Genomic DNA, 71,609 nt, shown 5'->3' on the forward strand with positions numbered 1-71,609 from the left:
TTGACCATGGATAAGGTGCTTCTCATAAACAATGCTATATTTACCTTTTCTCAGCAACTAAAGGAAACTCAGACTAGATGCAAGAATGAAAAGACAAAATATTTGAGCAAGTGAACATTTCCAAAAAAATATTAATTACTAACAGGGAAAATCCCAAAGAGAAAAACCAATAGAAGATGATAGAACCATGTAACAGAAAACAAACAAGTGATAGCCAACATATATATGAAAATCTAATAACAACTAAAGTTACATTATTGGAAGAGTAACTCTCATCCCTTCTACCAAAAACTCAGTGAGATTGTAATAAAGCACTTGTTTTAATAATTTCAAAATGAATCCAAACATAGGAGGAAAAAGAACACATACCAAAACAACAATACATCAACAAAAAAACCACGCCTATTTTCCTAATCAGTGAGTTTTAACATCACTTCAAAGTTTCAAATAGATATTTTCACAAAACATCTTTTGTGCATTTCCAAAATCAAACGTTAAAATAAAATAAGACAATGAAGTTCTGCTAAACATAAACAATGAACATCAGTGGTGATGATGCCAGTGAGAAGCACCGACAGCAGCGGTGGAGTCGGTGCAGACACAAGACTTGAGAGAACAAGAAAAGCAAGAGAAGCCTTAAGAGAGGAGAAAACCAAACCAATTAGCACCGACTGAACATGTCGTGGACTCGGTGGTTGCTGGTTGCAACCATGGAGATTCGGCGACAAAGAGAAAAAGGATTCAGCCACAAATTTTTCTGGTTAAAGAGAGATATTTTTTAAATTTGATAAATCTGAAGAGAAGAAGAAAGGGGAAAAAAAGAAGAGAAAAATAATGTGACAAGGATTGTTGACGTGTCCTTTCATTCTAACTATTAGATTATATCAAGGGCTGAGATTAGAGCTATTACACCTCGTGCAATACCCTAGGTATTGCACGAGATCTCAATCCTCATCTTTCATAGTAAGGAATCTACATCGGAACAATTCAAATTCCGTTGTTTAATTTCTTTGTGGGCTTGGTTAATGGGTATCTTGTGAAAATCAAAATTGTTAATATACCATTTTTAAAAAGTTTGATGTGGTCCAATTAGGGCACACATTAATTATTTATTTTTTGAAACATTTTATGCTAAATTGAACAAAACTGTCAAAAAAGTTGATATCTTTTCCATTTTTCCATAAAAAAATTTCTAAAATTTACTATTATGTGTCCTTAGGGCACACATTAGTAGAATCCTATGAAAAATATAAAAATGTCCAGTTAATATATATTCTAAATGTATATATTAATTAATTATTTTAAGATATTTTTTATGAAAAATTGAAAAAAGCTGTTAAAAATGTTAGTCATTTTTTCACTTTCTCATAATTTTTGTAAGAACCAAGTGCAAGACTTCTGGACCTTAGGTCACTTGGGCTCACAATTTATTTGTAGTGGGCTTAAGTATTTCCTACAATGGGTCGTTCTCGGCAGAGAGACTCAAAGTAACACCCAGTTAGTACCCTCTCCTTGACTGTTTTCTCTCAATTTTTCTGAACCCCTTCTTCTCCCAACTTTCTTCTATTTATAGCCAAGGTTAGTGGGAAGATCATGATTACAGCCACCGTTAGTGCTATTGAAGGTCCAGTATTATTTGGCTAAAGTGGTTGTTCAGGTGAAAGGGCGGTGCATCATTTATGATCTTGGAACTTGGTTCCATTTTCACCGATTATGTTCGGAAACTCACGTTCCCGTGCATATCATGACCTTCCCGGATATGACTCCTGCACTCTACCGGGAAAGATTAACCGGTCAACTCTGGGGACTTAATACCCAAAGCTTGTTTTTACTCTAAGGCAGTTTCAAGAAGGGCATAAGGTAACTGGAACTTCCTGCTGGGCCTGCGCCCAAGGCCGGTATGGGCTTGGGCCCGGGGCCTAGATGGGTCTGGGCCCAAGGCCAGTATGGGCTTTGGAAGCTCGGTGCCGTACAATAGCCCCCCCTTGATTCATACTCGGTCGCCGAGGAGGATCAAGGATCTGCCTGGGCCTTTTGACCTCGGGAATCTTCTAGCCTGGGACTTCTGGCTGTCACTTCTCATTAATATTCATCTCAAAAGACGCGCCGTTTCGCGGCGCTAGGCGCAGTCGTCATTATTGCCTGACGGTTCGTGAACCGAAGCGGCGCGCAAATCGGTTATGCCTGGAGTTCGTTGGGTCGCTCGTAGGTTGTGCCCATTTATTGCTTGATTAAGCGTTTCTTCTTCCCCCATTTCTTTTGGCTCTATAAATAGTCCTTCTCCAAACACTATTCCATTTTTCCTTCGCCTCTGATCTTTAGTGCCTACTCTCTGCCGACCACATTTCTGTGCGCTTGCTTGCTCAGCGTTCTTTTCCTCCTTAGAACCCAAAGTAAGTCTTTCTTCCCCTTCCTGTTCCTTCAGCTTTATTTCTTTGAGTTCATTCTTGTAGTTTTAGGCTTTATAGATGGGTTATTCTTACCTTCTAGACACCCCGGCTGCTTTGGCCACCTTTAGGAGTAAATTTAGTATCCCCAATGACGTGGACGTGGCTTACTGCCATGAGAGTGATATGGAACTCCACCGAGGGCAGGGTACAGCCTTCTTTCCTCTGATGTCCATTTTAGAAGGTGGGGTTAGGTTCCCGGTAGATCCCCTCCTAATAAGCACACTCACCTACTACGGGTTGTGCCCCGACCAGCTTCCCCCCAATTTTTACCGGGTAATTAGTTGTGTCAGCCAGTTGAACCATACCTTTGATTTACAATTAGACCACCATGATATTAACCAAATGTACAGCCTCTGTGGGAGCAAATCCACCAATTATTACTTAAAGACGAGGGATGCTCGGGTACGGCTGATATCGTGCCTACCCGATTCGAACAGGAACTCCGCCGGGGAGTTCGTCAGGGTGCGCGGCAATTGGTTTGCCGGGGAGATCCCTTGCCCCCTCACACGGCGTGAAGTGGTTTCGTACCATCCCCTTCTTATAATTGTTTGAGTAAAAGAATTTTTTATTGTTAAAAACTAATGCGTCACCTGTTCTTTTGTAGACGGCAAAGTGTTTGTTCAGGACCTCAGAGCCGTTCACACCAGGGACTTAAACTTCGTCCTCCGTTCCGAGATCTACGTGCATTGGGACGGGCAGCTCCGGGCCTCACTCCTGATCCTCGGCGTGGAACCGGTTTACTCTACTTGGCAGCCTTTCAAGCAGGCGCTGATAGTTGACAGCCCCCTGCTATCGTACATAGACGTCCGGTACGTAAATTTCTTGCTGCCGAAGCTTACAACCGAGGAAGCGAGGGAATTTGGTCGGCGGTTCACTGCCGCGGACGAACTAGTTCCCCTGCGAGACGATTCCGCGGAACGGGTATCTCAGCGCCTTAGAGAGAGAGCTCACGAAGCCATACAACAAGGGGACCAAGCCCAAGAGCAGCCCCATCCCAAGGATCCACCCGCCGAGCCCCAACAGCAAGTGACAGAAGCGGCTAACTTGCTAGCTGAAGCAATCCAGCCCGGTGCAAGAATGGTGGCAAGGAGAGTTATGACCCTTGATCGGTTCGTGCCTGGTGCCCGGCCGACCAACCAGCCCCCGCCTACTTAGGGTCGGGGTCCAGTGTCTCAGCCTCCTCCCCCTCCGCAGTCCGGACGGGCCCGTAAGAAGCAGAAAGTAACCGAGCAACCTTCCACAGGCCCGGGGGATGCCGCTGTCCAGACTCCTCCCCGACCAACAGGGGGAATTGTTATCCGCGAGCCGCCAACCGAAGCTGGCACGGGGGGCGCGTCCTCCTCCCAAGTGGCTCCAGTGTGGGAGCCAAAGTTCCTTCTGGACGGCAAGCCATTGCCCTCAACCGCCTCTGTTCGGATGTGGGATAAGGGCGAGGGCGGCCGTATTGCCCAAACCTTGGCTGGAGCTCTCCAACTTCCCTAGGACGTGCACGCTTTTGATGATGGGTCCGAGGAGTCCGTGGGGCGCCGGTTAGAGTGGCACGCCATTGCGGTGATTCTTTTGTCTATTTACTCCATGTAGATTTCCTTTTGTCTTTTTGCTAACCTTCGTGCTTGCTAGGCCGCTCAACTGGCTCACATTGTGGCTGCCCGGGCACGGGAGCTTGATGAGGAAAATGAGCGCGAGAAGGGGGCGCGGGAGTCGGCAGTAAAAGCGGCTAAGGAAAAGGCGAAGATTGCTGAGGCTGCTGAGAAGAAGGCTGCTGCCGCGGAGAAGTTCCGGGCATTAGCCGAGAAAAGGAATGCAGAGCTCCTGACCAAGCAAAATGAGACGGAATTCAAACTAGCCGAAGCCCTCAGCCTCAACACTTCCCATGCCGACGAGATAGCCGATCTTAGGGCAGGCTTGGCAGCCGCGGAGCAAAAGTGGTATGACGTAGGCTTTGCCGACGCCGAGAACTCCGCAGAACCGGTGGTGGCTCGGGCTCGGCATATGGGTTTCGAGGCCGGGTGGTTTGCCGCTCTTCAGGCAATGGGAGTTCCTGAAGATTCGCCGCTGAGAGACCCCGGCCAGATTCCATTTCCGAACCCTGTACCTGCCGTTCAGAATGCCCCGGCTGCTTTTGACGAGGAGGAGACGGCCAGCATGAGGGAGTTGGTTGAGCAAATCGATTCTCATGTCGAGCCCGAGGACATGGAGGCCACGAGCATACCTTCCGTGCAGGAGCTTCTTGATGAGGGCCAGCCTTTTCCCCTGACCGTCCAGCAGGAAGTGCCACCACCGACTCAACCTCCCAGCTGATTTTATTTTTACCTGTTAGCTTATTTTTATTTTACTTTTATTTGCCCATGTCACCGGGATGTGGTGATTGAACAATTGTTTTTACTTAATGGTTTTATTTGCCCATGTCACCGGGATGTGGTGATTCGAACGATTGCTTTTACCTGTTTAATTAGTAGTCCGTTTTCTTTTTCCGTTTCAATTTGTTGAATGAAATTATCTCTGTTTGTGTTTTGCTTGAATTATACCAGTGCTATGGCCGCTTAATAGAATGGTACCCCCGAAAACCTGTTGTGCGGTGCTGTGGGTAATTTGAGAGCACTATTGGACTTAGTTTTTGCAAAAGGGTTAGGTTTTTATCAGGTTTTGGTTTAACCGAAAATTGTGTTTTCGTTCTTATAGATTTGATCGTAAGGTTCTCACCTGCTCGGCGATATTGATCGAGCCGAGGGTCAGGTTTCTGTCCTTAGGATTTATTGGCGATTCTCTTGGTGTGTGGTTACAGGGTAAAAAACAGCACAGACAAAAAAGTTCATCATGCTCTTAATTTTAATAGAATACAAGTTTTGGCTTACATCGATGGTTACGCGTAGAATTTCTTCAGGTTGTTGGCGTTCCATGGTCGGGGGAGCGGCCTCTCGTCCAGGTCCTCCAAGTAGTAGGCCCCTGCACCTGCGACGGCTGTGACTCTGTATGGTCCCTCCCAACTCTGAGCAAGCTTCCCTGCAGCTATGTCCCGCATGTTCCCCACTACCCTTCTTAACACTAATTCCCCGGCACTGAATTCCTTGGTTTTTACATTTCGGTTGTACCTTTGCACCAGCTTCTGCTGACACTCGGCAAGACGTACGGTCGCGGCCTCCCTGCATTCTTCTAGCCAATCCAAATGCTCCATCATAAGGTCGGCGTTCTGTACGGGGTCAAACCCGGTGACCCGTGCACTGCATAAGCTCACCTCGGTTGGTATCACTGCTTCTGCTCCGTATGCTAGAGAAAATGGGGTTTCCCCCGTGGATCTCCTGGGGGTCGTGCGGTAGGCCCATAAAACACTGGGTAGTTCTTCTGCTCATCTTCCTTTCACTCCGTCCAACCTTCTCTTAAGCCCGTTCAAAATAGTCTTGTTCACTGCTTCAGCTTGGCCGTTGCTCTGGGGGTATGCCGGGGTTGAATACTTGTTCTTGATGCCGAGCTCGCCGCAAAAGGTCCGAAAAGCGTTGCTACCGAACTGTAACCCGTTGTCTGTTACTAGTGAATTCGGCACCCCAAACCTTGTAACTATGTTTTTCCACACAAATTTTTTCACGTCAGTATCCCGGATATTGGCCAAGGCTTCAGCTTTAGCCCACTTTGTGAAGTAATCCACAGCCACCAGTACAAAACGGCGGTTCCCCGTTGCTCGGGGGAATGGCCCGAGGATGTCAAGCCCCCATTGTGCAAATGGCCACGGGCTGCTGACAGGATTTAGATGTCCTGCCGGCTGATGGATCATTGGGGCGTGCTTTTGACATTGTTCGCAACTCCGAACGTATTCGGCGGCGTCCTTCTGCATCTGTGGCCACCAAAACCCCTGCGTCATTGCTCTGTATGCTAAGGATCGTCCCCCAGCATGCCCGCCACACACTCCTTCATGCAGCTCGGTTAGAAGCTCCTTGACTCTTTCAGGATGCAGGCACAAGAGGTAAGGGCCCGCGAAGGACCTTCTGTACAACTTTCGGTCCGAGGACAACCAGTACCTGGGAGCCATTCGTCAAATCTTGTTGGCCTAGGCCTCATCCTCTGGAACTTTATCTTCGGCAAGAAAGTCTATGATCGGGCTCATCCAGCATGGTCCGGCCACCGCCACCTGCGCAACCTCTACTCCGGCCTGGTCGAGAGCAGTCTTCACACAGATGCTTGGCTCCCTTATAAGTTCTATCGTGATAAGCCTCGGCGTGTCCTCGGTAGCCGATGAGGCTAACGTGGCAAGAGAGTCAGCATGCTTGTTTTGTGACCGGGCTACCTGGGATATCTTTACCGTTCCAAACTGACTGATAATTTGCTTTGCCGTACTTAGATAAGCTTTCATTCGGGGATCCCGAGCCTCGAAGTCCCCAGTGATCTGATAAACAACCAGCCGAGAGTCCGAGTAGATTTCCACGTCCTTTGCGCCCAGATGCAATACTGCCCTCAATCCGGCCAACAGGGCTTCATATTCGGCTTCGTTGTTCGAGGCTTTGAACCCCAATCTGAAGGAGTGTTCCAGTCGCATACCTTCAGAGGTAATGATGACAATACCAGCCCCGGCCCCCATAGCATTTGATGCGCCGTCCACAAATAACTTCCACGGGCGAATCTCCGCACTACAGATTACCTTGCCTTCATTCTTAGGTGTAAATTCCGCGATGAAATCAGCGAGAACCTGCCCCTTCACCGAGCTTCTAGGTCGGTATCTAATGTCAAACGATCCCAACCAAGTCCCCCATTTAGCAATCCGTCCTGTGAAGTCGGATCTCTTCAACAGTGATTGCAATGGATATTCGGTGAGGACAAACACTGTGTGTGCCTGGAAGTAGTGTGGTAACTTCCTCGTGGCGTGCACCAAGGCCAAAACCAACTTTTCAAGAGGCAGGTACCTTGTCTCGGCATCGACCAAGGTCTTGCTCACGTAATACACCAGCATTTGCACTCCCCGGTCCCTTAGTAACACAGCACTTACGGCATGATCGGTGACTGCAAGGTACATAAACAGATCCTCCCCGGGCTCCGGGGCCGTCAACCTCGGCGCCTTTGCCAAATATTCCTTTAGTTCTCGAAAAGTTTCATCGCAGCTCTCGTCCTACTGAAACCCCTTCCACTTCTTCAGAAGTTGATAGAATGGCCGGCAGCGATCGGCAAACTTGGAGATGAATCGGTTCAGGGCGGCCAACATCCCAGTGAGCACTTGCACCTCCTTAGGATTGCTCGATGGTTTGAGGCGATTGACGGCCTCTATTTGGTCGGGGTTAGCCTCTATTCCCCGAGTGGAGATCAGATAACCTAGGAACTTGCCAGCCCCCACTCCGAAAGTGCACTTTTCGGCATTGAGACGCAGCCTGTGTCGTCATAGTATCTCGAATACTCCCCGAATGTCTTCAGTATGCAGCGACTCTTTTCTGCTTTTTACCACCATGTCGTCGATATAAACTTCAACCGTGCACCCAATTTTTTCTCGGAACATCCTTGTCATCATACGCTGGTAGGTGGCCCCGGCATTCTTCAATCCAAACGGCATGACCTCGTAGTGATAGTTTGCGTTCGGGGATATAAATGCAGTCTTCTCTCGGTCCTCGGGCGCCAAGGCAATCTAGTGGTAGCCTTGGAAGGCGTCCAGGAAGCTCATTCTCGGGTGCCCGTACGTGGCATCCACTAGCTGATCAATCTTGGGCATCGGGAATGGATCCTTGGGACACGTTCTGTTCAAATCGGTGAAGTCCACACAAACTCTCCATTTACCGCTCTTCTTCTTCACTACGACAGTGTTTGCTAGCCATCTCGGGAAGAATATTTCTTTTATGACCCCGGCTTCCTTCAGTCGATGGACCTCCAAGTTTACTGCATCGACGTGTTCCTTTGATGCCCTTCTCGGCTTCTGCTTTTTCGGGGGAAATGATGGGTCCACATTGAGTTTGTGAACAATGAACTCGGGGTCTACGCCGGGCACTTCATACGGGTTCCACGCGAAGACATCTATATTATGCAACAGGAACAACAACATCTCTACCCTTTCCCGGTCATTCATGCCTGTACCTATCTGGAAGTATTTGTCACTATCTGGGAGAATTCTTACCTTCAACACCTCCTCGGCAACGTCCGCCCCAGTTTCTCGGGGTATCTGTAATTGCTATGCAATCTCTTTCTCGGCGTGCTCAGCTTGGCCGAGCTGTTCCTTTTCCCACCGGACCGCGGCTACGAGGCATTGCTTCGCCACCTGTTGATTCCCCCTTACCTCTACAACTCCGTACTCAGTAGGGAATTTTACTTTCACGTGAAGGGTGGAACAGCCCCCATAGCGTGAATCCACGGCCTCCCCAGGATTGCGGTGTAGGGTGCGAATGATCGGACTACTATGAACGTAACTATAACTTCCTTGCCCTCCATGTCCACCGGGAGAGAGATTTGCCCCTCGGGAATCACAATTCTCCCGTCAAACGAGACCAATGGCGTGTCATACTTCGCCAAATCCTGGGTTTTTAACCCGAGCCCTTCGAAGAGGTCCAGGTACATAACGTCAGCCCCGCTACCCTGATCAATCATCACCCTCTTCACCAAGAATCCGCCTATCCGGGCTGTCACCACCAAAGCGTCGTCGTGCGGTTGGATGGTTCCTTCGAAATCATCTTCTCCGAACGAGATGTCTAGCCGTCCAACTTTCTTTTACTTCTTGGATGATTCTCCCTCCGCGCAAGCCACTGTCATTACCCTCCTTGCCGCTGCTGCTCTGCTCGGTGCAGCATGAATGACGTTGATTACCCCCAGGGGTGGTGGAAGGGGATTCCTTTTCTGTTGGGCGCCCTGCCCGGCCTCCCGGTCAGTGGAATCTGCTACAAACTCTTTCAGGTGCCCTGCCTTCACTAACTGCCCGAGATGATCTTTCAGTACCCTACACTGCTCGGTGGTGTGCCCTTTGTCTCTGTGATAGGTGCAGTATAGGCTTTGGTTCCTCCGAGATGGGTCGCCCCCCATTTTGTTCGGCCATTTGAAGAATGGCTCGTTCCTTATCCGTTCCAGTATCTTGTGCACGGGCTCTTTAAACAACACATTAACCCCTTCGATCTGCATCTCTGGTTCCTGCATTCTGAAGTCCCTTTTCGGCTTTGGCGGCAAGATGCTTTGCCGAGATTTCCTCGTAAAAGGAGCTTTCCCCCTGCTTTGCAGCCGGTCATCCTCTAGGCGTTTGTACTCCTCTATGCGTCTCATCAGTTGCCTCATATCCTCCGGGGGTCTTCTTGTCAGCGACTCCCACAGTTCAGAATCCTCGGGGAGCCCCATCCTGAAGGTGCTAGCCGCAATTTTCTCGTTTCCCCCACCAATCTCATTGTAGAGTTCCCAGTATCGGCTGGCATAATTCCGAAGGGTTTCCCCGACCCTCATTTTCATGGAAAGCAACGCGTCGACCGGTTGTTGCACTCGGCTGCATGTTACGAACCTGCTGCCGAACTCTTGAATCAGCTCGGCGAAGCTGTGTATAGAGCCTTTCCGCAACCCATTGAACCATCTCAGTGCGGTAGAGCCGAGACTAGAGGGGAATACTTTACACATCAATGCATCGTTGTGAGCATGCAAAGACATCATGTGGATGTAATGACTGACATGCTCCACGGGGTCTGTCCTCCCCTCATAGGAGTTGAACGGTGGACGTGTGAATCTGCTCGGCATGGGTGCCCGTTCAATCTCATCAGAGAATGGAGACCGGGCTGCCATCCGCAAGGCCCTGCTCATGGCGTCCATCGCAGCGTTGTGGTGCCGCCGCTCCTCTGGCGACTCTGACCTTTGGTTATCATACCCATGCGACCGGGAACGGTCCCGTCTACGACGCGTCTCCCGGGAGTGTCGACGTGACTCTTGAGAACGTGATCGGTCTCGGTGTTGTTGTGTAACTGATCGGCTGGAACCTTCCTCGCCACGGTTTCGCCTGGGTTGGGGGTTGTGGTTTCTTTCGTGGCGCCGACCCCTTGCTTCCAACTCCAAGTCCATTACCAATCTGCGCAACCGCTCCAGCTCTCGGTCTCTCTCATCATGTTGCCGATGTGCTGAGACGTTTGAAATCGTCCGGTGTGTCTGGGCCGATCCTTCTCCCAATCCGGACCTTTCCTCTCCTCTTGGATGCTCCCTATCCTCCAGCCGTTTCTGCCTTCTCTCCCTCCACGTCGATCCCCGAGAAGATCCTGCGGAATTGCTCGGAACGTGCCCTCCTGAACGCTCCTCAGACATCTCCCTTGCTTGAGTCTCACTCAAACCACAGCTTCGTAGGAGAGCCCCACGGTGGGCGCCAATTGTAAGAACCAAGTGCAAGACTTCTGGACCTTAGGTCACTTGGGCTCACAATTTATTTGTAGTGGGCTTAAGTATTTCCTACAATGGGTCGTTCTCGGCAGAGAGACTCAAAGTAACACCCAGTTAGTACCCTCTCCTTGACTGTTTTCTCTCAATTTTTCTGAACCCCTTCTTCTCCCAACTTTCTTCTATTTATAGCCAAGGTTAGTGGGAAGATCATGATTACAGCCACCGTTAGTGCTATTGAAGGTCTAGTATTATCTGGCTAAAGTGGTTGTTCAGGTGAAAGGGCGGTGCAGCATTTATGATCTTGGAACTTGGTTCCATTTTCACCGATTATGTTCGGCAACTCACGTTCCCGTGCATATCATGACCTTCCCGGATATGACTCCTGCGCTCTACCGAGAAAGATTAACCGGTCAACTCTGGGGACTTAATACCCAAAGCTTGTTTTTACTCTAAGGCAGTTTCAAGAATGGTATAAGGTAACTGGAACTTCCTGCTGGGCCTGCACCCAAGGCCGGTATGGGCTTGGGCCCAGGGCCTAGATGGGTCTGGGCCCAAGGCCAGTATGAGCTTTGGAAGCTCGGTGCCGTACAATTTTTTTTTTAAATGGTTTGCTAATATGTCCTGAGGACATACATAAGTAAAACCCAATATAAAAAACCATAAAAAAAATTAATTACTTTTTTATTTTTCTATAAAAAAATTTCATAAACTAATGCTCTTAAGACATTCATTAACTTATTCATTTATATTTATATATATATATTCGATAGTTATATTATAATAAAAACAAAAGATTCTAATCCTAGATATTTTTATTGAAAACACTAAAAAGTATGATATAAATTTAGTGACATTATATGTAAATAAAAATAATGACCTTTCAAAAATATCGTTGATGTGACAAGTGACTAAATTAATTAATCTTTAACATAAAATACTAACATAATATTTGATTTGTTAGTCAAATGTGCATAGGATTAATTGTTGTAATTGGATACTATCGCGCACCTTTGGTGCGGTGGTCACTCTATAAGTATAAGTGTTTGTGGGGTGTGGGGGATAAGGGCTGGAGTTCAAGTCTCCAAGAGAGAGCTTTACACATATATATACACTTAGATTGGGTTAAAGTAGAAATTCTATCTTGCATATAAAAAAAAAAAAATGTTGTAATTGGATGTTCACAGACTAAATTAGTACTCACATTGTGAAGAGTTTTGTAACTTAACTGATTGACACATCTCCATTGTATATATTGAATTATCAATGAAAATTGAAAATTTAAGGGTGATATTTGTAAAAGCCCCTAATTATTTGGAGCTTTGACTCGAGACCTCACATACTCCAAAGTTGAGTATTTTCTAATTCTTTATCCTACACATTAGGTAATTACAAAAAGATATCATTAAAGGTGATCCCAAGATGCAGGTTAGGAGTTTTGAACTTAAGACCTCATATCTCAGAATCATTAAATAACCCATTAGAGTTGTACTCAATGGAAACAAATTTGATGCAACTATTAGAAAAAGGCTATTATTTTAATAATTGTTAAATGGAAACAAGTTGTTAGAAAATGTTTAGAGCGTTGGTAATATTTTTAACAACAAAAAATGTTGTTTTAATAACCCAAGTGTTTTGTTAACACTAGTGGCCTAAAAGTGTTGTATATAAATAAACGAATTACCATAATAATTTGTCATCTATAAAGGGCAACAGAATAAAAAGGGCTAAACCAAAAGGATATTCTACCATCTCAATTCTGAAGCTAGGGAGACGAGTCGGCTAAAAAGTCCATTAGCTCATTGACAAGCTGACGATTTGGATAGACTGTCTCTGTAGACTCAAAACTCAAACGTAGTGCCGATCATCTCGCAAAAGGAGGCTGCAACATAATAGGGACTTTTGTAGTTTTAGATGCTCCTACCTCAGATGAGCTTTGTATCAAATTAGAATATGATGCTTATGGTTTGTACTCTTTAAAGGCTTGTAGCCAATACTTCGCCTTTTATGGCTAGCTAATCAATGCATATCATCCTTTTCAACCAAAAAAAAAACTCAAACGTAGTTAATGAATTCATACTAATTTGTACATGTCGGGCCAGGCTTGCTCTACAAAAGGCAAGGCCCAAACAAAAATTCCTCATCGGATCCAAACCCGACTCAATCCAGACCCTCCACCGCCAACCCATCTGGCCATCTCTTTGTGCCTTCACTTCACTTCACCTCTCCCAAATCCCAATCCCAATCCCAATCCCAATCCCAATATTCCAATCTTCTTCCCCTTCCAGCTCCAAAGCTTAAACTTAAAACCCTAAAAAGTAAAAACCCTTCAACACACAGAAACCAAATCTAACCCTAGGAAGCAGAAGCAACATAGTCATGTCGAAGCGAAAGTTCGGGTTCGAAGGGTTCGGCATAAACCGGCAACCCACTTTCAATTTCGAGACCTCCCAACAACCTCAGCGACTCTACGTCCCTCCGTCCTCTCGTTTCCACCACGACAACTACGAAGACACCGACCTCGACAATATCGATTACGACGAAAACAACAACAAGGAAAACCAAACCAACACCGACGACGATGACGACGACGACGACGACGACAACAACAACAACAACAACAACAACAACGATCGAAACGAAGGCGACGAAATTGACCCTCTGGACGCGTTCATGGAGAGCATACAGGAAGAGGTGAGGTCAGCGCCGCCTCCGAAGCCGAAAGACAAGGCGGAGAGGTACAAGGACGACGAGGAAGATGATCCAATGGAGACTTTCCTCAGGGCTAAGAAGGATTTAGGGTTAACTCTCGCCTCCGAGGCTCTTCACGCCGGGTACAACTCCGACGAGGAGGTTTATGCTGCTGCTAAGGCCATCGATGCCGGTATGGTTGAGTATGACTCTGATGACAACCCTATTGTGCTAGACAAGAAGAAGATCGAGCCAATTCTGCCTCTTGATCACAGCGAGATCGACTACGACCCATTTACTAAGGATTTCTATGAGGAGAAGGAGTCCATTTCGGGTAAATGAAAAGCTCAACACTCACTGTTTTTGGTTTACAAGGGATTTTTTTTTTCCTGATTTGAAAGGCTGAGTAGTGGAATTAGAATTCAATGGCAGGGATAAGTTTGAGAAATGTAATTGAATTTGGTAACTATTGCCTAAAACTTGAACACTGACTGAATTTGGTTTCATGTCCAAGCTCTATGTGCTGTTAGTGTAGGCAAAAATTTGGTTTTTTCTGAGTTATGTGGATAATTGACATGAATGAAACGCTAAATGAGTTGAAATAGGGAAATTTAGAGATGGAACATATAATTTTTATAGCAGATAGCATCGAATTTCAGAGATAAATTTGAGAAATGCAATTCTACTCAATTGAACGAATTTGTTGTATTTGTACTCTAGAAATAAAATTGTAGGTGAATTTAACTCTTTTTTTTTAAAAATAATTTTATTGAGAAGAAGAAGAGGAGGAAAAGCACTATAGTTTGGTAATTTTGTTTTGGTTTTTTAGGTATGAGTGAGCAGGATGTTGCAGAATACAGGAAGAGCTTGGCTATTCGTGTATCGGGTTTTGATGTCCCAAGGCCAATTAAGGCATTTGAAGACTCTGGTTTTTCTGTGCAACTCATGAATGCCATAAAGAAACAAGGGTATGAGAAGCCTACATCAATACAGTGCCAAGCTTTACCAATCGTGCTTTCTGGGAGAGATGTCATTGGTATAGCAAAGACGGGTTCTGGTAAAACTGCTGCTTTTGTACTTCCCATGATTGTTCATATTATGGATCAGCCTGAAATTGGGAAAGAAGAAGGTCCCATAGGAGTGATATGTGCACCTACTAGAGAATTAGCACACCAAATATTCTTAGAGGCCAAGAAATTTTCGAAATCACATGGGATACGCGTCTCTGCTGTCTATGGTGGTATGTCAAAACTTGAACAGTTCAAAGAACTCAAGGCTGGCTGTGAGATAGTGGTTGCTACACCTGGGAGATTGATAGACATGATAAAGATGAAGGCACTGACAATGTTAAGAGCAACTTACTTGGTTCTTGATGAGGCTGATCGGATGTTTGACCTTGGATTTGAGCCTCAAATTAGGTCTATTGTTGGTCAGATTAGGCCAGACCGCCAGACCCTATTATTTTCTGCAACAATGCCCCGTAAAGTTGAGAAGTTAGCTAGAGAAATTCTCACTGATCCTGTAAGAGTTACAGTGGGAGAGGTGGGAATGGCCAATGAGGATATTACTCAGGTAGTTCATGTTATTCCTTCTGATGCAGAGAAGTTGCCTTGGCTTCTTGAACAGCTACCTGGAATGATTGATAATGGAGACGTTTTAGTGTTTGCTTCAAAAAAAACCACAGTGGATGAAATTGAATCACAATTGGTTCAGAAAGCTTTTAAAGTTGCAGCTCTTCATGGTGACAAGGACCAGGCTTCTCGCATGGAAATTTTACAAAAATTTAAATCTGGCGTCTACCATGTTCTTATTGCAACTGATGTTGCGGCTCGTGGTCTTGACATCAAGTCAATTAAATCAGTGGTGAACTTTGATATTGCTAGAGACATGGACATGCATGTTCATCGTATTGGTAGAACAGGTCGTGCTGGTGACAAAGATGGCACTGCATACACCCTAATTACTCAGAAAGAGGCACGGTTTGCTGGTGAATTGGTTAATTGTTTGATTGCTGCTGGTCAGAATGTGTCCATGGAACTGATGGATCTTGCTATGAAGGTAACTCTTTTGTTTATTGATGTTTTATGTTTTAAGAACTGGTATTATCATTTTTAGCTGTGACTACACTTTTCTAAATCATGCTACTACTCTCTCTTTCTTACTCTTCCACATGACCAAATTACCGCCTTTCATCTTTCCGATATTATCAAATAGGTGACAGTACCATGATGGTGCTATATTCTAAACATGACCAATACAAACCAATCTCTTTCTGTTTATAATCAAATCATGGTTATTGTTTTGGATGGCAGTATCTCATCTCATGCTTGGAACGCTTTCAAATCTGTCATTGTTCTGTTTGATACGTTTAAATTTGGCACAAGTTTTTAGGTCAGACTTTAAGTGTTTTGTATGACTAATTGACATTTACTTTGCAAATCATTAGGATGGGAGATTCAGGTCCAAACGCGATGCAAGAAAAGGAGGTATGTTATTTTTGGGTGCATTATAGTACTTACTAAAACAAAAGGTTTTCTATCTTGCTGTAACATGTGCCCATGTGATTATTCTAATGCCTATGGGATTTACCTAAAATGTTATGAAACTAGATTTTGTCTTCCAATCAGCATTGTGATTGGTTGAAGAAACAAAGATGGTTAAATATTTGTTAGATCCTATTGCCGCCCATGTTCTTAAGATTTTTTTGCAAGATAAGGAGCTTGGTATTGCTGGATTTATAAAAGAGCCCTTAAGATATTTTTTTGCTAGCTTTCTATTTAATGTGTAATGTCTATGCAAAATGTGCAGGAGGGAAGAAGGGCAAAGGGAGGGGGGGTGGTGGTGGTGGTGGTGGTGGTAGTAGTGGTCGAGGTGTTCGTGGGGTTGATTTTGGTTTGGGCATTGGATATAATCCAGAATCCAATAATACTTCGCCAAGCTCTGTTCCAAGTCGATCTGCTGCTGTTAATTCACTCAGAACTGGAGCGATGGCTCAGTTTAAGAGTAAATTTGTTGCTGCTTCATCAAACTCTCAGAATCAGGGTTTGAGTAACAGTTCAAGTGCGTACGCCAACAAGAGAACAGCACTACCAGGCTTTGTGTCTGGGGGTTCAATTGGTGGAGATGTATATAGAACACAGACAACTATTTCATTCTGTCCTGCTACGTCAGGTGTAAACACCACCAGTCAAATCTCCACAGAGAATGCAACTCAAAAGAACCCAGAAAGGTTACTTTTCTGAGCTAGACTTTCATCATTTTATCTAGTGGTATTGTATTCATCTAAAATAAATTTTAGAATGTTATTGTTGTTTATGTTCTTTCGTTGCTTCTTTTGCAGTTCAAGAGATAAACCTAGAGAAAGGCGGAGGCCCTCTGGTTGGGACCGGTAATTTGTACAATTCAGTGTATCTCACATGACTTGAGAACTTTTTTTTTTTTTTTGGATAAGCATGAAATGATAGTCTGTATTGTTATTTATGATTGCAAGTTATTTTTTGTGCGCTTATTTTAGTTCTTACTTCTGTATGATTCTAGCCATTAGTTCATGAGTAATTTGTGCACCATATAAGTTCAATATTAAACATTCTTTGTTTGCTACTTCAGCCATGTTTGGTATGAGGGAAATAAATTAAGGGGAAATTTACAACTATTTGGTTTTGTGCACAAATAGGTAGGAAAGAAATATTGAAATATTTCTAAAAAGTTGATAGGTCCTATCTTTTTGCATAGGGTTTTGACAAAATAAATTAAATAATACTATTTTGGATACTATTTGACTGTGTAGTGTGTACCACTCATGCAATCTCATTGTCAATTTTGCGCTAAATAAATTTTTTAATTAAAAAAAAAAAAGAAGCAATTTCCTTATGAAATCTGCAATCTTATTGTTAATTTCACTGAAGAAAAATAATATCAGTGTGAAATTGGCAAAAAATTGTTATATTCAGATGGAATTGGCAAAAAACAATATCATTGTGAGATTGTTATATGAGGGATAACAACCAAAAAATTGTTAAATTAGGATCATTTTGCCAAACCAGCTGCTTCTGCATGTGGCAGTATGTGCAGACAATGTTGGTTGGGAAATGCAAATATCTGTTTTAGTTAATCTTGTGGTAATAACATCCTGGCCAGATTGTAGAGACAGAGAAAGGAAATGACATCCAAATTTGACATGATTAGCAGTTTGAGATTCTTCAAGTGTTTTGTACTACACCCCAAAGTAAAACTACAAATGTCCATGGTGGTGGGAGTTGGATAGTGTAACTCAGTTCGTATTTAGGCTTTTGGGCATTGTGGTACATTCATGGCTCTGGTGACCTCTCTTCGTCGAGTGGCATCTGGGCATATCTCTAAGCAAGGCTCCTTGAGGGCGATATCATCTTCAGCCAATGGAGGAAGAATCCCAAATTTAAACTGCCATGTTAGACCCACAAAAGAACGAGTAAGTCAAGGAAGTCGTACATTTGCAGAGAGATGACAGTTTGGGTGACAATCTTTATCTAGCTACTTGATATTCAGCTAGATTACAAGTGAGAACTGGGAATTTGGAGTCAACAAGGATTTAAAAGCAAACTTGGCCCCAATTCTCCCCAATTCTCCTTGGAAAATGGATTGATTGCTTAGCCAAACTGGAATATAAACAAAAGAGCAACAGGAAAAGAATTTGGTACTTTTTGTCTTTAAATAAGGGTATAAGATGTTTAAATAGTAAACCAAAAAAAATTAGAATTACCTGATTAAGGGCATAAAATGTTTGAATAGTAAACTAATCAATCCTGCCTATACACAGTACTCTCTTTTATGATAAGGGACATAACGCATGAGATGTTTGAATGGTAAACAAATAAAATTAGGATTACCTGACAGGTATAATCACTAAAGTTTGGCTCCATTAGTAAAGGAATTCCCATGTAATCCTTGAAGAAATTCTAGAGCAACAAAAACAATTTGAGATTATAAACGACCAAACCTGATAGATGCAGTCAAAGTGCACAAGAATATTCTTGTTATAAAACTCATATGGTTACCCAAATTGAGAAGGGGGGGGGGGGGGGGGGGAGAGAGAGAGAGAGAGAGAGAGAGAGAGAGAAGATGCTATAGAAATAATTTGAAAATGGCTCACCTGTGTTGGAAGCTTACAAGTATTGATACAGATCCCAACACATTTGCTTTCCTCTAAATACTTGCATTTGTTTACAAACACCTACATGAATGACAAACTCACCCTTAGGAGGATTAGTATACTAGTTGTTCATGAATATATCGCCAATTAAGTATGAGGTAGAATGAATAGGAAGGTTGAGGCATCACCCCACTTCTGCAGGAGGTTCCATCGGGTAGATCAACAGAATTAACGGTGCATGTGCCCATGAGCCATTGACAAGTGAGTGCAGTCACCCTTGCTTTAAAGAACAAAGAAACACTTGACTTAAGGCTTTTCCATTCTTTTGAGCTCATGTAGTTGTTTAATTAAGAACAAAGGGAATGTAAATAAGCTCTCAAAGACAAATACCCATAAGGATTGTAACTCACCCACCATCATTGCAGCTACTTTTCCTCCTCCTATTGGTGTTATGAGTATTCGATAAAGCTCCAACAGAAATGGAGGAAACAACGACACTAATATTCGTACCTGGCATATACAAAAGGCACATGCAATGAATTGATTACATTTTATCCTCTACTTACACATTATAACACTAACCTTAATGCACATACACCTACATATATCTACTAACAGACACATATATACATCAATTTATTTAGTTGAAGTTTTATAGCAACTGTACATTCGCACAATGTTTAGTGCTTACAATAATAAGCTAATTCATGCAATTACATATATTTTATGTTATTGACTATATGCAATGTTACACTTATCATTCATGGAATTGATAGACTCACTTTTCTCTTTATGATGGGAAATGTTCAACTTAATTAAGTGGCTAGAGTATTACTTTCATATGGCGGGAGTCATTAATTCAAGTCAAATAGTGGGTAGAACTTATTAGGTAACACAGATTCTCAATTCATTGTTGCACAACAAAAAAAGAACTATAATAATTTGTAAGCAATGAGAATTACCGTTGCTTCTCTGGTATCAGAATTGGTTCTGCCCTTCATCATAAGTCGATTTGCGACTTCAATTAGTCCATCATACCCTGGCTTCTCTGAATCCCATCCAACCTCCTGGTTTTTAACCACTTAAAAAACTATAATATAGTAAAGAACACAACTAAAAGCACATCCAACCCCATGTCCAGTTGCTAAGAATCAAAAATTTTGAGATTGATAAATTTCTAAGAGTTTAGCTCATAGCTCATAAGAATTAAAATTTCTGAGAGCTAATTTCTAAGTTCTTTGGATATTTAAAATATGAGTTTATATCATATTATAGAAAACAATATCTTTAAAAAGATAAATTTCAATTGTTTAAGATAATCCTTTACGGGTCTATTTGGGATCCGTTTATTTTTCTAAAACTAAAATTTTTTTGTTAAAAGTAAAGGTAAAAATTAGCAAAAATAGTAAAGTGAAAACCATGAATAGTATTAAAAAGTGCAGTGGGATCCATGAATAGTAATAAAAATAAGTTGAATATTAAAATAAACTGACTTTTTTATTTGGAGCCAAACGCAAACTACATATTCTTTTGCTAACTTGAGAATCAAGATTAAATTGAATTGTGGTTACATAAAAGATATGTGAATTGACATTTCCTACCAAAAAGGGGGAGTCAGGATTCTTGTGTTTCATAGGAATTTAGATATTCATTGATATTCATGAATATAAAATTTCTCAAACTAACAAACAACTTTTTCATGAATTGTCCAGAATTAAGTCATTAACAAATCCTAAGTCCTAACCCAAATCCCTGCATAAACAACAGACACTAACAACATATTAAATTTAAAATCATAGAATTTTTTTTTTAATTTTTTTTGGAATAATGTTGGTTTGGAATTGAGCATGTAGAAATAGAATAGAAGAAAATAAATAACGAGTATATGCATATGGCATGGTTGAGAAAGATAAAGAAAACCCACCTGGACTAATTTATTACGGAACAAATTGAGAAACAAGTGATCTAGGAATCCGGGCTTGTATTCTGGCTTTGAACTTGAAGCAGCATCTTCGACTTTAACCTGAAAATTGGTGTAGATAGATTAGAATACTCATGTAGGACCTATATTGTAGGAGTTGTAGAGAGAGAGAGTGGATTGAGAGAAACTCACTGGTTTGGATTGGAGAGAAGAGTATAAGACGCGAAAGACACGGGTTTGGGGAAGAGGTTTTGGTTGATAGAAGAAGAGAGGGTATGATGGGTTTGGGAAAATGGAGATGGGACGAAGAGGCAGAGGCAAAGCCAGTGGCTTCATTTCACTCTGCTGTCTTTTTGCTATTACTCTGACTCAGCCTCCAAAATGAGACATACATAGATAATGACGAATTCTATTAAACATAATATTGGGTTCTCTTTTTTTGGATAGTACTCAGGTCCATTAATGACAAAGGATCTGGACCTCAGAGGATAGATGATTGATTGTTGGTTAGACTGGTCCCGTTCTTCGCAACCTATTAGGGTCGTTATATGAATCGGTTTGTGTGTAAGCCACATATCTTTAAGACAAAAATGTGATTTTTTCCTAAGTAATAAAATGTCGTTGTAAGTGTTTTAATGTCTTAAAATGATCTTTTTCCCTTACAAATGAGTAAAAGAATTATTCATAATATTCACAACGAGAATGAGATAAAATAGAATTTTTTTTTTTTTTTTTGAGAATCAAAATAGAATATTTAAGGCTTATCTTTTATTATGTGAACATTTAAAAGAGTTCTTTCACTTGGTTCCTCCATGATGGTTCCTTGGGAAAGAAGTTGCAGTGGTTCTTCCACCAGCAATTCCCAAGATATGGGAAAGATATTGCAGTGGTTCCTCCACCAGCGGTTCCCAGGACGTGGGAAAGATGTTGTGGTGATACCTCAGCGAAAATGGGAAACTAATTTCATTTTCCTAACTATATAGTTAGTAGGCACGGTTGCAAAAGTATATTTTTTATTAGCATCTCAAGCCTCAAGAACTCGATTTTGGGCTATAAATCGAGTTTTCAAAGACTCGATTTTCATGGTCTAATCACATCTGATGTGGCATTTTTTCCATGTGTAGTCCACCTGGAAATCGAGTCTTAGAGACTCGATTTATATCATTTACAGTCAAAGAAAGCGTGAATAATTTAATGATTGGTTTTTGTTTGTTTGCTGCCCTTGAGATGGCTTCACTATACACTCAAATCGAGACACATCTTTCTGAAACCTTCCACTGGCTTTCTCTAGCAATAGGATTCGCCTTTGCTTGCTTCTTTGTTAGCCAATTCATAAAGTCCAAGTCCAAGTTCTTGGTGACAGCCCAAGTGCTCCAAAAATTTGGCGTATTCTTCACCGTAACTGCGTTTTTCATGGCCATTACCATTCCATTACCTCTTTACTTCAAATTCACTACCTGGGCCATCTATGCAATTTCCGTCTTAACTATTATTATCTGCACCTATTTGTAGCTTTGGGGTATAATTACTTAATTATTATTATCTGCAATTGTTTGTAGATTTGGGGTATAATTACTTAATTGGGGTTTGATGAGGTATTGAGGATGTGTATTTCTGACACTGAATAGAAACCTAACCTCAAAACCAGAAAATCAGCACACAAAAAATACCCAAAACCTCACTGAAAAAACCGAGAAAATCAGCTTCCAAAATACCTAAAAAAAAAAAAAAAAAAAAACAAACAAACAAACAAACACAGAAAAATACCTTCCAAAACCCAGAAAATCAGTTTCCAAAATACCCAGAAAATCAGCTTCCAAAATACCAAGGAAAAAAAAAACGAACACAAAAACCAGCTTCCAAAACCCAGAAAATCAGATTCCAAAATACCCAGAAAATAAGCTTCCAAAAAAACCAAAAAAAAAAAAAAAAAAAAAAAAACAAACAAACTCAGAAAAACAGCTTCCAAAATACTAGAAAATCAATTTCCAAAATACCCAGAAGGGGTGAGAAGTGTTTTAGGCCGACGGAGCTTGATGGTCAGCCATGGAGCATGGGCTTGAGAGCAAATTAGAGACATGGAGCACGGGTTTGAGAGCAGATTAGAGAGAGGGAGAAGGTTCTAGTCTTCTACAGAGGGAGAGAGGGACATCTTTTGATTTTTGACAGAGGGAGAGGGAGAGAGAGACAGAGAGAGAAAGATCGAATGAAAAATGAATAAATTGGGCCAAAATTGGGAATGGAGGGGTCATGTCCACAGGGTGTCTTAAGGGTCATAAATCGAGTCTCTAATACTCGATTTCCAGGTGGACACCATGTGGAAAAAATGCCACATTAGACGTAATCACATAATCAGACCATGAAAACCAAGTCTTTGAGACTCAATTTATAACCCAAAATCGAGTTTTTGAGGCTCGAGATGTTAGTAAAAAATATACTTTTGCAACCGTGCCTACTAACTATATAGTTAGGAAAATGAAATTAGTTTCCCTTTTTTGCCGTATACCTCCACTAGAGGTTCCTAGGATGTGGGTTCTTGATTCCCTGAGCATAATGTCATGGTTCCTAAAGGCACTAGGTCTTTAATCCATAGAACCCAAAACATTGGTTCTTTGAACCATGGGGCCTTTTAATCTAGGAACCCGAAATGCTGGTTCCCTAGCCACATGATCTTCCTCCATGTTTACTCGATTTTGTCCTTTCCCTTTACCTTTGTAGATCCTACATCAGAGCTATACAACACAAATATTCTCAAGTAATTGTTAGTTCCTCAAGTTAGGATATACATTCTAAAACACACACACGTATATATATATATATATATATATGAATGAACTTCATGAAAATGAGTCAATCACGAGGATCTTGGCCCCAATTCTCACTAGCTTAATGCTTTAGCACAAGACTTGTGGGAAACTCAAGTCCAAGTAGCTTTGCTTAGACATTTCCTTCCAAGATAATCAGGTAAGGAGGATTTCATGGGAGAGAGTGATGAATGTGTGCATGTTTTTTGTACATGTTTTTTTGGAGTCTAAGTGATATTTTAAAGGGTTTCAAGGATATGGGACGAAGTCCTCTTTCTTTGCTTTCTTATTTTATTCTTTATTTCTCCCCTTTCCCTTACTGAACTCTTAGAATTCTTAGAATTATCAATTTGAATCTCTAGAACTGTCCCTTTTTTCTCCGAAACTGACCCCTCTGTTATGCTTTGGTGTTCTTTTTATAATGGACATGGTTTGGTACCCCAAGCAAGGACGTCTTTGGTCTACTGGGTAAAATCATGTCCTTTGACAAGAACCTAAAAGAGTGCATTGGGCAGAGGTTTAGCTTAATTTGGCAATTATAATTCAAAATGAGTATTTGGCTTTAGCTACAAATGGAAGATGCCTTCTTGGAAAGTTAAAGGAGTAGGTGGGATATTCAATACAATGGGTGATAGCTTTAATTGAAAATAACAATTGAGAGGAAATTGTGGGGAGATGTCATGCACATGGAGGAACTAAGATTTCCACTGGTTAATGCATTCCAAGAAAATACATTAACCAAGGGAAAACTTCAGGATTTTGCTTTCACCAGAAATCACTCCCCTACTAACCAAACCGCTTCTCCTTTACTACCAACTCGGGATCCCATAGGCTTAGACCATGGGTTACAAAGATGATACTTGGATTTATTGGATTTTTAATGACTTTGCTAGGAATCTGAACATACATCTTGGCTTTCCCATGTGTCAGTCAAGGTCCTCTTCTCAAGACTTTAAAAAGACACATCAAGGTCCTAGGGCCTTGATTTTGACTCTTCCTGGTTTGGCCTTTTTCGAGAAATGACATAAATTCCTCATTGCAATGGGTGAGCTTGGAAAGCTTCTAACCATCCTCCCCTTTGCTGCATGTCTTCTACATTGATCGAGATCCCTCAGTTCCTACATTAGGTACTAAACCCGAGGATACCACTCGTTCCTTTCACTTCTCTCTACCTCTTGATTTTGATAAGACATCTAATAAATCTTTCCTTCTTTCAAGGATACCCGTGAGTGATTTGTTCTATCTTCTGGGTTGCTCACGTCCTTCTCAGGATCTTCTAAGCTGTCCACGTCCTTCTCAGGATCTCCTAGGCTTTCCCTCAAAGGATTTGCTTCCTGGAGGTTGGGGATCCCGCTCGTGTCCTAAGTTTAGGTCCTCTTCTTTTTTTACTTTTTTCTGTCTTTTTCCTTCTTTTGGGCCTTTGGGCCTTCATGGTCCTTCTTAACTTCACGAGCTGAGCCTTCTTGTGTCAAGGCCCATGGTTTTGCTTTGATTTTCATGGAATGGGCTTTCTTGTCAAATTTTGGTCCTCAACAATAATCTATGTAAGAATCTTCCATCTTAGGTTTCGTTTGGGAGTTCATAAGTGAATGAAATGAAATGAAATGATCATAAAAGAATGGAATGGAATGGAATGTATTTAAGAAAGGGAAATGAATGGAATGAAATTGAATTAAGTAACCCTAATTGGATGTTTTAAAAGAAATGAATGGAAATGAATGGAATGTAAATAATCTTATTTGGGAGTAACATAGAGGGAATAAAATGGAATCATTTTATGACAATATTACTATTAGACTCCTATTTTAAAATAAAAGGTTGAATATATAGAGGTATTTTCGGAGTTTTAGTAAAAAATTCATTAAATTTAATTTCATTCGCTCCCATTCCTCCAAATTTTTGAGGAATGAAAATTTGAGGTTTTAAGGGTATAGAGAGGAATGAGTGTTCCCTTCTACCCATTTCATTCCTAAACTCCCAAACAAGGAAATGGAAGAATATTCTAAAATTATTCTTTTCATTCATACCCATTTCATTCCATTCTCTCCTCCCAAAGAAGGCTTAGAGTGTTTTTTTTTTTTTTTTTTCTTGGGAAGAAACCTTGGAGAGATCAAGTCAAACTATTGGGCCACAAATTTCTTGGATTTTTTTTTTTGGGGTGCAAAATAACACCATTTTGCTAACAATTTCATTAGTTAGCAATTTTTCTAAACTATTTAAGAAATTAGCATCTGAAGTTTCTTAGACTCTAGTTCCATGTGTTGGCAGAACTGATGTGGAAAATTATCCACATGGAACTCAAGTTCCTTAAACAAAACCAAAAGACCAATTTCACAAACACCTTCTACTCCTCACACTCACAGATTCAGGTCTCACCTTCAATTTCTCACAGGTTTGTATAGCATCCTTCCAGGTCTCACTTTCAAATCCTTCCAGGTCTGTGTTTGCTTAACAAGTCCTCACATAAACATCTCACCAATAAAACCAAACACATACCCAACAAACGCATGGATCGGAACCTGCAAAACCAAACCCAACAAATGCACCACCACCTCATCATAATCATAAAATGCAAACCCAATCCCAACAAACTCATCTCGATTGGAACCTACAAAGAGAGGGAGAAAATTCATAGGCTTTGATTTGGGGTTTTGACTAAGAAAGATAGGAAATGAGATTGAGAGAGAACCTCAGTGGTGAGCTTTGTCTTGGAGGCCTGATTTGGGCTTGATCTACTAGAGAGAAGAAAAGAGGTTCAGAGGCAAAGAACAGAAATTAACGGAGAGAGAGAGAAGAGAAGAAGAAATTGTTCGTAAGATTTTTGATTTTGTTTTTGTTTTTGTTTTTGTTTTTGTTTTGTTTTGTTTTGTTTTGGTTTTGTTTTGTAAAACTCGAGTCTCTAATACTCAAGTTCCATGTGTATTTTTATTCCATGCCAGCTCTGGCACATGGAACTTGAGTTTCTAAGACTCGAGTTGCTACAATGGACTTGAGTCTAAGAGATTTGAGATGTTAGTTTCCTAAATATTTTGGAAATGATGCTAACCAACAAAATTGTTAACATTTTGGTGTTAAATTGCAAAAAAAAATCTAAGTTTTTCGGTCAATGTATTGTATTATTTTTTAACACTAACATTATTTTTACTCATTTAATGGAATAGATTATATTGATTTTCATAGGTAAAAAAGGGGAAATATTAATTTCTATGAGAAAACATCTATAATAAAACTAAAAAGAATAATATTATGCAAATTTATTTTAATCAAAAAATGTATTTATAATATAATAATTTAACATGTAAAATAAGATATGAAAAACATGAATTTAATTGGTTAATTTTGTTTGAGAAATAAAAAATTTATCCTCAAATTTGATATGATTTTATCTTTTGTGTCAGACTCATTTCTCATTTTGTTAATAGGAGGTGAGTATGACCACGTGCAAGTCACATGTAGCAGGATTAGATGAGAGTTTGCTAAGGCATCACATGCACAATATGCGAACATATAACATGATGAGTTCATATACACATCTACTCTTATGTAAAATCATCCGCATACAACTCATTGCCTCTAGTCTCTTGAGGCTTCGTTGGTGGTCCTATAATCCTTTTTTCGTGGACTTTAGTGGATGACTTTTGTTAATGATTGTGTTGTTTCATTGATGTTTGGTCCCGTTGTAATGGATACGAAAACTATTTTAGTGATGGTTATTCACATGAGATAGTTACACCATTTGAGATTAAGGTAGTGGACAATTAACCTAAACAAATTGATATAGGTGGGATATTTTATAAATTGCTCGTCACACATCTTTTTCAAAGAAGTGGTTATGGGTTTTATTTTGAACAGTACTTAGACCCAAGTAGAAACAAGGAACCTGGGCCTAATACTTGTTGTTTGGTGGACTGGGCTTGGTTCACTGTAGCTGTGTTAGGCTAATTACGAACTAAGTTGCGCACACAACATGGGTCCTACAACACATACACATCCATACATACAAAATATATACGTATTGTACAATAAGGAACAATAAAGGAATGGTAAAAAAGTTAAATAAAATGTTAGGGATCCTCAGAAAATAGAATGATATTTCATTGTATTAAGTTTTAGTACATCAGGTCTTTTCTTCACTAGGATATGTCACAAGGTCCAAATAATTTCAAAAGTCACAGACTTAGATAGTTCTTTTCTAGGCTTCTAAGACTTGTGAGGTTTGAATTCTTTTGAATCCAAATGCATCCTCTAGTGCCTGTCTTAGGATCCCTCACAGTCATGGTTGTCAAAATCGCGATTTGGATCGTAGGATCGCACGATTTTATGATTCTACCTCACCAAAATGTTTAGAATTGCACTAGGATCGTAAATATGATAGGATTGTGTAGGATCGTATTGGATCATATGGGATCCTACCAATCCTACCAAAAACAAAAAATTTTGGTTTTTTATTTTTATTTTTTTTATGGGATAAATTTTTTGTTTTGATGAAATTTTAAGGGTTTTTATTTTTTCATGTTAAGATGGTATGGCTTTTTATTTTATTTTTATAAAATTATATTAACCTAAGCAAATGTTTTCTAGTTTCTAGTTCACTTGTAATCAAAATGAATGAATGCTTCATCATTTCTAAATGAAGAATCTGATGTTGGCTTTGCTGCCTTTTAAGCTATAATATTATTAAATTTGTTTGATCAATATACTAATTTGTGTTCTAATATTACTAAAATATTTTTATATATATAATTTTATCAGTTATGCTTGTATTTGTATATTGATTGATTGATTTTTTTAAGCATGCTCTTTAACTATTGCTAAATGATATAACTTGAATAGTTGAGTGTGAAATTATATCTTGATGTCTTTTGTAGCTCTAGTATACAAATATATAATGTTTACATAGATGATGAAATGGATGATGATGATTAGGCATTTAGGATGGTGGTTATAATAACCTTAGAATGAGAATAATTAAATGTTCATTTCACCTTAATATTCATTTTGCTTTTGGATTTCATATTGTAGTTAGCTAGTTTCCATTTGCTAACTTATTTTGAATTCCAAACTTGGAACTTAGAACTTGGAAAATACTTTCCATATGTTTTGATCAATATTTTGGTATTTGGTTGCTAATTAAACATTTATTGAACTTTTTAGATACATTGGATCAAAACTTAAATATATTTGTTTCGTTAGTATAGACTTAGCGATGTATGACATGCAAATTACATCATATGATGGAAATTTTAGTTTTTTTATGGATGGATTTATAATTAACGTGATTATTCAACATACAAAGTCATTATCAATGTGTTTTTTTGCTTTCAATCTGAAAATATATAGAATCTTACGATTCATGATCCGATCCTACAATCTATGATCTCACCTACTTTCAATGATCCTACGTAGGATCTTGATTTTGATAACCTTGCTCACAGTGTTTTCACCTTTTTCTATTTTTCTGAGATTTAAAGGAGTTTTTCAAATGGTCTTTGTGCTCTGATTCACTATTACTGAATGATTTTTGTTGTTGGCTCCATCCCTTTTTATAGTGCATTCATAGGGTTTTTGGTGTGCTACTGATTCCCTCCATTTGCTGCCCTAGGTACCAGAACCAATGTTGTGTTAGCAACATTGGTGGTTGGTCCCTTTCTTATTTTCTCGTTATTTTCCACTTTTGAGATTCCCCCCCCCCCTCGCCAAAAAGTTCCCAGTTGACCTTCCTCTTTTGGGAGGTCCTAAGGCTAACTTTCAATCTCCTCTTTCCAATACTTAGATGCTACTTTTCAGACTCACCTTTTTGGCTGCTTCACCTTTTGTCTTTTTTTCTAAATGGGCAGATTCCTTTTTGTTAGGTTGAAAGATCCCCAACCACCTTCCTTCATGGTCAACCTCCCTGCATTGCCCGAGATACTAGGCTTCCTCTTTTGAAGTGCTGATTCTTAAGCCATCGGTCTTTTTCTGAACCATGGGTGGCTGATGAGACATATCCACCTTCATTCTTTGTGTCCATGAGCATGCTCCCTTAAACTATTCCAATCTTAGCTGACTTCTTTCTGCATATCTTGAGGATCCTGGGCTTCTGGGAGTCCCAAGGCATCCTAGTCCAGTTCCTTTCTGGGCTCCCAACAAGTTTTCTCACAAGGGCTAGGCTGAACTTCTTTTTTTTCCCCCTTTTTTTCTATTTTTTAAGGCCCAAAGTTTGCCCATTCATGGGTTTGGACCCCTTCCTACTTATCTTAAGTGGACTTTGATTGGCGGATTTAGGCTTTGTCCCTTCTTTGAAGGCCCCAAATGGGTTCTAAACTTTAATTTTGCAATGTTTTGGGTCTTGAAGCAATGCTTGTGATATTTTGGACCTCAACAGTGGTTTTTATGCTCACATTGTTGGTTTCCTCCTTGGATGTCAGAGAGGTTTTCACATCACTTGATTTTTTTGATGTAAATGGTTGTTTTGATGTATGCTAAATTAATAAGATTTTCTCTAAAAAAAAAAGGATTTAAAAATTTAAAATACAAGTAGGAGTTGGGGTATGTTTAAGAAAGTCCTAAAACCTAGGGGGTTTATGCAATTTTTCCTTAAAAGAAAAAAGGTTAAAATGCAAAACTCACTTTCTAACGCTGTGTTTGTTTCGGGTGTAAATAGATTTGGGAAAATATTTTACACCCTGATGTGTGTTTGGGTGCACATGTAAAATACGGTCAAACTAAAAATAATTTCATTTGACCATAAAATTAGGCCCCTTGACTTGTAAATTATTTTACACATTCCATTTACCTTCAAATGATTTTCCGAACACACACGAAGAGAGAGAAAGAGAGAGAGCACCAGAAGAATCGGACTGCCATACAAGCTCCGTCCGCCGTCCTTATCTTCCTCCTCTCAGCTTCTCTCTTCCTCTTCTCGTTCTCTCTCTTTCCCTCTAGCCAACCAATGCCAAATCTTGAACTACATGTCACCGATCTACAACCCACTGCCCACCCACGTTGTCACCACGTCAACAATCTCATTGCCTTCTTTGGATTTTTTTTTTTAAAAAACTTTTTTAATTATAAAATAATATTTATTTTTTGTAGGATCAATGGTTGGGGTGATTCGTGGGTTTCGCAGATATGATGAGTTGCGGGCGATTATGATTTGTTAGGTTACATGATGGGTTTGTTATGGGTTTCATTGGTGGATTAGTGGTGGGTTTGTTGATTATGATTTTTTCAAGTCATTTGGTTATGTGGTGGTTGATGGTGGCTGCTAGTGGTTGGGTTTATAGTGGCCAGTGGTGGTTTGGTTTATGGTGGTAACTGTGGTGGCTGGACTTATGAAAATAGGTTTTTACATGCAAAACCAAACGTAGAAAATAATTTTTTGGAGAATTTTTCACAACACAAACAAACAATTAAAAATATTTTCCTTTACGTAAAATATTTAAACTTGAAATTATTTTACACTTGGAAAATATTTTACATATTACCAAACACGACATAAATTTCTTTAGAATTCATTTCAGTCCTTTAAGTTTGGTTTCGTTCATTTCAGTCCTCTAAAATTCAAATTTATTCAATTAAGGCACTTCCGTCAACTTTTATTATAAATCGTTGAAAAAAAATCTTGAAAATATTTTTGAATCATTAATTGAATTTATTTTAATTTAAAAAATTTGAAGAAAAATATTAAAAAAAAAATTAGAAAATTAACCACAACATATAACAAAAGTTGATGAGAACAAACTTGAAATTTAGAGACTTAGGGAATTGAAATGAATTTTAGTGAAACATAGAAAGTGATATTGTATTTTAACTTAAAAATAAAAATAGCAGTAATGAAGCTTTGGTGGGAAAAAGGCTAAACGGTGCGTTTTAGGAGGTAAGTTGTGGCCGAAACGGTGCGTCTGGTGTAATTACACTACACATAAAAACCCTTTCGAAACCCTGTAGTAAGTAGTAACAAACTGAGACAGTGAGAGTTGAGTGTGTGTGTGTGGAAAATGAATGGGAGGCGTGGGATATCGCTGGGAGCTGCGTGGGTGGTGAGGCGTCTGTGCACGGCGGTGGAGGCGGCGGAGAAACAAAGAAAACCAGGGAAGCGACTGTATCGGAGGCTATCGGCTCTGGGAGCCAGCGGAGGGAGCGTGGCAGAGACGTTAAATGGTTACGTCCACGAGGGCAATTCCGTCCATAAAGCAACTCTCGAAAAGTGCGTTAAGGAGCTCCGCAAGTACGGCAGGTTTCAACATGCCCTCCAGGTACCCTTCCAAATTCAACTATTATAAATTATAATCCACATTTTGTTATTTCTTGGAGAGAGAGAGAGAGAGAGAGAGAGATGCGCTTTGTTTTTATGCCAACAAAAATTGTTATTCATTATGAGATTTTCGTGTTTTTCAATTTATTTATTTCATTTGTGAGACTTGAGCTGTGTTTTTATGCCAAAAATTCTCTCTTGCTAAAACTTTCCAACTAGATACTTAAATCTCATTGCTTCTAGTTGATTCTTGTGGTTAGGAAAGTAGTAGTATTTTGTTTATTCGAATTCGAATTCGAATTCGAATTGAATTTGAAATGGATTGATTCCGTACGAGCTTACACATCATTTTTATTGGCCCAAGAGCTCTCAACTGGTCTGGCACCTCATTGGTGTTTTAAATTGAGACTTCCAGAGTTCAAATCCGTCTTCCTTATTGAAATTATCGAATGTTCAAAAAAAGACTTTAGTTTTTATTGGTTTTTCAAATTGATTTATATTCTTGGTGTTTAATGTCATCCAAGTCATGGGACTTTTTGTGTACTAAGATTTAGGATCCGCTCCGTTTATTTTTGAAACAAAGTGAGACCATTTCGTGGCGAAGATTTAGGTGTTTTTTAAAAAAAATCTAAATGATTATATGGAAATGCAGTTGGTGTTCCTTAATGGTGGAATAATATTTCAAATAATGTGGCAATATGAAGACCCTTTAGATTTGTGAAAAGATTAAATCTTTACCGTTGAATAGATTATCTCCATTTCAATTCTTGACCCTGTTTGGTCTTTGGTGATTGAATATCATATCGTTGCAATTTCGTTGAAGGGAAGTCTCAAAGAAAGACAATATGCCTTTATGACTGTTTCTTCTTATCATTATGTTACTTGTTATTTTGAATAATAATTTTGAGCAAAATGGTTTTTTGTTAGTTACATTCCTGTGTTGAGAGTAAATTTCTTAATCGGTTTATTGATGAATGCAGATTATGGAATGGATGGAGTTGAGGAACATCAATTACTCACCCATGGACCATGCATTACATTTAGATCTTATATCTAAAACTAAGGGGATTCCTGCAGCAGAGGATTATTTCAATGATCTTCCACCAATTGCAAAGAACCGATCAACTTATGGAGCTCTCTTCAACTGCTATTGCAAAGAATCTATGGAAGACAAGGCGTTAGCTCTCTTTAAGACGATGGATGAATTGAACTTTGTTTCCTCTGATTTGGTTTTTAACAATCTTATGTCTCTTTATATGAGAATGAACCAACCAGAGAGAGTGCCTCCCCTAGTAGAAGAAATGAAGCAGAGGAACATCCCACTGGGTACATTTACATATAATATATGGATGAATAGCTATGCATCTTTAAATGATATTGAGGGGGTCGAAAAGGTCCTGCATGAAGATGGAAACAAACCCAATTGGACAACATATAGTAATTTGGCTGCGATCTATGTGAAGGCTGGCCTTTATGAGGAAGCTGAGTCAGCTCTTAAAAAGCTAGAAGCGATGAAACCCCTCAACCGTGAGGCATACTTTTTTCTAATTAGCTTGTATGCTGGTACTAGTAATTTAGGTGAGGTTATTCGTGTATGGAATTCCCTAATGTCAATCTATCGGAAACCCAACAATATGAGCTATCTTGTTTTGCTTCAGGCTTTTCGCAAACTAAAAGATGTCAATAGCTTGACAAAATACTATAAAGAGTGGGAGTCTAGTTGCTCCAGTTATGATGTAAGGTTACCAAATGTTGCTATCAGTACTTACCTAAGTCAGGACATGTACAAAGAAGCTGCATTGATCTTTGATGATGCCAGAAAAAGGTGTAAAGGACCTTTCTTTTCAGCTCGGGAAATGTTCATGGTTTACTACTTGAAGACTAGTCAGGTGGATTTGGCTCTTAGTCATCTGGAATCAGCTGTTTCTGAAGTCGAGGCTGATGAATGGTGTCCAACCCCAGAAACGGCAACGGCATTTTTTAAGTATTTTGAGGGAGAGAAAGATGTTGATGGTGCTGAGGAGTTTTGCAGGGTTCTGAAGACTTTTAACTGTCTCACTTCCAATATCTACCATTTGTTGCTTAACACTTACATAGCTGCTGGCAAATTGGCTCCTGAGATGCATCAGCGGTTAAAGGAAGATCATATTGAAATAAACACTGACTTAGAAAAATTGCTTCAAACGGTTTGCCCTGATTAGATTGACTTTGTTGGGTAGGCCCTTGGATCAAATGTGTTGAGTTCTCCCTGTAGCTTATATTTGAAAATGTCAATTAGTTATAAGTTGTGAGCAATCTGCATATGGAGATCTTCATTGGTTAATGTTAGTGAGCAATCCGCAACATTTGGATGCAATGTCTGCACTTAGCATTCTGGCAGTTTTTCCAGTTTTGGGAAATTTTGGGAGAAAAATTTTGATTTACTTTTGAGGACTGAGGAGCCCTTGAAAAAGTACTTGTAGCTAAAATATAAACAAACCGAGGTATAGAGTATCATTATCGCATGCCAACATCCTAGATGCCAGCACCAATATAACCCTTCGTACAAATATGATCAGTTCCATACGTACTCCTATCTCAGATGTTTGAATCACAAAGCATGCGAATGGAAAAGAGTATCATCATCTTTTATTTCATACATTTCCAACCAAATCAGATTCTTTTAACTTGAACAAATCGAGAACAATGCTAAACCTTTCAGTGTCCAACCAACTAACAAAATGGTATCCCTTACAAGGGAATTTATAAAAAATAACAGTGATTCAACTACCCATTGCCCCTCTCCCCCTCCATCTCCCCCCCCCCCCCCCCCCCAAAAAAAAAAAAAAAAAAAAACACGACACACTAGATAAATCATTCTCAAAACCACAGAAACCTACTCTAGCCTCATTAACTCATGTGAAAGTTACATCCAATCTGTAATACAAAGTAGAATTAGTGTCTATCAAGCCTCAGAAGCATGCTCACGAAAGGAATTGATAAGCTCTTCTATCAGCCATTACATATAACACCAAGAGCAGTATCTTGGTTTAAATCCTCCATTGATGACTAGAGATGAGAGTTTCAATGAGCACTATAGTCCATGTGAGCTACCTAGAAAGGAGGAAGTAAGCTATAATGCACCTAATTGAGCAGGGCAGCCTCATATTTTCTGTCTCAGGCTCACGTTGATGATCCCAATAGAAGATTTAGGTTCATAATTTTCGTCTGTATCCACCTCTTCAATTTCCTGGGTACAACATTGTGTGACAAACAATCAACATTCACCATTATTGCGACAGTCTCACACCAATAAGTAAAATTGTAAATTAGATAGCATGCATCATCATTATTGTTTCAAGAACATAAGTTTTACCAGAATTATATAGTGATAAAGTTACTAAAGGCACTTTTGCTATTCCAACAAAGAAAACATCACCAACGTAAACACAATTCATCCATGTCAATTCTGAAAGGTCAGTTGCTACAACATGGTATTTCAGTGGTATGATATATATACTTGGGCTGTTGGGCAACGGTATATAATCTTAATTCATGTTCAATGAAGTCTCATTTGGCAATGCATAAAATCAGACACATCATCACATACAGAAGAAAATTTCAGTCATTTGTCACCTGAACAACATCCTCTCCCTTGATGACCCGCCCAAATACAATAACCTTCTCATTTAAATTAGGGATTGGTGCAGTTGTAATGAACAGCTCAAATCCTTTGTTATCACGTTTACCCTTAGAAGTTCCAAGCATGAAAGCTTCGTGTTTCAGACTGCTTAAAAATTACAAAATTCACATATCAGAGGAGAACAACAAATTATAATATCATCAAATAATCAAATCCTTTTTTTGAAAAATAAAAATGAACCTTGAGTCAAGTTGACTGTAATGCTTTCCTCTCGAAGTCCAATCTTCTGATGCTCCAAACTCTTGGTTTTTTCCTGCCTGAATCACAGTGTGTTTTATAACATGGTTAAAAGGCATCCCGTTGAAGTGCCCCTTTTGACTGCAAAACCGATTTCATTTAGATTCAGTAACAAGTTGTAGCATTTCGTGGACATGTGCAACAAGCACAACACATCAACCACTTACAATTTGACATGAAAACAATTAATGATCTAAAATGTTTTTCGATGTCTACTAATGCATCTATGCATGGGCCATAAACTTAAACTATATGCAAACCCAATCCATTAAGTTAGTCAGTTCAACTAACAGTTTTGAATTACCACATACACAATCCCAATAAACCGTTTGATCTATAGAACTTCCAATAACTTTTTAGCATTCAGTAGTGATTATATCCCCCCACCCCCCTCCCCCTATTTTTTCTTTCCCCAGAATCTCCTTTTGGCCTTTGGCAGGGGACACGCCACAGTGATAACAACAACAGCACTGCTGCCTACTCGAAGGATCTCCAGGCAAATGGATCTGATAGAAATCAATCAAAAGGGAAAAATAAGGAGACTTACCCTGTTCAATGTCTTGTAAATCACAATTGAAGAACATATATGTTTGTTATCATTGAAAATGGGTCAATAATAATATTTTGGGAAAATTACAATTTACCCTCCATGTGGTTTGCTCCTATCACAATTTATTGACAAACCCATTTATCAAAAACATAATAATTGACAAACCTTCAATTGTTGCGATTGACACCGCATAGTATGGATTATAAAGAAATCTTCAAGGTTTTATCAAAATTTAGCATATTTTGCATTTTGTGGAACAAAATTTCAATTACAACTTACTCACTTGTAGTTTTCCCTTGTCTCATTTTAGTCCCACAAAATTGTACATTTTTCTGAGTTAACAATTTTATATAAGTTTTCAGGCCCAAGAACCAAACTGTGGAGAATTTGCTTTGTCCATGGAGAGAGAGCAGGGAGTAGGGGCTATGTGAAATATCAGCAATATGAACCCCATCCCCCCCCCCCCCCCCTCCTCTTTTTCTCTTCTCTAAACAATCATAAAATATAGGCAGAAGTGGCAAATTGACTACTCACCATAAGTCAATGAATTCATCAACAACTTCAGGAGAACTTTCCTTGTAAAGTTCCACTGCTATATGGCCTTTTGAGGTATTCAAAACCTATTAGGAAATATATGTAACAACGTTAGTAGATGAATTCTATCCAAAAATACTTAATGAAGAAGCACAAACTTGTAACAAAGTAAAGGCTCCTCATCAGATCTAATATTTGAAACTTGGCAACATATCAAAGTAAAACTGCAGTGAGTGAATGGAGAAACCTACAGCATATCCAGGGACATCAGATTTCTTTGGATCCCTAAATTCATTCTCACCCTATAGCAAATTAAAGGAAAAGATTCAGAAAAAGAGGCATTATTAGTATGAACATTTGAACTCTTAAATAGCATTGAAATCCTATAACACATATGCATGTGCGCGCACACACACATACAGTACCTAGAGGGCACAAAGAAAATAACTTGTGAACTACCAAAGCCATTATAGGAATAGGATCAGTATAAGGTTAGTTGGTAAGACTCTACCTCAGAAATGAATAAGCCATTGCCTGATTGAAATCTTGACCTAAACAAAGGTTAGCAAGTAAAAGTTATCAGCCAACAGATAAAATGGTGTCAAGTCATTCCAATACCATACATAAGGATAAAACTGAGTCTGCTGAAACAAAAAAATTTGAAGCATATATTAAACTCCCAAGTCCTTACTTGTTCTGAGCTTCACTAACAATTGTATACATGGACTTTTCCAGTATAATTCATATTCAAAAGCTATAATGATAATATATATATATATGTGAAACACTCTTTTGGTGAAGAAAGGTTCAAGTACTATAAACACCACTAAGGCATTATTCAACTTAACCATTTAGTTAACCCAACAACATCCAGGTGCCAAGTTCCTGGTTCAATCAGTTTGGCCAGTCCATATCTTAAAACTCTGACCTTTTCTCATCATGCGTAAACAGCATTAATTTTCACACCAACCCATATAGAATCTTTCTTAATAATTTCAAATATTTTCACAGAGATTCCGAAATTTTCATGACTACCATTTTCTAACAATGAATCCCACTTTATCAAGATTCATATACAACCAGAAAACAAAAACAACAAAACTTCACAAACCTGTGAGTCCAATGTCTGTATGTAGAAAACAGAAAAAACACAATCAACACAACAATCAAACTGAATAGAATGATAGTAGTGAGACTCATTCGAGCCGGCCCCTTCTTCTTTTTGCTTTGTTGTAGCAGAGCTTGAGGTTTGATTCTTGCCATATGGTCGAAGCTTTACCTTCGAAGTTTAAAGAGCGACCAACTCCCACAATTTCCACAAAACCCTAAAGGGAAAAAATTGAAGAGGCATACCATTTACAAACACCAATACAAACATTAACAAAAACTACAATCCAACCATATCACAAAGTAACCATAATTTTGCATATCAAATTTTTTATTTTTATTTTTATTTTACCATGAACACCATTATAGACCAGAACATTTTAATCCAAGTTTGCAATCACGATATTTGTAATTCCAGTTCTTCATTCGGATTTGTTTTTCACTTTTTAGTTTAAAACAGCTTAAAGGGTTACTAAATGCGTGGATTTGAAATGATTTAAGTGTAAGAAGATAATTCAAATTCAGAACACAGTGTTTTCGTCAAAGCAAAATCCTCGAAGCTCAAAGTCCATAGTGGTGTTAAAAATATCATATCTAGAAACTGTTATTCAAATCCCTCGTGTAATTCAAATACCTGACTTTTATTCTAGAACTTGAATTCCCGGATTTTTTTTTTTTTTTTTTTTTGAGAAACAGAATTCCTGGATTTGAAATCCAAACATATACACGAGTAGTTTTTAAAAGTATTAGAGTTAAAAGGAAAGAGTTTAAAAGGTAAAGTACCTACGACAGCGATTCCTTGGTGGAGGCGAATCTGTTTCGGCAGCGCAGAGAGCAAGAGAAATGAGACAGTTGAGTTAAGGATGTTTTGGGAGTTGGGATTCCAAATTCGATGCCACTTTCCAAAACAGTACTGCTTCTAAGTGTCTTCCCAAATTCGATGCACGGGAGAGTTAAGTAAAAATATTTATTTTGCGAGTAATTCTACGGTACCCAAAAAAAAGGTACGGTACTGTTACAATAGGTTACTTTTTTTTTTTTTCTCACTTTTGATAATTTCATCATCATATTATACTTCATATTATACCGTTCTAATATTTTATGTGACAGTTTTTTTCTCATATTTGGTAGTTTTTTTACTTTTTTCTCACATTTAACAGTTTTATCCTCACATTATGTAGTTCCAATATCATATGTGACAGTTCTTTTCTCACATTTGGTGGTTCCCTTACTTTTTTTCTCACACTTGACGGTTTCATCCTCACATTGTGCAATTCCAACATCACATGTGACAGTTTTTTTTCTCACATTTGGTGGTTCCCATACTTTTTTTTCTCACATTTAACAATTTCATCCTCACATTGGGTCTGTTTGGATTAAACTTATTGTTACTGAAACTGAAAACTGAAAGTACTGTAGCAAAATAATTTTTAAATGTGTAAATAGTATTGTGGGACCTATTTTTAATATTTTTTAGTGTGTGAACAGTGATGAACAGTGCTTCTACAGTACTGATACAGTGTTGCTACAGTGTTAGTTATCTCCTAGAACACGTGAAGTGAGGAAAAAAAAAAAAAGGGAAAAACGCAGCTTTGGATTCAGTGTTTCCGCTGAATCCAAACGGCACCATTGTGGAGTTTCAACATTACATATGATAGTTCTTTTGTTACATTAGGTGGTTCTCTTACTTTTTTCTCACACTTGACAGTTTCATCCTCACATTGTACAATTCCAACATCAAATGTGACAGTTCTTTTCTTACATTTGGTGGTTCCCTTACTTTTTTTCTCACATTTGACGGTTCCATACTCACATTGTGCAGTTCCAATATCACATGTGATAATTTTTTTCTCACATTTGGTGGTTCCTTTACTATTTTTTTTTCACATTTAACGGTTTCATACTCACATTGTGCGATTCCAACATCACATATGACAGTTCTTTTGTCACATTAGATAGTTTCCTTACTCTTTTTTTCCACACTTGACAGTTCTATCCTCATATTGTGCAATTCCAATATCACATTTGATAGTTCTTTTCTCACATTTGGTGGTTCCTTTATTTTTTTTCACATTTGACGGTTCCATTATCACATCGTATAGTTTCAATATCACATTTGACAGTTCTTTTATCACATATAGTGGTTCCTTTATTTTTTTTTTCTCAAATTTAACGATTCCATTGTTATATTAAGCAGTATCAACATCGCATCTGTTCTATTTTTGTCACATGTGACAGTTTTTTTCTCACATTTAGTGGTTCTTTTACTTTTTTCTCACATTTGACTGTTTCATTCTCACATTGTGCAATTTCAACATCACATGTGACAATTCTTTTCTCACATTTGGTGGTTTCCTTCTTCTTCTTCTTTTTTTCTCACATTTGACGGTTCTATCCTCACATTGTACGGTTCCAACATCACATATAACAGTTCTTTTTGTCACATTGGATGGTTCCCTTACTTTTTTCTCACACTTGATGATTCCATCTTCATATTATGCAATTCCAACATCACATGTGACAATTCTTTTTTCACATTTGGTAGTTCCCTTACTTTTTTCTCACATTTGATGGTTTCATTCTCATATTGTGCAGTTTCAACATCGCATGTGACAGTTTTTTTCTCACATTTGGTGGTTCCCTTACTTTTTTTTTTCTCACATTTGACGGTTTCATCCTCATATTGTACAGTTCCAACATCACATATGACAGTTCTTTTGTCACATTGGTTGGTTTCCTTACTTTTTTCTCATACTTAACGATTTCATCCTCACATTGTGCAATTCCAACATCACATGTGACAGTTTTTTTCTCACATTTGGTGGTTCTCTTACTTTTTTTTATCATATTTGACGGTTCCATCCTCACATTATGCAGTTTCAATATCACATGTGACAGTTCTTTTGTCACAATTGGTGGCCCCTTTACTTTTTTTTTTTTACATTTGACAGTTTTATCCTCACATTGTGTAGTTCCAATATCACATGTGACTGTACTTTTTTCACATTTGGTGGTTCCCTTTTTTTTTTCACATTTTATTGTACAATTCTCACATTGTGCAGTACCAACATCACATCTAACTATAATTTTGTTACATTCGGTGATTCTCTTATTTTTTTTTTCTCACATTTGATTGTACCATCCTCACATTGTGCAATACCAACATCACATGTAACTGTACTTTTGTCACATTCAGTGGTTCCCTTATTTTTTTCTCTCACATTTGATGGTACCATTCTCACATTGTGTAGTACCAATATCACATGCGACTGTGCTTTTGTCACATTTGGTGATTCCCTTAATTTTTTTCTCACATTTTATTATACCATCCTCACATTGTGCAGTACTAACATCATATATGACTGTACTTTTGTCACATTTGGTGATTTCCTTTTTTTTTTTCTCACATTTAATTGTATCGTCCTCACATTATGTAGCACTAACATCACATGTGTTTGTACTTTTGTCACATTTGGTTGTTTCCTTATTTTTTCTCACATTTGATGGTTCCCTTATTTGATTGTATCATTATACCCTTGAAACCTAAAAAAATGATCAAAATACCCTTAGAACCTAAAAAGGACTAGAATGGCCCTAAAACTAAAACTAAAAAAAATAAAAAATAAAAGAACAAAATGACCAAAAAATTATCGAAATAAGCACGAAACCTAAAAAATGACCAAAATACCCTTAAAATCAAATAACAAAAATTGACCAAATGGCAATGAAACTTTAAAAAAAAAAAAAAAAAAAAAAAAAAAAAAAAAAAAAAAGACCTAAATTACCATAAAACCTAAAAAAAAGACCAAAATAATAATGAAACCTTGAAAATGACCAAAATACCCCTAGGACAAAAAAAAAGACCACATGACCTTGAAACTTAAAAAATGACCGAAATTACCATAAAATCTAAAATTGACCAAAATACCCTTGAAACCTCTATTTGCAAGACCAAAATGACAATAAAAATGTTATACAACCATTCTATTTGCTTGATTTGAAACCCATTAATTTTAAAATTAATAGATTTAAAAAGCCTTGATTTGAAATCTGTAGGGAGGTAGTTTTCGAAGAGAATGAATAGAGGAAAATGATCGCCAAAGTGTGTAAAAGGAGCACTAAAAGGACAACATATGGCTTTGAAACCCGATGTTAGGGTACTTTTTTTTTACACCTAATTTTATTTGAGTACCACCTATTTATTTTCAAACACCACTAATAAGTTATTGGGTTTTCCCAAATATTTTTTGCTCTATTATTATGTTAATCACAAATGTTTCATATCTCATTATCTAAAATTGGGTTATGATATAAAACATCACAAAAAAGCCCAATTCTCATTGGCAATATTAAAGCCCAATTCTCGCTGGCAATATTTAAAAGCCCAAGCTAACTACTTGACACTATTCTATCAAAAGCCCAAGGTTATTAATACTTAGCAAAATACTATATCATAATTATTTCACTTAAAAGTCCAATGATCAACAATGTTTTAAGTTCTTAAACCTATTACTACAATATTACAAGCCTATGAAATCTATCTTATAAAACCCATGGTAATCATTTATGTTACGTGACACTATTCATTTTTCTATAACTCATGGCAAACATACATCAAGCCCATGAAGAATTATGAATTTGTGTTACTAATATAAAAACCCATGGAAAGTTATGATTTATTTTAAACCCATAATATTTATTTATTTCATACCTTATTATAAACCCATGGTAAGTATTTATGTTACGTTACACTATTCATTTTTCCAAAACCCATGGCAAACATATATCAAGCCCACGGAGAATTATGAATTTGTGTTACTAATATAAAAGCTCATGGAAAGTTATGATTATTTATTTTGGACCTATGACATTTATTTATTTCAACCATAATATAAACCCATGGAATTTATATAAGAACTAATGGCCACTATTTATCTTACATCACAACATTCATAATATTTATTACCAAAACTCATGGTAATTATTCATCCTATATGTCCATTATGATTATCTATAAAGAAACTATACAAGTTGTTATTTAAAGCCCATAAAAATTAATACCCAAAATCTATCATAAATATTTCATAAAAGCTCATGGATTCATTTTATTTCTACTAACACTAAAGCCCATAAGGAGTAAAAAACCCATGGCAAAGCATGTCTTTAATGCCCATTTTGTAGGCTCAAGAATCCCATGAAGTAGGGAACAAGCCCAAGCAAAGAAAGGGCCATGTGGCCTAACTAAAAGTGTTGAAATGGAGAAGAGTTCCAGCTCAAAAAGGTCCCCCAGCAAGAGGCTTGAAAGTGGGCAACCAGCCCTTGTTCATTCCTAACAAAAAAGAGCAACTAGGTACTCATACAAGGGAACCAAGCCTTTGAGGAATGGACTAAAGGCTGTACCATCAGTTTTTTGCCACCCTCTGCCTGACGTGAACAGTACCCAAGGGCTGTCATATCAGCTAAAGTCAAAAGGATGAAGGGACTCTATCATCTTCCTCAAGACTGCACCTCCAGCGGAAGGGGAGCTGAAACCAAACTTTAACAAATTGATGCTATAAATGTTAAAAACGTTCAAGACATGATTCATGTACCAAGCCCATGAATCCTAAAGGGGAAAAATTGGGAACATGTGGTTTGGAGGGCATAAAAGGATCTCCAACGGAACCCCCTGAAGTGGATTTAGAGTTTGACACCCGGCTTGGGGTGTTGAATCTTACTTCTTGGGGGACCAAATCTCAATTTGCAGCATTAGGATTCTTTCTTGATACACGCCATAATCATATTGATTCAGCTCAACCCCAGAAATCATGGCATTAAATGCAAAGCACTCTAAAATCCCATCATTACCCAAAGAAGTAAGGCAGTCCTTAAAGTGAATCTCTTACTTCTGACCAAAAATTCTCAAGAAGCTTAACCTTGATTCGTCACCCCTGATGAGTCATGCATTTTTGGATTCTTGTCAATCAATGCTTCTCTAAAACTCCATTATAAAAACATACACACCTCAGCCCACTAGGGGAGGAAGAAGCCTCTCTAAAAATTTCAGTCATTGACTACACTCTACAGAAATTCAATCCCTATTAGCTTTCTTTAAGCTTCCCCAAGCTCTCTTGAGCTCACTCACAACCTTTCTTAGCCTATAGTCACCATAACACCAACATTCACCACCTTGCTTACACCTTTCTACTCCATAAACGTCCCATAACTAACCAAGACAACCATTCCCTTTGAAACCCTTGGTTTGTTTACTACTTTGCTCGTGATTTAACTTTCCTTAAGCTCACCACTCATTATCTTCAGCCTACACTTATCTGATCCCAGATATTCTTCCCACCCCTCTACATAACCACAACTCAAAAATGTCCTCCAACTAGACACAAACAGCCCATTACTCACAAAAAGCTTCAATCTTAGTGTTAATCTCATCTCACTCACTCAAAATAGCCCACATTCATCTCATTCATGCCTTATAATTATACACTCACCAAAATCTTAGTTTAATATTTGCTGCACTGAGCTGGGGATTTTTCTCTCCCTTCATTCCATCCTATTTTTCGTCTTTTATTTGTAACTATGGAGCCTTTAATCATTGTTTATTATTATTATGATGAAAGATATAATGTATTTGTAACAATTGAATTTTTCTCTCACATTGATGTAATGATGGCTGAAAGTACTATAAATTCCCCTGACCAAGACACACAAGGACCCTCAGGATTGAACACGTTCCTAAATTTATTTAATCATTGACTGCTGGACTCTAAGTATAATTTCATTCCTACCGCTGGAAATAATACCATACCGCTAGAGTACTGATTTGAACTATGACGCCGTAAAAAGACTAATAATATAACAAACTAACAATACTAACGTGTTTATTGGGCTTTATTGTTGTCTTCTTGTTAGGGTGCAGCCTCTATCTTTTACTTGGGCGGACTTACACCACACCGATAGCCTTTGGGCTTTATTTCAAGGGCCCATCGTTGAGTTTCGGCTTGGCTACCCCATATTCTATTTGGAAACATCAAAATTTTTCCCTCAACACCTGAGAAGAGGAAAAAGTCATGGGGTTAGATAGTATATACTTCAGAAATTTAAAGAGAAAGCAGGACATTGGGATAGGAGAATAAAAAGTTGACACAACGAGGGAACTCCCTACTCCAGAACACCTCATCACCACATTAAATGCCCTTTACCTGCTGCTTTGGCCACATTAATGAGGATAAGACCCCTAAACAGTGCTTCTCTAGCTAGCAAGATCACTATTACCTTTCAGCAAGCCAGATGTACAAAAATATCTAATTAGTCTGCCTAACCACCCTACACATGGAAGGTTAGGATGTATTAAGAAACCCTATTTAAGCTGTAACCTCCCTCATTAATGTGGATGAGAAAATTTGGTAGAAACAAGACTGTCTTTAATGCCCGAAGTGTACATAGATAAGAGATATGAACTTTGTCCTCGGAAGCTTACCCGAGGATCAAACTTATTAAAATTACCAACATTGTGTAATTTATCACACTAGTTAAAATTCCCATCTATGCTTGGTTATTTGGACTAAAGTTTCCACCTCTACAAATTCATTGTAAAATCCAATACAAAAGGACTATGGAACTTACAAAATCCATTAATTTTTAAATTCCTTGTTTGGGCCATTTTGTACAATGAAGGATTTGAAATTCCGTTGTTTGGATACCTAAATTTGGATTTGGATTTAAGATCAATAAAATAATTCTCCCAATTATTATTTTTCTTAAACTTTCTACATTTTAATTTTAGTAACATTTTTTAACTAAATATTGAATTTCATTCATTTTTTAACTAACTATAACATTGAAAATATTTAATCGCTAACTATTGAATGCATCACATTCAATGCATCACACAAGTTAGTGATTAGTAATCTGAAAAAACTTAAGACGTTTGATTATTAGTTGACCTTATAATACTTTGTCACGTCACTTTCGAGGTCTAACAATTTTCCACATTATAATGATTTTATTTATTTACTAAATCACGAAATACCCTTAAACCCTACCAATCCCTCTAAAAGATGCAAATGATGCAAATTAACATATTGTCACTCACACACCTGATCAGAACTTGCATATCATCATAGCATCCATGAGATTAGTCTAGGTATATCAATTGACATTTACCTGGAAACTGCATCCATTGTAATCACTATCAATGGAGAGGACAAATTATATCTATATTACATTGAATATTAACACTGAAGATTAGTATTATATTGATCAATGTAATCATGTGTTAGAAATTAATTAAAGAACCAAAGGTACAACATGTTTTGCTACATTTACATATTTACACATCAATATGACGAAATCAAAACATACAAAGTAAGGTATTCAATCCCTAAAAAAGAGTTACAATTCTCAAATCTCTAGGTACAACACACTTCTGATGGTTGATGCTAACATATTCATGGCACTCTAATAACTCGAAGTAATGATAATTCCCATGCTTGTCATTGCCAGCACCCATGACATAGTAGAGGTGTATGTGTATCTGATAAACATGACAATAGGAATAAGGGCACAAATTAAAAATAAAAACACAAACTTAAGCAAGTAAACTAAGTTTAACCACATTTAATTCCTCTTATTTGACTTAAGAAAGAACCCAAAGTAAAATAATTCTTGCACTATTGTTTATATATATATATATATATATATAAGTATGATTTGTATTGTTATATAATTAAATCGGCTCAATAAAATATATAGTCCAAAAGTATAGTTAACAGGACTTAAATTGTTGAAGGCATAGATTATATCGTCAGAAAGTGATATTTCTTCAAACTGATACATCCAAAAATTAATAAGATAGGCTCACAATGGACCCTTGCATCATGACTATGAACCAAATGCATATCTAGAAATGAAAAACAACAAATTCTTTTTTTTTTCCCCTAAAAAATGATTGGATTTTATGGAAATAAAAGGCTGCCCAATTACAATGCCAATTACATCAAAGCAGAAGCTACTAGCAATATTCAACTATAAGAAAATTGACAAGAAGCTGCAAGATGTGAATATATTAAAATACAACATTTAGAATTTAATCCTTTACACAAAACAATAGCACTGTGTAAGTTAAGGCCAAAACAACAAGTAAAAGGAACAATAGGTCCAAACAAGATCTTAATGACCTCCCAATTGTCAATAACTTTGTTTTTATAAGCACATGCTTTTGAAATTTTCTATTAAAAAAAAAAGAAGACAAGCAGTGAGTTAGCACAATTGAAACAAAACTATTGAAATCTACTAATTTATAATAGCAAATCTCAATAAGTAATGTTTTCACAAAAGACCACAGTTTAACATAAAATTCTAACAGTTTCAGAACTTGTTTGCACTTTGCAAATAGTTTTCAGGCTTTCCAAACATACCCTATAATTTTCAAACTGAAAGGCCAGCACATTGTAACCACTTAAATTATTTACATTAAAAATCTACTTTTTGTAGAACTTGCATTTTCAACATTGTTAGTCAGGCAAGGAATCCACAGCAATTCAGTTTCATAAAAACTTAGACTAACACATTAGTAACAAAATTTTATATTTTAAATTTTACAGCTACAATGTTTTTGACTGCCTTTACAACCCCTACAATCAGAATAGTACACATCAAAGCAAATAAACAAATTGAGAAACCCAGCAAACAAAGCAATTGAATCTTAAATTCACGGAAATTACCACAGTATGTAAAAATATAATCAGAAAAATTCAATGCCCTAGTGCAATGGCCAATGGCACTCCCTTAACAGTATAACAAGAGGAAAATAAAACCATCCAAGTAGTATAACATAACCCAAAAAACAGACCAACTAGTTCCAAAATTGCAAATACAAAGAATACCCCATCATAATTTAAGCAAAAAAAGAGTCATAAATTGGGACCATACCTTGGCATAAGCATCCCACACATTGCGATTAATATAAGGGAGACAAACTATGAAAGAACTACCAAGAAGAGAAAAAGAGGATGTTGGATTGAGATGAATTGATGTTATCTACTCAACATTACAAATATATTTCAAAGCTATTCCAGGGTTAAGCAAAGCCATCAAAATGCTTATTAGGCATGAAAAAAAAAGGTTCTACATGTTTTATGGAAACAAAAGGAATCAATTACATAATTAGCACTACGCAGTCTTCTTTCATCACAAACTAGGCATTGATACAAATCTACCAACAGGACAAACTTTGAAATCAATGTAGCTATACACAAAACAAACATCTTATGTTAAACTAGTTAAAAAGTTATCACTATTGTCATCCAAAAAGTTATCATGTGTTAAAATACATAGCTCATAGAGGCATTTCATCAAACAATTCATTGCATTTCAATTAGACCAACTCAGAACTCTAAAAAAATATCTCCAACAATTTCTTAACAAAACTAAACCAACCCATGCTTACCAATAGATACAGACCCACATAGAAAAATCCAAACGAAACCCACACAACTCAAATACAAACAAAAACAGAGATACAGACAAACCCAGAACGAACTTAGATAGGATAAGAGAGACAAACCTAAACACCATGGTGGTTGTGGCTTTAACATTGTTGTCACATCTTGAGGCAATGAAGACGCGAGCGTTGTGGAAGGATTTCCCGAATTCCACGGTTAGTGAGGGATTTGAAATCAATAGATTTGGAACTTGAATTCCAAGATGGATTTGGGTCAAATACAAATTCTTCTCTTTTTAAGTTACCCACCCAAATCCAAATCCTAAACGAAATCCCATGCCATCCAAACAGACCAAAAGAAGATTGAGGACTCTTCCCCACCCACCCCATACACAATACCCATAAGAAACTAATAAAGAAAAAAGGGAAAAAAAACAATAGCAGTGAAAATAGGGTTTTATCGTTTTGATACTTACCTTTAACAATATCAAAACGATTATGATCCTTTAAAGAAACCTTCAATTTTTTTTAGAAAGAAAGAAACCTTTACCAAAGAACGCAAGAGGAAGCGAAGAACGCGAGAGAGGAAGAAAAATCGGAGAAAGCGTGAGAAAAAAAACTGAATTTTTTTTTTTTAGTTTATATACACTGACTTGCTTTGCCAGTAATCGGTTTCTACTAAAATTAAATTAACGGCTAAGATGATAACAACACCAAGTCAATGGTTCAAATATGGGAGGGTACCGTACCCCCTAAAACCCCCCAAAAATAATAGTGGGTACGGTAGAATGACCCTTATTTTGCTACTATAACTTGGCTTTAAAAAAAAATGATATGGTGATGTCTTCATACAATGTTCAACTGCAATTAAATCTACTATTCACAACCAATATAATCTATGTTATCTTGCACGTTTGTTTGCATAACAAACGGGTCATTTTCACTTTCATAATAAAACAATGTATGGTAGAGGAAAGAGATAAAACTGTTCCATTAAAGGATGCATGACGAATGTCAACTTTCCCAACTTTTGTAGTGTAGAATGATGTGCTCTTTCCTCTCCTTTTGCACTGCACTACATTTGGGTAGTGTTTAGCCCAAAGGATTGTGCAGAACTTCTCCTAATCACAAATGTTTTGGTTGTACCTATGCACATATCATAAAGAGTAAATCCTACTTTGGATAACTATTTTATACAATTATTCAAATGGTTAAATTAAAAAGGAAATAAAGAAGAAAAGTTGCACTAGCCACAAACTCAATTAGATTTCTTTTGAATAAAATAGTGTTATAAAGTGTTAAAAAAAAAAAGAAAAAAAAACTGAGAAGGGGGAAGGAATACTTACACTTGAAAATAGTAAAATTGAAAATCTACAAATTCAATGCTTGATAATAGATCTACAAATTGCATTCTCATATCCTCCATCTTCTGCAAGTTAATTGGATATAATTAAAAAAAATTTCCTAATAGAATGCTCTTTCCTTTCCATTACGCTTTGCATATTTTCATCCTAATAAAGTTTAAGAAGTGATCTCTTGTACTTAACACTCGTATCACTCTTTTTGACAGGAATGACTAGAAAATCCTAAGAGAAAGGCATAAATAACCATCTCACCACTGTTGCCTGTCAATCATGAAATGACATTTGTATGCTTTGGCATAGCAAAAGTGCAATGTTAATGACATTTGTGTGTTTCGGCATAGCAAAATTGGAATGTCAAATGCTTAACATCATTGGGTATTTCTTTTCTCTCTCTTATATGCCCATGCATGATTTGCTTAAAAAGAAAAATATGCAAAAATAAAAAAAAATAAAAAACAAAAAGATCAAAATACTTTAAATATGATTGCAAGCGTATATTCTAGGAGATGTGAGAGTTATAGGATGTACCTCGAAGGTGATAATCCCCATCAAACAGTTATGGTTGTGTGTGAGTTAAAGTAGTTTCTCATATCTCAAATCGTCACAACATGTATACACTTATGCAATCTTGCGATATTTTTCACACATAACACGCAATATTCTTTGCTACTCCTGATACATGTGCAGGTACAATGTGATTTGGCTATCATAAGGTTTACATGTGTTAATGTATGCTCACTAAACTGTCTTAACTTGTTTTTTAAATTTACAATTGGTTAGACTTGTTGTGTGTGTGTGTGTATGTGTGTTTTTGGGATCTTTGTGCTTAAAATTGCTGTTAAGAGATGATTTTGAGAGTTTAAAATGTTGATTGAATCCTTGGTTGAGTTGCATGCTTAATTGCATTCATATCTGTGTTTTTCCCCCGAGTGAAAACTGTTTTTAAGCAATCTCGACACCTCCTCGACACCTGGCTGTCTGCCGAGCTCTTAAGTTGTTTCTTATCGCAATCTCGACACCTTTTCAACAACTATGTGGATCGATTGAGAAAATTCCTGGATCCTCGATAGCTTCTCGACAGCTAGTGGATCGATCGAGCTTCTTTAATCGTGTCTGATGAATTCTTCATCGACACCTCTCGACACCTTTATCTGTCGAAATTTACTGAACCTCTATATATAGGTTCTATGTGATCCGGTTTTCATTTCTCTCGATCTCTCTCTCTCGATAGCTTTGTCTCCTCACCTCCCTAAACACTCTCTCTCACTCCAAACCTCAATTCCAAATGTTCTTCAAGCTTTCTCAAGTTTTTTTCCTCACTTGGTTTGTTTCTAATCTCTCATTTACATGCATTTAGATGTATGCAAATTGATTGTGTGCTAGTAGGATTGGATTGGGCTGAGCTCATGATGCAATTTCTTTTGCATGTTACATGTTCATACATTCCCCATGCATACATACTCTATTTTCAATATACTTGCTATATTTGAAATGTGTTGGGACTTTTCTGATTGTCTCTTTCTCTCCCTCTCTTTTCTGTTTACGTTAGTCGTGTCTATGGCACCTAAACATAAGTCAGTTTCATCCCGGAACCCTCTTCATTTCGGGGCATCGTCTTCGTCTAATCTTACTCCCTCTTCTATTCGGTTTCGTGATAAGGATGCCCAAAAGGACTTCTCGGAGAACGCCGAGTCATTTTGGCGAACTTCGCTGACACTGACCTACTCGATGTCATTCACAGTCGGGGTTGGGAGTCATTGTGTGACGTCCCGGTCACATGCCCTTCCGTGCTGATCCAGGAGTTTTACTCCAACATGCATGAACTCAATTCTTCAATACCTCTCTTTCATACGCGTTCGAGGTACGCGCATTGTTGTCACACCGGAGTTGGTATTTGATATGCTCTATGTTCCGAGGGTAGAGCATCCTGACTACCCCGAATATGAGCGTTTGAGGACTGTGTCCAAAGATGAGATGATTTCTTCTTTCTGCGAGCACCCTTCTGATTAGGGTGATCGTCAGTTTACACCATGTAAGACCTTTGCTAAAGGTCCTAGATTCATTAATATGATGATGATTTTTGTTTTGCACCTACTCTCTCACTATAACTCTCTCACTATAACTCTATCACAGAGCCTCATGCTCGATTTTTTCTTTCTTTGTTAGAGCACCTCACTATAGATTTTCCTTCACATTTTATTCTTTCTATTATAGATGTGTATAAGGATACGGCTACCTGTGATAAGCTCATTTTCCCTTCGGCTATCACGCGGATTTTATGACATTTTTCTGTTCCTTTTCCCTCTTCCGACCACTTTTCTATCATGTGTGCCATAGACGCCACTACCGTTAAACATAGTGAGGCACAGTTTAGGTCACGACAGTCAGATTCAGCAGCTCCTCCCTCTCGTTTAGCTCCATCTCAATCTACTCCATCCACACCCGCTCCCTCCTCTTCTATGAGCGATGTGTCACTTGGGGACATCATGGCGCAGCTACAACACATGGATGCTCGCCTTAATACACTCTCTACAGAGTTGTATCAGGTGAAAGTTCATGTCGGCCATATTGCTCGGCAGCAGGCGATCATAGGTGGCTTCACTCCTGAGGCTTCTCCTCCACCTTCTCTAGTGGCTTTTAATTCTGAGGAGGAGGATGATGATGATGATGGTGATGACGATGATGCTTCCGATGATGATGATGATGAAGGAGATGCTAGCTCTACCGATGAGATGTCTACTTGACACTCTTACCTTTTGTCCATCGTGACAAAAATGGGAAGTAGTTTTGGATATGAGAGTAGTCATTCTTAGGGGGAGAGTTAGTAGAGGACATTTTTGTTAGGGGGAGTTAGGGGGAGTGTTGATTTTTTAGGAATGTAGTGAGGATTACTTATATCTTTTTCTTTTCTTTCTATTTGAGATACATTTATTCTTGTACCTTAAGTCTTGTGACCATTATTGACATACATTGTACTTATTTTCTTTATATGTTGATATATGTTTCTTTCACCTACCCTTATATGTGTTGTTTCTTTTCTCTCTTTATGCACATGCTTCTTATACTTGTATGCAATCTATTAATTCTATTTCACACAAAGATGCCTTGATGAGTTTTGTTTAAAATGTTACAGAAATACAGGTTGTCAAAGTCTTTTTGCCATAAACTCTTTTCTTGCAAAGTTTTTCAAGAATTTGTATTAGGATAGATTTTATTGTATTCAACAAGTGAATATGAGTTGAGTGATTTATGACTTCTCTCATATCTCATTTGTTTGTTGTAGTTTTGTTACGGATTGTCAAAAGGGGAGATTGTTAGAACCTATATGATTCACTTGTTAGGACCATATGTCACTATTTTATGTAATTAGCTAATCCTTTGACAAAACGCACATTACTTGTATTTGGGTAGATCTAGGATGTGTTTAATACTTCAAGAAATTTTGTTTTAAGATCAAGTATTAAAGTCATGCGAGTCTATCCAAGAAACACACTAAAGAAGTGCCTATCATTAAAACTCGACAGCTAGCTCAACAACTAGCCATTTATCGAGCTTAAGAAGCTATTCCAGCCTCGTGGCTTGATAGCTGCTCGACAGTAGCTCGACAGATAGGCATCTGTCGAGATTTATGAAAAACAAAATTTCAGTTCTGTTTTTACTCCAATTTGTGATTATGTATTTGGACTTTCTTTTCTCACAACCCTAAACATATAAAATGATTATTTTAAGGACCGTCAAAGTATTCGCAAGTTGCACAAGCGTTGAGCAAAGTTTGTTCAAGTAAATTGTGGCCAGAAACAGAATTTGCCCTAGTTCATCATTCTTGTGAAGAAGTTGCTGTGTTTGTGCACCATAGAGTTTTGTGACCAAGCATCTTCTTGATCTTCATCATTGGGATGAATTGAAGAACTTTGCAGCCAACAACCTTCTCTAGTTGGTGATTAAAGTCGCGGACTGGGATCCGCGCAATTGATTAGTCACGTACTGGGAGCCGTGCATCAAAAGAAGAAATTGTCACTACAGAACAAGTCCAATTGGGTATTGGGGTAAGGGTTCAATTGTAGGTTAGTATAAAGCACTGGAATTCTTTTACTTATAACCGCTTGTTGTGATAATAGTGGAATTTCGAGAGTGGACTTTAAAATCACTCGGTGAGGTTTTTGCCATGTTGGTTTTCCCCATTCATAAACAAATCACCGTGTCAATTTATTTTCCGCTATATACTTAGTTTATTGGTGATTTGTTTGTGCTACCACGCATTTGCATGTTAATTAACTTAATTAATTCACTTGGCTAAATTAATTGGTTAATTTATCACAAGGGATCAATTCGTTTTTGGCCTATCAAGTGGTATCAGAGTAAGCACACTCTGTTTAGATTTTAATCTTTGCTGTGTTGATCCATTGACCCCTACCTGAGCAAATATCAAATGAATTATGTAACCTAGGATCCTGAATGTTGGTATCGTTTCTAAAGAAACTTTGGTATTTGCTCATATAAATTTTGGATAAAGATGAAGAAAAAAAATTGTAAAGTTAGTTATAGTAGGAGCAACAGCTTGACCCAAAAAGAAGAAGAAGAAGAAGAAGCCAGAACTCAACGTTAAAATGGGGGCAAATTTGTCCTTTGTCTTTAAGCTATCAATTATCTCTTATTTTCTCTCAAAATTGGAGAGATTGATTTTTGGTGATTCCGGAGAGAAAATTCATAAGCCCACCAAAATAACTCCTATTTTCTCTCATAACCAAATAACAAAAAAAGTCAATTTTTTTTTCCTTATTTTCTTTCCTCTCTTTTCCATTCTCTCTTAAATCATTCCAACCAGACTCTTAAGAAATGACGAGATGGCATCATTGGGTTGAGGGCCAACTTTGGTCAATTAAACTAAAAAATAGTTTATTTTAAGAAATTAGAAGGGGGAGGCCGGAGGCGTGAGACTGGAAGCTATGTAGCCCCAAAAGGATGGACACACAATTTTAATTTGTGCGTAAACCAATAAAGTATTAAAACAATTATATTTTCTTTTTTGAAAAATGTTTAATGTATATAGTAGCCCATAATTGGGAAGACCAGGCTAATTTGATAAGGCAAAGGCAAAGACCTTTTTTTTTTTTTTTTTTTGAGAATTAGGTTCTGTTTGGATTGAACTTATTGTTGCTGAAACTGAAAACTGAAAACTGAGAGTAATGTAGCAAAATAATTTTTAAATGTGTAAATAGTATCGTGAGACTTATTTTTAATATTTTTTAGTGTGTGAACAGTGATAAACAGTACTACTACAGTACTGATACAGTATTGCTACAGTATTACTTGTCTCCTGGAACGCGTGAAGTGAAAAAAAAAAAAAGGGGGAGAAAACGCAGCTTTGGATTCAGCGGAACGCTGAATCCAAATGGCACCCTAATAAATTTTTTTTTGAGAACCAAAGGCAAAGACCTATCCTCATAGTATAATCAATTTGTCATTATTTATAAGTGCATAGGTGCAACAAATCACCAAGAGCGTTGACCAGACCAGGAATAATGATTGTTCTTGACTATTTATACCTCCATTCTCTTTAAATTTGGTGCCCTCTCCATGGCAATGCGTGACGCTGGTTTAACTCAGCAAGTACTCAATAGTCAAAACTACCTTCCATGAAACTGGGCATTTCAGGGCTCTTTGTGGATTGTCTTTGAGTGAAAGGAAAGAATAAGAAAGTAAAAGTACCTAAGACAGCGATTCCTTGGTGGCAGCAAATCTGTTTCGGCAGTGCAGAGAGCAAAAAAATGAGACAGTAGAGTTAAGGATGCTTTGGGAGTTGGAATTCCAAATTCGATTCTACTTTCCAAAACAGTAGTGCCTTTTGTAATCAAAATCTTCATATGACTTTTTACCAAAAAAAAAAAAAAATCTTCATATGACCATAGAGCTTAAGCTTTTAATAATGAAAAATCCTAAAAGTATTTTAAGAAAAATTTTATAAAAAAAGAGAAAAAGTAATTAATATTTTAATAATTTTTTTTAATTTTTCATAAAAGTGATATAAAAACTTTTTTTTAAATAGTTTATTAATAATAGTTTTACTAACGTATGTCCATGCCCTAAGGGCATACATTTGTAGACCATTTTAAGAAATTTTTTTATGGAAAAATGAAAAAGTGATTAACTATTTGACAGGTTTTTCCATGGTTTTCAAACCCAAACCGTTCAAAGAACCGGAGAAAAGAGAGGTTCAAGGTTTTTAAGGTCGGACCGAGATTCAACCGAAATCGAACCGTGATAACATCAAAATTAATTTAATATTAGTTAAAATACAAATAAATGAATTAAATGTGTAAAAATATGGAAATTTACCCTTAAAAAATATTAAGCAATTAAATCAACTTTCAAATGTGTAGGGGTATTGGGCTCAAGAGCTCATTATCTATGTATATAGTGGGCCTAAGGCCCAAGCCGAGGATTAGAGGGCATCCAAGGAGGGGTAAACATTGTTAAGGGAGCCTATGTTAGTAAATGAAGAAGTTAGTTTTGATCATAACGACCCAAGAGATTGGGCCCAGGATGAATGCTTCCTCGGCTAACCAAAGTCGAGGTCCGTAGAGGTGGTTTGCCATCCGGGGGAATGTTCCAGGAAGTTCTATTGGCACGGATAAGCATTGCAGAAACAAATGACAGAGGGAAGTCCTAAAATATCTAAGGAGAAAGATGCTACTACCGCATTAAATGCTCTGCAGTTAACTCTCTAACTGTATTAATGTGGAGGTGATACTTGAACAGTGGTTTTGAGCCTTACAGCTAATACCTAAAGACATCAAGAAGGTGCTGATGGGACAAGTATCAAGCACCAACCATCTGGTCTGCACGTGAAGGGTAGAGATGAAAAGGGAAAAGAGTATAAAAGAAGAAGGGAGCAATAAGAGAAAGGGATCGGGAAATCAAAAGAAAAACACTGTAGCAATCAAGAAACAACTTGTAATCAAACTTAAGAGAAATATATAAAAATTGATCTTCTCAAACTGTGCTGAGGATGATTTTCTTTAGTTGAATCAATCTGTCTTTTTGTTCTTGTCATTGAAACCCACTCTATTGGTCATTCAACTCGTTTAAGCCCAGTTTTCTAACCCACTCACTACAAATTCATTATTTTGGGCTTTTTTGGCTTGAGTCCATCTATCATTTGGGCTAAGATCCAAATCTGGTCCTTACAATATATATATTAGCTATGGTTTTTCAATACAATTTCTATTAACAAATAAGTCATCCCTATAATTACATCTCACACAATACACCCCATGTTTTTTTTTTTTTTTTTTTTCCAAATCTCACTATTGAAGGATATTTGCATTTTTATTTATCAAAAAGATATTTGCATTTTTTAGTAGACATGAAACATGCAATTTTTAAATTTGTAAATACATATAGTATGATCAAATCACTATCTTACGCTTATTATTTTTCTATTTTGTCTATATAAATAGAACATTGAATATTACAATTTTTTACAAAGAAAATTATTGAAATATTAGAGGAACTGTAACAAAATGTACCAACTAAATATTACAATTATTTACAAAGAAAATTATTGAAGTATTGGAGGAAACTAATAACAAACTGCACCGCACATCGTGCGGGAATTCAACTAATAATTTTAATTCTCAGTCCAACCCCACCTCTGTATTCTTGATCAAGATGACAATCAATGCCTGTTTTTCATTGATATGTTAGTGCATGTTTTCCCCATCAATTAATGATTTGCACTATCATACTCGTTGTAATAGGATTACTACTCAGAGCTCTGCAGTTGTACATTGCCTTGTTTCAGGTTGTTGATAAACCGTTCGAAAGTCGTCTTTATTGACTTCTCGACACCTATCATAAAATCATATTAGGTTGCCTCCAATGATTGGCCAAAGGTTAGAATTATGCTATGCAGTATTTTAATTGTTACTTGTATCCATTTTACTGATGATAAAAAAAAACCCCAACACATCAGAGGCATGGGATTGGATTGGCAGTTTCAGAAGGCAGTAACATAAGAAAGTTTAGAAGATGGGCAGATTCACTTGAAACGTTGTAAGATAAACTAGTCGCTAAATCATGCGATGCACGGGATAATTTAACGCAAGTTGTTGACAATTATTTTTGTTGAAAGTAAGTAATTAACCTACTGAAAGAAATAAGTTTTTGTTGACATTTTTCCTTCAGAATAATTTTCATAAACTTAGAAGAGTAGGTGTTGCATTTCGTCAATGATCAATAGAATCTTTTTTTTAAAAAAAAATCATACCCAACAGCTATATAAAGATGGCCAAATCCCAATTACACTACCAAAAATAACCTATAATTATATATATAAATTGCATTCCCACTTTTTTGGACTGACCACACAGATGTCATTATTAAAAAAAAAAAAATAATAGCGCAATGATACAAAAAGAGAGAAAGGGGGGGATGAAACATAAATTTGACATAGACACCAGAAATTAATATCGAAAACTAAGAGTATACTCAAAAACTTCAAACTTCAAAGAGTCTCTCAAGTATATAGAACCCCTAAAACAATTGGGGTAAAAAACCATTTTGAGAGCGGAATATATTCTTAGATCCCTTCATAAATTAAAATAATAAATGAAATAAGCCTTTCATAGTCATCATTATTATATTTTCGCAGAAACTAAACATGATAATCACAATAACAAACTACAAAATGTGTACTAAAATTATAAACTTTAACACTTTCAATGATGATAACTATCAAACTGTAGCAGGAAAAATTAAATTTGAAATCATAATGGAGATTAAGGGTCTGTTTGGATACCGCTTATTTTACTGAAAACTGAAAACACTATAGCAAAATAATTTTTAAATGTGTGAATAGTGCTGTGAGACCCATTTTGGAAACATCATATAACCAAGTTTCAACCAATATAATCAAATCCAATGACACCAACACATATTATAAAATTCATATAAGGTTAGCACTAAATGTTGCTCAGATAAGCATATCAAAGCACTCTGCAAAATAGAAGTTTTAGCAAAGATGTGAAAAAGAATGGCTTACTAAATGGGCAAATAATGTCACCTACTTAGGATTATTAGGTTGCAACCAATTTGATCAACAGAACATTGTAGAATATAAAACATATTTTGCTGAAAACTGAAAACACTATAGCAAAATAATTTTTAAATGTGTGAATAGTGCTGTGAGACCTATTTTGGAAACATCATATAGCCAAGTTTCAACCAATATAATCAAATCCAACGACACCAACACATATTAGAAAATTCATATAAGGTTAGCACAAAATGTTGCTCAGATAAGCATATCAAAGCACTCTGCAAAATAGAAGTTTTAGCAAAGATGTGAAAAAGAATGGCTTACTAAATGGGCAAATAATGTCACCTACTTAGGATTATTAGGTTGCAACCAATTTGATCAACAGAACATTGTAGAATATAAAACATTGCAAAATAAAGCTGAAAGACGCAATCTTTTTAAGCAAAATTTTTTAATGTTACAAGTGCTCATGCTCATTATCTTGAGCATATATTAATCGTTTCCATTAATAAAATACCATAACTTATCAAACAAAAAAGTACTAATTTTTATTTAATTCTTTGGACTATCTTGTGTGTTTATTATATAAAAAAAAGATTGATTGAAATGGTGAAAATTTCAACTGGGTTTCACACTACAAACAATGTTACATGTTTAAAAGCATAGAAACAAACACAATATACACACTCATATTAGACGTGTATTGTGCATATTTTGAAAGATGAATTTTATCAAACAGCTGAATTGCATTCAACTGAGAAGCAAACCTTTTAAAGTCATATAAAATTTAAATAGTCAAGTCATTCTAAAGACATCATATAGCCAAGTTTCAACCAATATAATGAAGACACAATAGCTACTAAGAGGAACATACACCATAGTTAGCATCCAAGAGGGGCCTGTGGACTATTTACAAAATATTGTTTGTCCCTAGCTGCCAAAGTTTTTGCTAGTGCAGATCAACATAGAGACAGCCACACATGATAATTTGAAGAGAGAACAAAGTATAGATGATGATCAAACCATATAAGAGGAACCCATGCACAAACACAAACAATCAGAGCTCTAAGAGCCAAATATTTCAAAACCCATCATATGCACACCCAACTTTGATACCTTATCATTCACTTCCGAAGAAACACCGTGCCTTGTCTTCTTCTTCCTTACGTGGATACCCACTTTTGTCAGATTCTCTTATGGTTTCCTGATATATTTTGAAATTTCAAAGATGAAAAACATATTAGATCAATTAAACTCAAGACTTATTTAGACACAAACAAAGATTAGCAACTCAAGTAAACTCAATGTAAGATCACAAAAACTATATATAATATAAAATTGTTGATAAATTTAAACATTTGTGACAAATTTAACGCATCAGATATGTTGATAGTACACCAAGTTTCAACCTAATGTAGATTTTAGGGTTTGAGAGAATAGCAGAGTGAAGCATGACTAAAAGATAGAAGAAAGAAGCAGATGACAAAAGGGGCTACCGTGGGTTTTAGGGTTTTATTACTTTTTTTTTTTTAATATGTGTTGACGTGGAAAATTGTGGGAGATTCAGAGACTTCGGTTTTATATATATATATATATATATATATAAATGTATAGAGCATTGTTACCATGTCAGCATATATTAAAAAAATTTCAATACTTCATTCAAACTATTGTTCACTATAAGATCATATCACAAAAGTCCAGGGTGTGAAATGCTATTACTTACTACACTATCCCATCAGCATCACCCCATTTCCATGTATTCTGAAAATTTTAAAAACACCGCTCCATAATTGGAGCATAGCACCAATATTTTATAAGAAAAACATAGAATAGGATAAAAGGAATTTTAGAAACACCACTCCATAATTGGAACATAGCACCAGTATTTTGTAAGGAAAGCATATAATAGGATAAAAGGATAGGTGTCAATCAAATTAATATGTCATATACTTCCAACAGTGACACCCAAAATTCTTCTGAAGCTTGGGTTTTGCTAGAATTAAAAGAGTTTGGGAAATTATTGTATACTCTTGGAGTACCATAAATGTGTACTCCCTTCTCTCACATGAATGGTGGGTCCCACTAATTAAATTCATGGTAGAACCCACCATTCATGTGAGAGGAGGGAATACACATTTGTGGTACTCCGGGAGTACCTAACCATTCATGTGAGATGAGGGAATACATATTTATGATACTCCGGGAGTACCTAATAATTTTCCATAAAGTTCAAGTATCATAAAATTATTCTCGTCATCAGTTGGGATGACTTTCCCACCATGAAGTCTCCGAAAACACCCAAAATTTGTCTGAAGCTTAGAGTTTTGCCAGAATGAAAGCCCAGGTGTCATAAGATGATTCTAGTTATCAGTCGTGAGGACTTTCCAACTATGAAGGCTTCAAAACGACCAACGAGCCTTTATAGAGCAGTATGGTTTTAACAGTGCCACAGGCACCACATTACTCGTAAACTCAACAAGTCTACTGTCACAAACATTTTAAGTCGACCAATTAATCCACAATTGGCTGACAACTCTATCTAGGGCCATTTCTACCTTACCTCTAGGCCATAATGTTTATCTCATTTCATTCCATCTTTTTTGCCTTCCCTTGCCCATTTGCCGCCCTAAAGTTGAATCAAACTGCTCCTCTTTAATGCAGCAGTCATAAGACTTGACTAACCATTTCAAACTTCATAAAGCTAAGAAAACTTTAATAAGATTTTGAATGAAATGGCTAGTTGTATTAAAAGAGCGATTAAGAAGTACTCGAAGAATGAGAAAATCTAAAGGATGTGAGCTACCAACTAAAGAGACTTGGTGGTAGAATGAGAAAATTCAAGCAGCAATGTCACTGATGAATATTATAAAATGACTAGGAGGGAAGCAAAAAGGCAGTCCATGAGGTTAGATTTAAGTCTCGTGAAGAATTATATAGCAAATTTGAAATGAAGTATGGAGAAAATAATATTTATAAATTTGCTAAGGCGATGGAAAGGAAAACAATATACTTTAATGGTATCAAGTACATTAAAGAAGAAGATAAGAGTGCTAATAAAGAAATAAGAGACGGAAGAGTTGTTTTAATAAAATTTATTATAGAAGCCATACGGGAAATTAAACAAACTGAATAATCCAATTAAGGATAGAAACTGAAAGTTTATTGTGAAAGTATTGTGAAAATATTGTGATACCATTTCCTCTTCTTCTTCTTCTTTTTTTTTTTTTTTTTTTTCTTTTTTTACCTCTTTTTTTATCCTCCACACACGTACCGCATTTCTTTTTTTCCTTTTTTTCCCATTTTTTTCTCCTCCACACACATACCCTTACACTTTTCTTTTTTTACTTCTTTCCTCTTTTGAAACCTACCACTTCCTCCAAACTCCAGAACCAGCTCTCCTTCTTCCTCTTTTTTTTTTTTTTTTTTTTTTTTTTTTTTTTTTTTTAAAATACCTTTCTTCCTTTCTCCCTTTTCTCTTAGCACTTACTTTCTCCCTTTACTAAAAATATACCCTTACTCTTTTCGTTTTTTTCCTTCTTTCCTCTTTTTTTCCTTTACTCTTTTCTGCTCTTTGTTTCTCCCAGAACGTTCCATAGACTCACAGAGCTCTCCTTCTTCCTCTTTTTTTTTTCCCCTTTTCTCTTAGCACATTGTCTGTAACACCCATGCAAGGGATTGATTTTTTTTTTTTCCTTAGCTGATTTGGGAATTTGTTATAGATTTTTTTGTGTTTGGATTTGGAAATTTGTTATTGAGAGGGCAGAGCAGAGAGATGAGATGAGAGGAATGAGGGACAACGTGAGAACTAATGATTTAATCAAGGGTAATTTGGTAATTGCCGGAAGAGCCCAACGGATAGCTTCAGAACGCGCATGGACTTTTTGTTTATGGACCTCCAGAGCTCCATAATTGGCTTGCGCATTTTATGCCTTGGCCCAAAACGCAACTTTTACCCAAAAGTTGCATTTATGCTGAACCAAACGTGCGTTTATGTCCAGCGTTCTTCAAAACGTGCATTTTAGCCCCTAAAAGCTGAAACAAATGGGCACTTAGGATAAGCAAGATAAAGGACATACTGAGAAGGACGAAAACAGATAAATTACTAAAAAGGAGTCTAGCTACGGTAGAAATTTATATCCTATTTGGATGTTATTCCCCAATGGCCAAGGAGTCACTAACAAGTTAAGCATCTCTGTTAGTTGTATCCATCATTTTGTTATAATCTAGACATTTGGGAAAAGATCCCTTTGTTTTTAATACATTTTATATCAATACACCTTAAAATTTTATTTTATTTTTGATAATTCAATAGTTGAGAAATGTCAAAAACCCTTTGTTTAGAATTCTTTCTTCTGACCTTTCAATCAGTATTTCTAACAATGGAACCGTTGTCGTTTCCTATCTTCCCAAATAGTACTAGTCTACCTTTCTTTGGTAAGCTACAAACTTTTTTTTTATTACAAGAGAGGTCAAAGTTTTCCTCTTAAATGAAGGAATATTCTCTTAAGTCTTATCCATTAGGTGATTTAGAAAATCATTTACATGTATTATAAATTATTTGATTTATAAATGTATTTTCTTTTTTGAAAAAAATGTTTATTATAGCTCATAATTGGGTAGACTAAGCTAATTTAATATGGCAAAGGCAAATATCTACATTCGTAGTATAATCAATTTGTTCTTGACTGTTTATACTTCCATTCTCTTTAAATTTGGTGCCCTCTCCATGGCCATGTGAGACGCTGTTTTAACTTACTCAAGTACCACCCTCCATGAAACTGAGGCATTTCAGGGCTCTTTGTAGTTTGTCTTTGAGTGGAATCTTTTTTCCTTAATACATCTTTTTTTTTTTTTTTTTTTGATCTGATACTAGATACTACTATAGTCTATATCTGCACTCAATCAAAGTGTGCGTACCACGGTTCTTTGTATATAAAGTAGAAATTTGTGCCCCCTGAGAAGGTTGAGATATTGCTCCAACCCACGGGTGGGTTGGGAAGGATAAGGCCAAAAAGCCCACATAGGTGATTATAAAATCAAGAATTAAAAGCACAAGACTTTGCAGTAACGAATTTGATTCAAGTAAAATACCAAATGGAGGGGAAAAGTGGAGTAACACAAAGGCCAGTAAATAGAGAACATGGAACTAAACAAATCAATGAAACATTGACACGCATATAAAACCCACTAATAAGGTGCAATAAAGTAACACTCGAATCTTTATAAATAAATGGAATGCAAGTGCAAGTACCTGTGAGTACAAAGTACAAACCTAGAAGTACAATCTCAATTGATGGTACAATCTCAAACACTGCTATCCTAAAGATTTTCCATGGGTGTAAAGGGGATGCTCTTAGGCCTGAAAAGCCTATACCCCACAAAAATTGACACACATAATGACACTACTGATAACAGAAGGGCAAAGGCACTAGAAACATTCCCAGAGGCACTTGGTCCAGTACTGGTTAGCATAGAATTGCCAGAAGAGATATCCAAAGGTACCCAATCACAGTCAACAGAATAGTGTCCAGAACCATGCCATGGTTGTCCATCAACTGGGTACCAGAATGCTACTGACATCTTACTCGAACTGCCAATCGTAAACTGAGCATCCTGCAGGAACCAGGTAACATTAACAAATTAAGGTTCTGTTGCTGCAATGTAAATATGTAACTTTTGAATGTACAGGTAGTGAAACGGTGCCCATAAATGAATATCATCTGTATTAAACATTGGGTTCTCTTCAAGCTAGAGAGCAGGTTTTACAACAAATTTCAACCCAATAAAGAACAATGGCATCATGAATTTTAACAAGATAAACAACACAGAGTTTAGAAAATAATTCCATTAAATATTTTCAGAAATCAAGATTTTGTTGTTGCAATATAAATACGAACTTCAATGGCAGTTAATACAATGGTAAGATTCTGAGATTAAAACAATATCGCCCATTAACATTTTGAGTTGTCTTCAAGCTATAGAACATCACTTGAAACAAATTTCAACAAGATTTAGCCTGCTTGGTTTAGCTTTATGAGCCAGCTTATTTTTCACCATCAGCTTATGAACAGCTCTTAAAGGTCGACTTTTCTAACCATCCAGAAAAGGGTTCCCTAAATATGGCCTATTTTCAAACAAACATAATCAAATTAATGTTTCAAAAGATGAAACTTTTTTTTTTGGGGTGGGGTGAGTGGAGTGAGGTGGGGGCGTAACTCATTTGACTAATATCATAAAGGTCCATAATCAAATAATTGAGGCAATGTAAAACATTTGTAAGGGCAATTTTTACTGGTGGTATTATGAACTATCAACCAATAACAAGGATTTTTAGCCTAGGCCATACTTCATCATCCAGTTATCCTTTTTTTAACAAGCACCTGAAAGATCAATGACTTTGCCAGCAACTTACATGTCATGGATTAATTTTTTTTCTCTTTTTTTATTTTTTTATTTTTTTGATAGTTACATACAATGGGGAGACACATACATATAGATCATGCACTTTCATTTTTCATTTTAATCCCAGATTCCTAGAACTCTGAATGCAGCAGATGACTTTCTAACCTGTTGAAGGCGATCCACTGTTCTCATAGGTCTAGAGAATTCAAAATAATATGTGCCTTGTTTACCATCTGACGAGTATGGACTATCTTCCACCACAAAACCTGTAATCGGCAATTATCCTATATTAATATTGACACAAAAAATGTGCAAAATATACAGTTCATAAAATGTGACTATCAACAAAGGTGAAAATACAAGGCACCATATGAGGAACAGAAGTAAACTAAATAATCAACCAGACAACTGTGATATGACAAAAACCAAAACACTCTTAAGAAACTTTTCATCAAAATGGTTGTGTGAACTAAGTGAAATTATGTCATGCACGTATTTTCGATTTCGAATTACTTGAATTTAGACATATAGCAGGCTCAGGGGTCTTGAGGCTCTCCAATAGATTGGTCAAACCTTTTCTCCAAAATTTGGAGATCCAACTACAAAAAGCATGCTCCAACAGCATAGCTTGTGAATAGGCAAATTTTGTAATTGCTGTAATTACTTCTCAAGTTTGGAGAGCTAAGAGTTATTGTGGCTTTCCAAAGCAGTATTTATATTCTCCTCCCAACACCAAACTGGTTTCAGAGAGTTAAATTTAACCCCACAGTAGTTTCTCTCTGGCTTTCTCAGCAACCAAACAAAATAATGAATATGGAAATAATATCAAACACAGAACAATAAAAAAAGCAAGATGAGTCAAAAATCATGAAAACCATTTTCTAAAAATAATGTCCTCTCTTTCTGAGAGCTAAATTCAACCCATTTTTTTGCTTTTGAAATCAAGAAAATAATGTCTGAATTGCAAAAAGAGCAAAATCCTTTACAACAAACCAACGCAATTTTTTTAGGGCTATGGTTAGCGTAGAAGGATAGAAATAGTTGCATTATTTAAGATTCATAAATCTCAAAGGCCCAATTGGAATCTCTGTTCTTTAGCTCTGATCTCTGTTTGATTGGTCTAATGTTTGGGGTCTTACAAACATCAACTACATTCTAGTTTTTACGAAATCACTTAACTTTTGTGCATATTATTTTGTAATTTTTTTAGATTAAAATTTGCTTATCATCATGAGCATGAAGTAATCTATTCTAATAATAATTTACCATTACTTACCCAAAAAATAAATAAATAGTCAAGGTCTACCACATGTATTCTTTTTCGCCATTCTATTCTACCCAAAATCATACTCTCTATCACATCCTTAATTGACATGTCATTTTTTACCACTTCTCCTAAAGTTATTTTTGGTCTTCCTCTACTTTTTTTTTTTGTTCACTCAACTTGAATCAACTCACTCTTTCTCATTGGTGCATTAATCATCCTCTAAACCTGGTCAAACCATCTTAAGCATTTTTCCCCCATCTTTTCATCAATTGGGGCCAACCTTATCTTTAAGCAAATTTCCTTGTTTCGAATCTTATATATTTTTATATTTACACTTATCTATCTCAACATTCTCATTTTATCTATGCTCATTTTATGGATAAGTTGCTTTTTAACAATCCAACATTCAATACCATAGAGCATAACTAGTCTTATAGGAGTTCTATAAATTTTTCTTTTTAACTTAATAGGTATTCTACGATCATACAATGCTCTTGATGTGCTTCTCTATTTCATCAACCTGCTCTTTTGATATGATTCACATCCTCTTCAATTTTATCCTAGAGCAAAATCCTTTAAAACTCCTAAATTAAAAATCAAGAAAAGTGTGTCTTAATCTTGACTCGGAATTGATCCAAACCCCTATAGTACCAATAAATCAAAAATCAAGAAAAGTGTCTTCAATCTTGATTAGGCATTGATTTAAACCATGATGGTGGTCATGAGTTCCACCAGGTTTGACTCCGTGATCACACAAATCCCATTAGTCAGAGGTTGTGTCCTTTATTTTTGGTAAATCACCCATGGTTGGTGGAGGTGATGGTGGTGCGATCGTGGGGAAGCTTGAGGCCAATCAGACAGTTTGGCTGAAGGATCATGTGGCTGCCCTGTGTAATGGTGAAGGCCAATCACACACACACACTCTTTCTCTCTCTCTCACACATTTGACTAAAGAAGACGAGAAGAAAATATCCATGGATTTTAGAAGGATATAAAAGAGAGATTTTTTGGGAGAGAAAAAAGAATAAGAAGATTATTTTAAATACAATAATGAGAGAATAGAGTAGCTGTTGGAACTTTATTGTTATTATTATTATTTTTGAATGGGAGTAGCTGTTGAAAGGTGTATTTGCAAAAGTGGTTAGCTAAAATAAGAAAAGGGTTTTTGGCTAAATTTTGGGTGAAATTTCAGATAAGCTGTTGGAGATGCCCTTAACCCTACCTAAGCATTCCTGGGTATTAAAATAGTAATAATTATAATAAAAGGAATGAGAGATTAACACTCATGGATGTGCAGAAACTGAAATATATTGATAGAACAGTTCAAGTCATACATAACTTTTATAAGTGTCTTAATGTGCATGCTTATGTCCTGTATATGGACCATTCAATTGATGGATCCTCCATCAACATTATGCATCCATTTTTTAATTGTTTAACCATTACTGTTTTAACTTTCTGCCATGACAAAGTGAAAGTTCTTTCTAAATTGAAAATCCAACTTGTTATATAGGTAAATAAATAATATTTGATAACATTAACAAAAGATAGATAATTACCTGAGTTAATATCAAAGCTACTGTGCCACCATGCACCTTTCCAATCATTCTGTGCACTAGTATCATTTCCTGACAATTGGAAAAAGATAAACCATTGATATATTCAATCACTGATTCTCATAGAAGAAAATAAATCATTAAAGGAGAAGGTAGAGGAAGAGAAGGAGGAATACAGGGAAACTACAATTTTCTTTTAGCCATATGCAACTCATGCACCCAGAACCTCATGCTCCAACCCTTATAAGGGAAAAGGGAGTTGCCCTTTGATCCAAAGACCATTTGCATAGCGGGAAGGGCGATAAAACAATAGATCATAGTGAAACTTGGGAGTTTCCATTAGTCTTGATGGGGTTATGTATATCAACAAATAAATAAATAAATAAATAATTCAGGTGCTAAGAGAGCCTCCTTTCAAAAGCAATGAACGACATGATATGCTGTTTGTTACCTTCATTGTATAAAATCTATCAAGAATTCGGTATCTAACTTTTGTCATTGGCTAGTGATTATCTTAGTATACATTACAGAGTACAAACCAAGAAAGTAACAGTGATCTTGTCAACTGAATTAATGGATAAACTTCACCAAGATTCCAAGATTCGCATTACAAGTAAGAACTAAGAATTTAATTAGTTGAAACACCAAAGTGTTTCACACGACAAACAATTTTGGATGCTATTTGGTTGGGTTCTCTATTAATAATAATAATAATAAATAAATAAATAAGGAGGCCAAAAAAAAAAAAAAAAAACATCTTTGCTTCTTTCTTTCTCTCTTCCCTCCCTTTTTTTTTTTGAGATTTTTTTTAACAAAAGAAAAAGTTAGTTCATATTATATGCAAGGGTATTTTAATGAAAAATAAAAAAGCGTATACGTCATATTGATAACAATATCAGTGATCATGGTTGAAGGTGGTGGTCTAGGGGATAAAGGAGGATAAAGGCATCATTGAACAAAAAACCAATGACAAGGTGATAGTGGTTATGGTTGCATTAGCATTGATAACAATGGGATTTTATTTCATTTATCTAATTGAGTCAACTTAAAAAATAATAATAATTAATAATCTTACCAACCAAACTTTGACTAGATCCACTGACCAATAAAAAACCCATTTATCCTTTCAAGTTGAAAGGTTTCTTTTCAGCCTAATTGGAAGATATTGTTTCACATGTTATTGAAAATGTCCTAGAGTGGCCTACTTTAATGGACACCTGATCCATTTACAATTTACTGTCTGCTCTGAAGGGGTGGCACTCCTCATATATATATATATATATATATATATATCATGTACACATAATTCATTCGAGCAATTAATTCTCTCTCTCTCTCTCACACACACACAAAAAATCATTCAAGCAATTCTAGCAGTTCTTTTTGTTTGAATTTAGTGCAAAAAACTAGGACAGATTTATACTAATGAAGAAACCAAATTTATTAAAGGTAAACTAAAGTAATACAATAAAGAAATTTTTGTCATTGAACTCAAAACCAAGTCTAATATGAAAAATTAAAGGATGTGGTGAAGATGAATCTCACAATCAACTAATTTATAATGTTGTTTGGAGGAAAATCTTGCTTTAGAGTATTTCAGTTGTAGATAAAAAAGGGAGTATTAAAAAAAAAAAAAAGAATGAAATGAATTCGAAAATTCATTGCAACACCATAGTTTTTCAAATATAAATACTAAATAGAAATGTAAACACCACTGTAGATGAGTGATTTTCTTACTGTTGAAGCGACTTAAAAAGATAGGAAGGCTGGAAGAACAAGGATATAGGCTGTTAAAAAAAAAAAAAAAAATTTGAGGATAACAAGGAGGAATTAGAGTTGTTTTGGCAGGCATAAGGGAAGTTACCCTATGTTCCTAAGGTAATAATTTAACATTGCCATGTTAAAGCTAGTTACAGAGGCCCTTGGTGATTTTTCAACAAGACAACCAGTCATTTCAAGAGTTCTTCTTAGGTGGGTTCCAAGATCTGCAAAGCATGATATGGACTATCGGATAAAAGTGAATTTTAATTTTGGGGGAGTCATGAATTCTTTACTACTTTAGTAGCTTTTTGTATTGAAGTCACTTCCCTTGGTGCCTTATCCCTCTTTGTTTTCCCTTCCTTAAAAGTTGTCCAATCTTCTTTTCAGCCTCATAACATATATCACTTTTCACTGAAAAAAAAGAACAATAAGATATTTTATTAATATTTTATGAATCCTAGAAATACCTGAGGGGCCAAGTCCATCTAGATATCTGCAGTGCGGGTTCCAAGCATAAAGATCAACTAAATGACCAAACCTGTTCATGAAAAAGTAGCAAATAAATATACAAAGTGGAAAAATTATTACTCATATAAGAAGGTGGGATTGTACAGTTGTACTACAACGGTATGAAGCTCAAAAGATGGGATGGTACTACATTGTTGTGAAAGTCAACAGTTGATATTGTACTGTATTGCTATAAAGGCCAAGAGATGAGATTGTACTACATTGCTGTGAAGGTCAATGAATAGAATTGTACTACACTCCACACTACCTGTCACCTCCATTCCCCTCGCTGTTGTCTACCAGGTTGCCACCATAGAGCCGTCCAGGAATAGCAGTTCCAATTGAGAAGTGCATTATATCAACTTCATGCCCTTTGCATGTCTTGTTGGTGCATGAGCCTTTCCCTTGACTACATCCACCCATCTAACAACACATATCTTCTCAGTTTGAATCATAAAATACATAAACGGAAAGCAAAATGAAGAGACTGAGAAATTGTAAAAAGTTTATACAAAATTAGAAAAGACAAACCCAAAATTTGATAATCAGTGGAATGGAGTAACTTACATCATGGTAGGTGGCACTGTCTCCAATTTGAAACATAAGAGAAACAGATGGGCATTTTTTGCTATTACTGCATCATTTACAAAAGAACCAATTCAACAAGAGCCTTTCTTGTTACGGAGTCAAAGTATGAAACAGATCAGTCATTGAATTCAACAAAGCATGCACCTCTAATTTTTTCAGCCAGCACACCAAAGTTGAATAAAAAATTCACAACCAGTCAAAGCGACATATCTTCAAAGTGGGTATCTTTTAAACACCATGAATGATACAATTTATAAAATAAGAGTCTCAAATAACAAAGTGAAATCAGATGATTCAGATTTGAACATGAATTGACGTCTAAAAGTCACTAGAAATGAACGCAAAAGGCTAAATTACCAATATCAAACATGTCCAAAAATATCAATCTTACACAATTCAATCACAAACATAACAAAATATTCAAATTCTGAAAAATTAAAACATACCCTTTAGAGTACACATAGTCCCCATCAACTTGTAACATAAAGAAAACATCATGACCATCATGCAAAGCCTGTAACATATCAAATTAGCAACACAGACAAGAAAGAAAAAGCTTGGTACTATTGGTACAAGGATTTGAATTGAAACAATGGTACACACAAACCTTAACGGTCATTTTTCCGGCTTTGTATTCGTGATCAGGATGTGGGTCGAGAGCAGGGAGGAGAGAGAACTCGAAGCCATCAATGTCCTTCCAATCTTCGGCATGACCATCGAGGGAGATGAGGCCAGGCTTGAACTCGGCATCAACTCGGATCTCGGAGCCGGACTCGCAGCTCCACTCGCCCGATTCTTGGTGAGAGTTGACCGGTCCGATCGAGACGGAGATAAAGAACAATATTGGTAATTGTAGTTGTAGTAGTAGTAATAGTTTTCGAAGCATTTTCTAGATTGAATGATTGTGTGTTGAAATAAAAACAATGTATTTTGTGTTTTGTGTTTTTTCTGTTTTGCGTGTCGTGGTGGGCTTGAACTTATTGAAGCGTAGGGGCGCTTTGCCTTTGGCCGTCGTCGTTTTGAATTTTATATCCCTTCCAAAATG

At 37.0% G+C, this 71,609-nt stretch overlaps 5 protein-coding genes and 1 long non-coding RNA gene across 8 annotated transcripts; 2 read left to right on the forward strand and 4 right to left on the reverse strand.

The window, feature by feature from the left end:
* Positions 1-12,890: 12,890 nt before the first annotated feature.
* On the forward strand, positions 12,891-16,967 carry LOC126710578 (DEAD-box ATP-dependent RNA helicase 24). Its single transcript, XM_050411109.1, has 5 exons — positions 12,891-13,773; positions 14,269-15,497; positions 15,886-15,925; positions 16,248-16,668; positions 16,780-16,967. Exons 1-5 carry the CDS (start codon positions 13,128-13,130, stop codon positions 16,829-16,831), a joined length of 2,388 nt encoding a protein of 795 aa, XP_050267066.1. The 5' UTR covers positions 12,891-13,127; the 3' UTR covers positions 16,832-16,967.
* Positions 16,968-17,599: 632 nt separating this feature from the next.
* On the reverse strand, positions 17,600-20,901 carry LOC126709583 (beta-carotene isomerase D27, chloroplastic). Its single transcript, XM_050409876.1, has 8 exons — positions 20,681-20,901; positions 20,492-20,590; positions 19,530-19,634; positions 18,978-19,077; positions 18,756-18,847; positions 18,568-18,648; positions 18,305-18,373; positions 17,600-17,858 (listed from the first exon to the last, which is right to left on the reverse strand). Exons 1-8 carry the CDS (start codon positions 20,822-20,824, stop codon positions 17,721-17,723), a joined length of 828 nt encoding a protein of 275 aa, XP_050265833.1. The 5' UTR covers positions 20,825-20,901; the 3' UTR covers positions 17,600-17,720.
* Positions 20,902-31,238: 10,337 nt separating this feature from the next.
* Positions 31,239-34,032, forward strand: LOC126708586 (pentatricopeptide repeat-containing protein At1g02370, mitochondrial). The gene is made up of 2 exons (XM_050408379.1): positions 31,239-31,529; positions 32,509-34,032. Exons 1-2 carry the CDS (start codon positions 31,272-31,274, stop codon positions 33,727-33,729), a joined length of 1,479 nt encoding a protein of 492 aa, XP_050264336.1. The 5' UTR covers positions 31,239-31,271; the 3' UTR covers positions 33,730-34,032.
* A 352-nt stretch (positions 34,033-34,384) lies between these two features.
* Positions 34,385-38,589, reverse strand: LOC126708587 (peptidyl-prolyl cis-trans isomerase CYP21-4-like). 3 transcript variants are annotated; one of them, XM_050408383.1, is made up of 8 exons: positions 38,422-38,589; positions 37,643-37,856; positions 37,043-37,082; positions 36,783-36,833; positions 36,532-36,617; positions 35,391-35,528; positions 35,144-35,294; positions 34,385-34,757 (listed from the first exon to the last, which is right to left on the reverse strand). In XM_050408383.1, exons 2-8 carry the CDS (start codon positions 37,792-37,794, stop codon positions 34,671-34,673), a joined length of 705 nt encoding a protein of 234 aa, XP_050264340.1. In that variant the 5' UTR covers positions 37,795-37,856; positions 38,422-38,589; the 3' UTR covers positions 34,385-34,670. The 3 variants fall into 3 exon arrangements, with proteins under 3 accessions (XP_050264340.1, XP_050264337.1, XP_050264339.1); XM_050408380.1 differs by having other exon boundaries at positions 35,144-35,297; XM_050408382.1 differs by having other exon boundaries at positions 35,144-35,297; positions 38,426-38,588.
* Positions 38,590-45,885: 7,296 nt separating this feature from the next.
* Positions 45,886-48,673, reverse strand: LOC126710313 (uncharacterized). The gene is made up of 2 exons (XR_007649637.1): positions 48,200-48,673; positions 45,886-46,168 (listed from the first exon to the last, which is right to left on the reverse strand). It is a non-coding gene; the product is annotated as an uncharacterized LOC126710313 (long non-coding RNA).
* Positions 48,674-63,674: 15,001 nt separating this feature from the next.
* Positions 63,675-71,566, reverse strand: LOC126708810 (uncharacterized). Its single transcript, XM_050408767.1, has 8 exons — positions 71,172-71,566; positions 71,011-71,078; positions 70,544-70,610; positions 70,245-70,399; positions 69,937-70,007; positions 67,712-67,780; positions 65,051-65,151; positions 63,675-64,096 (listed from the first exon to the last, which is right to left on the reverse strand). Exons 1-8 carry the CDS (start codon positions 71,448-71,450, stop codon positions 63,803-63,805), a joined length of 1,104 nt encoding a protein of 367 aa, XP_050264724.1. The 5' UTR covers positions 71,451-71,566; the 3' UTR covers positions 63,675-63,802.
* Positions 71,567-71,609: the final 43 nt, after the last annotated feature.

Source organism: Quercus robur, chromosome 12, assembly GCF_932294415.1.
Source record: "Quercus robur chromosome 12, dhQueRobu3.1, whole genome shotgun sequence".
NCBI classification, from domain to species: Eukaryota; Viridiplantae; Streptophyta; class Magnoliopsida; order Fagales; family Fagaceae; genus Quercus; species Quercus robur.

Bases quoted from the DNA above. Each gene is read 5' to 3' on its own strand.
- LOC126710578 (XM_050411109.1), top strand. From the start codon at position 13,128: ATGTCGAAGCGAAAGTTCGGGTTCGAAGGGTTCGGCATAAACCGGCAA. The intron at 15,498-15,885 runs GTAACTCTTTTG...GCAAATCATTAG, and splicing joins TGATGGATCTTGCTATGAAG to GATGGGAGATTCAGGTCCAA. The intron at 15,926-16,247 runs GTATGTTATTTT...CAAAATGTGCAG, and splicing joins ACGCGATGCAAGAAAAGGAG to GAGGGAAGAAGGGCAAAGGG.
- LOC126709583 (XM_050409876.1), bottom strand. From the start codon at position 20,824: ATGAAGCCACTGGCTTTGCCTCTGCCTCTTCGTCCCATCTCCATTTTC. The intron at 18,848-18,977 runs GTGAGTTACAAT...TGTTCTTTAAAG, and splicing joins AGTAGCTGCAATGATGGTGG to CAAGGGTGACTGCACTCACT. The intron at 18,649-18,755 runs GTGATGCCTCAA...TCATTCATGTAG, and splicing joins GAACCTCCTGCAGAAGTGGG to GTGTTTGTAAACAAATGCAA.
- LOC126708586 (XM_050408379.1), top strand. From the start codon at position 31,272: ATGAATGGGAGGCGTGGGATATCGCTGGGAGCTGCGTGGGTGGTGAGG. The intron at 31,530-32,508 runs GTACCCTTCCAA...TGATGAATGCAG, and splicing joins GGTTTCAACATGCCCTCCAG to ATTATGGAATGGATGGAGTT.
- LOC126708587 (XM_050408380.1), bottom strand. From the start codon at position 37,794: ATGGCAAGAATCAAACCTCAAGCTCTGCTACAACAAAGCAAAAAGAAG. The intron at 35,298-35,390 runs GTTCATTTTTAT...GTAATTTTTAAG, and splicing joins TACAGTCAACTTGACTCAAG to CAGTCTGAAACACGAAGCTT. The intron at 34,758-35,143 runs GTGACAAATGAC...TGTTGTACCCAG, and splicing joins AGGGAGAGGATGTTGTTCAG to GAAATTGAAGAGGTGGATAC.
- LOC126708810 (XM_050408767.1), bottom strand. From the start codon at position 71,450: ATGCTTCGAAAACTATTACTACTACTACAACTACAATTACCAATATTG. The intron at 70,008-70,244 runs GTAGTGTGGAGT...TTTCATGAACAG, and splicing joins GAGGGGAATGGAGGTGACAG to GTTTGGTCATTTAGTTGATC. The intron at 64,097-65,050 runs GTTAGAAAGTCA...TGGTTCCTGCAG, and splicing joins CAGTGGATCGCCTTCAACAG to GATGCTCAGTTTACGATTGG.